Source organism: Hibiscus syriacus, unplaced genomic scaffold (genome assembly GCF_006381635.1).
Source record: "Hibiscus syriacus cultivar Baekdansim isolate YM2019G1 unplaced genomic scaffold, ASM638163v2 tig00002237_pilon, whole genome shotgun sequence".
NCBI lineage: Eukaryota > Viridiplantae > Streptophyta > Magnoliopsida > Malvales > Malvaceae > Hibiscus > Hibiscus syriacus.
Genome location: NW_024061918.1, coordinates 17,305,447 through 17,377,535, shown reverse-complemented (window position 1 = coordinate 17,377,535; position 72,089 = coordinate 17,305,447). Strand labels below are relative to the sequence as shown.

Below are 72,089 nucleotides of genomic sequence, written 5' to 3'. Positions count from 1 at the left end.
ATTTGGACATAAACTGACTTTCCAACTTCCTCCAAATTTCGTCTGGAGACGATAGATGCATGACGTGATACATGACCTCGTCCGCCAAGCATAATCGTATGGTTCCTGCCGCTCGCTGCTGCAATTCTTCCCAATCTTCCTCATCCAAATCGTATGGTCCCTTGCTGCGCCAATAGATCCTTCACCCTCGTTTGTCATAATCCGAAGTTACCCTGACCATCGAATTTCACGACTTCGAACTTTGCTCCTGACATCTGATACCAATTGTTGACGAAAACGGGTAAAGAAAACAAAAGAACACGAGAATTTTACGAGGTTCGGCAATGTGCTTACGTCCTCGGTGCCTAGGCGGCGCTAGAAGTTTTTATTCAATGATGTTTTAGGTCTAGGTTACATCTCTATTTATAATAGAAAACCCTGGTACATAATTACAAAATTAACCTGTACCGTATGAGCCATACCTAACAAATCTCCACCTTGGCGAATATCATGCCTCTTGAAAATTCAATGTGGGTTGGGTTACCTTGATTCTTTAACAACTCGAAACATTCAACAAGTCCAAGCAATGGTTCGCTTCGCTCACTCCGCTCCATCTCCTGTCCTCTTTACTGGTATATTTATGAGCCATACCTAACAAAGAGCTTTTGTCAATTTAAGAACATGATCCGGAAATTTTGAATCTTCAAAACCTGGAGGTTGTTCCACATACACTTCTTCCTTTATAAAACTATTTAAAAATGCACTTTTAACATCCATTTGATATAATTTAAATTCATGAAAACATGCAAATGCTAATAACATTCTAATTGCTTCCATCCTAGCTACGGGAGCATATGTTTCATCATAGTCTATGCCCTCTTCTTGAGTATACCCTTGAGCAACAAGTCTAGCCTTGTTTCTCACTATATTACCACTTTCATCAAGCTTATTCCTAAATACCCATCTAGTACCTACAGTAGATTTATTACTAGGCCTTTCAACTAATGTCCATACTTTACTTCTCTCAAATTGATTTAATTCTTCTTGCATAGCCATAATCCAATGTTCATCATTTAATGTTTCTTTAATATTCTTAGGCTCTATGCATGAAATAAATGCAACATAATTACAAATATTTCTAAGAGAAGATCCAGTTGTTACCCCTTTGGATGGATCACCTATAATCTCACCATCCTTGACATAGTTGTACTCTCTTGGATAAGATACTTCCCTTTCTTCAATGGTTGGATTCTCAAGAGGATCATGAGTTTCCTCATTTTTCGTTTCTTCCTTTGATGATGGTTCTCCAACTTCATGTCTAACATCATTTGTATTTATAACACCTACATCATCATTCACACAAGAATCCTTCCTCGGAAGGGGATTATCATCGAAAACAACATGTATAGACTCTTCTACAACTAAAGTTCTTTTATTAAATACTCGATAAGCTTTAGAATTTAAGGAATAACCCAGAAAAATTCCTTCATCACTTTTAGCATCAAATTTGCCAAGGTTTTCTTTACCGTTGTTTAAAACAAAACATTTACATCCAAAAGGATGAAAATAGCTAATGTTAGCTTTTTATTTTTGAGAATTTCATATGGAGTTTTCTTTAAAAATTGGCCTAATCATTACTCAATTTACAACATAACAAGCGGTATTTGTGGCTTCCACCCAAAATCCATTTTATTGAGGGTTCTAGGTGCTGAAAAATTGTGGCTAATACCAATAGAATTATCAATAAATCCAAGATTTTCAATTCAGTACCATATCACTCCTAACACTAGTATGGAGTAACCTTCCCAAAAAGATCTAAATGGATCAATTGTAATACTCTACTAGTTGATACATCATTAATAGATTTAAAAGAAACTCGTTTTTGTTTTCCTTTAGCACAAGCATCACAGATTTTATCATTATCAAATTTAAGCTTAGGAAACCCTCGAACTAAATCACCTTGAATTAGCCGTTGCAAAACACTCATACTAGCATGTCCTAGTCTCCTATGCCATAACAAACTAGCATGTTCATCCTTAGCAACTAGGCATAAATTAGTCATTTCTATAGAGTCTAAATGCACCTTGTAAATGTTTCATATTCTATGACCAACAAGCATAATCAAAGTAGATGCAATGTCAATCAATTTTGCAAACACTTAATTTAAAAATAAGACATTGTATCTTTTGTCAAATTCATCTAATCGGATTATGCTTTAATCCCATACAAACATTATGCAATGTTGATTATCGAGATTAAGAGCACATGCATAAGTTTTTGAAAATGTTATGCATTAAAACTTTATACTATTTTTTTTAAGAAAAATATGCATAATCATTAAGAAAAATTTAAGGTCAAAATTTTGCAAAACCAAAGTTCTTGAAAAATCGATATCAATTGTTAAAGAGACATCAATTACATTTTAAAAACAATTTTGACCAAAAATTAATATGATGAACTAGAGTTTATAAAACATTACCAAAAATTACTATGTTCATCATACAATATTTTTCAACATACATGAGATAAAACATAATCATTTATTCAACATTTAAAACCTCATGCATGCATAACTAAATGAGCAACCAATAAAATAAAAATATTAAGTTTAGAGGTTACTCATTCCTTTTTCATGTGTGGCTAGAGCATCTTGAATATCATCTTCATCATCATTGCTCCCACACACCTACAAGAGACATTAAAGTAGATTTTGGTATCCAAATTGCTTTGGATCCTTGAATATTAGTTTCAATGCCTCTTGTTCCTTTTGGAACCCATACTTGTCTAATTTTAAATCGTTTTCCTTTCTTTAAAGGACAAGTATATTCCTTATGACCATGATAATGACAATGTGAACATATTGTCATTATTGAACAAGATGAATTATTTAAAATGATATCTTTTTTCTTTTGTTAAACATTCAAGCTTAACTTTCAAATCGAAATTTTCTTTTTCAACACTTTCAAATTTCATTTTTGAAAGCTCTAAATCCTTCTTCAAGATTTCATTTTGATGTTCAAAATCCATTTTCGTTTCTAGAAGAAGTTTGTTTAATTTGAAATTTTCTTTTTCAAAGTTTTCAGATTTTATTTTTGAAAGCTCTAACTCATTTCTCAACATTTCATTTTGATTTTCCAAGTATGTTTTAGCTTTCAAAAGAAGATCATTTTTAGCAATAAATTTAGAAATCAATTTATTATATTTGGAGTTCATGGTCTCAAACTCCGAAAATAATTCATCATAAGCACCTTGTAACTCATTAAAAGATTTTGAATTTAATCTATTTGAGTTAGAAGATACCTTTGGCTCTGTGAGAGCTAATAGAGACATCACCTTTATTGGTTCTTGTTCTTCCTTGTCTCCATAGATCTCCTCAAGCTTATCCCATATCTCCTTGGCATTTGAACAAGAAGAAACTCCTCTATATACATTAGGATCAATTGCACAACACAACATGTGCATAGATTTTGTATTTTGTTGAGCTTTCTTCCGTTCTTGATCACTCCACTTCTTTGCCTTCTTTGTAGGAGAAGAATATCCTTTCTCGATCATCATCCAAGCTTCCATATCAAATGCTTGGATAAATATCATCATAAGCTTCTTCCAACGACGATAATTTGTTCCATTGAAGTGTGGAGGCACGTCAATTGGTCTGGATTCTTCCATGGAGAATGAACCGGAAGTGGACACCATCTTTATCAATTTAACTCTTCCCGGATCTACTCAAGAGGCGGTTAAACCTTCAAATGAGTCAAACTCTGATACCAATTATTGAGTTAATCGATTTACGGAATCGGCCAAGAGGGGGGTGAATTGGCAATTAAAATTTTGGTGGAAGCTTTTGCAGAAAATTGAAAGTAATTGCACAGCGATTTAGAGTGGTTCGACTTTATCAACCAAAGTCTACGTCTACTACCTTAGCTATCCACACTAAGGATTTTCCAACAAATTCACTAATTTATTCTTTCTTTTGAGGCCAAAGAGATAACCTCACAACTCCCTCAAGAATATACCCCAATTCTTGAGAACACTCTTTTCTCAAAGAGAAGATTACAAATTTGCAAACTTACAAGAAAACCTCACAAGGTAAGATGTTTGCACAATTCTAGAACAAAGAAAAGAACACTCAAAGATGAATACAATTGAGCACAAAAAGTGTTCTTGAAAGCAAAATGAATATTGAATGAAAATAGGCATGAAATGCTCAAACTTGAGGTTTGATGCTTTCTCTTTGATTCTCTCTTGATTCTAGTTGCTTGATGTTTCTTGTTTTTGATCAATGGCTCCTAAGCTTGCTTAAATACACCTTGAATCGCTTCTGAACGTTGGGAATGATTAGTGAAGATAATATAGCCGTTTAAGTGTGAAAATAATTAATTTTTCTGGGTGGAGCGTCACATGCATTGATGCATGATTAAGGATGCATCGGTGCATTCGTGTAAAATTCAAATATTTTGACCGTTGGGACACTTAGTGCATCGGTGCACTAAGGATGCAACGATGCATAAAATGCATTCGATGTTTGAAAAATAGCCTGGTGCATCGATGCATGGCTTGTGCATCGATGCATCAAATGCATTCGATGTTTGAAAATATTCAAAGTGCATCGATGCATGGAGAGTGCATCGGTGCATGAAATGCATTCGATGTTCAATTAAATCATAGGTGCATCGATGCATATACTGATGCATCGGTGCATGCCTTTGATAAATTGATTTAAGGCTTTGATTTTGGTTCAAAATACTTTGTGAAAATTGTTTCAAAAATAGTTTAAGTACAAATCACAATTTTACACATTTAGTAAGGATTAAAATTAATCTTGAAAAACTTGGAGTAGTAATTTGATATTCGATTAATTGAATCGAATATAATTTGTAAAATTATTTGTAAAATCTTAAAATTCATTTAACTTAATTTGTTATATGGAAATATCAAAAATGTTTTCAACACAGCAGTTTGCTTGCAATCACGCAACACATGCAACATAGTTTCATTAGCTGAGCCGCATATTTGACATAAAGGATCAAAGGTGAGGTTTCTTGCACAACGATTAACATTCGTTAATAATCGATCTCTACAGAAAAGTGAAAGGAAGTGTTTAATACGCTCCGGGATAGATAGACGCCAGAGCTTGGACCATTTAACATCTTTGGGCCCCAAAGTTCTTCGGTAATGAGATCATAAGCGGATTTCACAGAGAACTCATCATGCTTGCCGTAATACCAGAAATATCAATCGATGCCGACATTGGGATTAAGAGGCTGGACATTCAAAATATGTTGAAATATGGAAGGTTGAAGAGTCTGTCGAATGAAGTTCTAGTTCCAACTGCTGTTCGACTGAGCAACATCACGAACCAGCAAGTTATCTTCAATAGTGGTACTCTCTTGCTTCCATTCAGAGAGGCACCCAAGTTTCAGCAACTAATTATCGTGCCAAAATCTGGTAGAAATGCCATCACCTACAGACCAAGAGATGAAGTCATGGAAGTTATTCCAGACCTTGGATAGAGATCTCCATAAATGGGAACAATTCGGTCGCATTATGGAAGGTTGGCACGTAGAGAGCACCTTATATTTTTTCAAAGAAGTTTTATGTAGTATGTCTTCGTGTTCAAAGCAACTGCAAAACAAAGTTTCATAAGGAAAGTCGAATTATGCTGTTGTAACCTCCTGATGCCGAGACCTCCATTATGTCTAGGTTGAGATAAGGTGTCCCAACTAACAAGTAGAATGCCACGAGATTGACTGTTATAAATCCATATGAAATGTCAAACGATCTTTTCAATGTCATGAAAGACTCTAGAAGGGAAGCGACAAGTTTGCATGAAATAGGTGGGGATGGCCATAAGAACGGAGTTAGCAAGAGTAATCCGTCCAGCAAAAGAAAGGGATCATGTCGACCACCCTTGGAGCTTTAATTTAATTTTATCAATAATGAAGGTATAAAATTCACAAGTGGCACGCTTATGCATCACCGACATTCCGAGATAGACACCCAAGTTAGAAACTTGCTTGATTCCAAGATGAGAACAAACTATATTTGTTGATTCAACGTTGGTATTGGGAGAGAAGTAAACATGAGATTTGAGTTTGTTTACTTTGTGACCATAATAGTGACCAAACTCAGCCAGGATATTGTCAATCAAGATTGTTTATTCAGCAGTTTCCTTGGCATATAAGATTAGGTCATCTGCAAAGAATAGGTGGCTGATAGGAAGGCCTCCCTATATTAGCTTAAACGATTTCCAAGCACCCCCTTCAGAATTGAGATGGATAAGGTGTCCAAGTCTTTCCATAGTAAGAACGAAAAGATAAGGAGAGATTGGATCCCCTTGTCGAACTCCACGTTGTGGTTTAAATTCATAACTAAGGCCTCCATTAAATTGAATCAGCATAGAAAAGGATGAAATACAAATCAGTATTAGTCGGGTGATTGCTGGGGGAAAGCATGCTTCATACAGAGTGTCAGGTATGAAGTCCCAGCGTAGCAATCAAACCCTTTTTCTAAGTCCACCTTAATCGCCATCCATCCATCTTTATCTTTCTTGAGTTTCATGGAGTGAATAACCTCCTGGTTAATAATATTATTCTCCGAGATGCTACGACCTTGAATGAAACTTGTTTGGTTAGGAGCAACAAGTCGAGGCATAATTTGTTGAAGACGCCTGATAATGATCTTGGTGACCAAATTATATAAGACGGTACAAAGGCTGGTGGGTCGAAAGTCTTTGAAGCTTGAAGTACTTGGCACTTTAGGAATGAGAGAAAGTATTGTTTTATTCAAGGAATGCTCAATGTTGCTTCCTGAGAAATGTATTGGATCGTTGAGCAAATCGAAGTGCCAACAATGTCCCAATGTTTTTTTTATAGAAATGTGCATGCAACCCATCTGCTCTCGAGGATTTTAGTGGAGCCATAGTAAATAAGGCTTCCTTTATTTCCATGGGAGTTGGAAGAGTGTCTAGATTTTGCATGTCTTCAGGAGGTTGGATTGGAAAAAAAACCAAAAACAGGAAAAGTAACATTCACCTCATCATCAAGGGAAAAAAGTTTCTAAAAGTATGTATTGGCTTCTTGTCGAAGAACATTAGTGTCTGAACACCAATCTCCAGTGGAAATTTGGAGAGAATAAATTCGGTTAATCTTCCTGTTAAGAATGGTTTTTTATGAAAGTAAGTTGTATTCATGTCGCCAAACTTAATCCGGTCCGATCGGGATTTTTGTTTCCATAGGATTTCTTCCTAATCGAGGATTAATTCTAGTTTAGTTTGAAGTTTAGTCTCAAGCCTAGAGAGGTAGGAGCTTCATTTTTTATCAAGGTAACGTTGGATGCCCTTGAGGGGAGACATAACAGTACGCTTGCGATGTGAGAGCTGACCAAAAATAGAGTGATTCCAGTTATTTGCAACAACTCTAAACTTAGGGATAGTATCTGTTATTGAGAGAGATGAGTCCCAGTTATCAAGCACAAATTTATGGAAGTCTTTGTGAAGAGTCCAACCAGCAAAGTAACAGAATAGACGTTGTTGTGATTTATTAGGATTTTTACCAATAGCTAGCAAGAGAGGCCTATGGTAAGACTTCATCCGAAGGAGATGATAAACCAGTGTATCAGGATAAGCTTCAAGCCATTTGTCATTGCATAAGTAGCTATCAAGACGAACTGCACAGGTTCTTCTTTACCAAGTGAAGTCAGGTCCTTGGTATCCCATATCATATACACTTGAATCGAAAACAGCTTTGCTAAAATCTTGATCTGATGAAGGAATGGTGACACGTCCTTTATAGTCATTAGGAGACAAAGCAGCGTTGAAATCACCTAAGATAACCCAAGGCTCATTAATATGATCAGAGAGTAGGTGAAGATACAACCAGAGTGCCTTTCTTTTAGCAGGATTCGGACTTGCATAAACGAATGTTACAAGAGCAGAATGGTTGTTGGACTTACAGTGGATCCGACAGTGAACGAATTGGAAATGGCTAAAGAGAACATCAACCTGAATATGATCATACCAACAGACCCAAATGCCTCCAGAAAAACCATCAGCTTCAACTCTGAAAGAGTTACGAAAATTGAGCTTGGCAATAACTTTATCGGTAGTGTGATTACTTATACGGGTTTCAACAAAGCCCACAACATCCGAAGAATGATCGCGTAGATACTGACATGCAACGCAGATAAAATTCTGGTGACCAAAGCCTTAGGCGTTCCACATAAATATGTTAAGATACATAAATAAAATTATATAAGAAAGATAGACAGGACAACCCATTACTCTATCATAGCATCAGTACCCTTTCTAGTTGCAAGAGGAGCTAGAGCTTCGATTGGAATACGTGGGTTATTCCCGTCTGTTAACTTCACAGCTTGGTGTTTGTTTGGATAAAGGTTTTCACCCGAGTTCGAATGTGGAAATTTGGAGGAAGAAGCTTAACTCCCTAGAGTACGTAAACCTTGCATGGGTTTTTTTATTAATGCATGAGGTTTAGCTGTTTTGACTCCAAGGTTGGGCTGCTTCTTGGTAACGTATGGGACAATTGGCACCTTTTCTGGGTGAACTAAGGTCTTTCCCTTAGATTTGTTTTTATCTGGAAGAGCATTCTTTGGGTCAGACAGTGAAGCATTCACAAGAGTTGAATGTGACGCAGAAGGTGGAAAGGTGGGCTCCTCTTCAGTCACCTTATAATCTGGCTGTAGTTCCTGATTACTAGGAATTGGTTCAAATATGGGATTGGATTTTGTAATAATGGGGCAAAAATCCTAAATCATTTACTTTGCATAATTACGCTTTTTTCGTTCCACAAGCATTCAAGGTCTGAATGCTTCATCCGAAGCTGGTTTTTCAGTAGCCGGAGACGGTGGCAGAGGCAGTGGAGCCTCATTCATTGGTTGGTCATTTCTCTATGTTGGAAGCTACCGAAAAATATCTTTATGATGACCATATATGCAACAGTGAAAGCGGACAGTAGGTAGCGATTTGTACTCATGAATTGGAGTCGATCATTGATGAGAAGCTTGGATACCAGAGGTCGATGAAGATTGAGACTAACAGCTAGTTGAGCAAAATGCCCCCTGCAACCATTATCCATTTGGAAATCAATTTTAACAACAGAACCAACCAGATTTCCAATAGCTTCGATGAAGCTTCTTTTATAAAGAGTGACGGGGAGACCAGGTAATCAGATCCATGCCATTAAACGACTAGGATAAGTTTGAGTCGGTTGAAAGTCTATAGATCATGGCTCGACAGTTATGTAGTGGCCAAAAATAGTCCAAGGTCCTTCTATGAGCACCTTAAGATAGTCACCATGATCGCTGAATTTCACAAGAAAAAAAATCATTCTCAATATCAATTAGTTTGAAGGGGTGAAAGGGTTTCCAAATACCGTATATGCGATTATGGAATATGTTATATCCAACTCTTCTTCCAAGAACTTTAACGATGAGCATTAAATCTATGCTTTCAGCAGCAAGAGTTTGTACTAGATCAGAAAAATCTATAGTTGGAATATCGTTAGAGGAGCCAAGAGTGATATCGTCTTCGAGAAGTTCGATATCATCACCATCTAAGTCGACGGTTTTTGAGTTAGGTTGAGAAACAGTGGCCTTTGTCACAATATCCTTGTAGCAGATAGTGGGTGGGGAGCCATCGCACTCCATCAGAGAAGAAACGCCCTCACGAGCCATGCCAGATAGATCAGGCGGGTCTTCACCTCTTCTCCTTTGCTTTTTGGGTAGTATGGGGTCAACACTCGAAACTTCAGAGGGTTTTTCTATCTCTAATTCCCAGTTTTCAACCAAATGATTATGTCTCGGTTAATTTTAAAATTGAACAAATTATTTTTAAAAAAATCATTTTGATTGAACATATCTTCAACATATTTAAATTTTTGGTTTTAGAAAAATGTATCATATCAAAAATATTATTTTTTTTCAATTCACACACTAAATATCTATATATTTCTTTTATTTTCAAAGGAAAAAATATTTTCTATTAATTAATTAAATTATTTCACATTATGATATTCCTGTAAAAAACTTTATTAAATTATTTGTGTTGATATCCAAAATTTCTCGCATATCAAATTATGTACTACTTTTATTTTCAAAAGAAACCTAAATTATTATTTTTTGAAAAATAAATTATTAAAACTATTATTCCTTATCATATTTAAAACCCCAAAAAAATCCATACAAAGGGAAGAAGCCCATGAAACGTGCCTTCCGCCGTGGCGAGCCAAATCCTTGGAAAGCTCACCTCCTAAAATGTGCCTTTCATCCACATCAACATGGCGCGTTTCACAAAATGTGTGTTCTATTATTTTCTCAGAAAATGTGTTAGTTTGATACATATTCCAAAAAAAAAAGGTGTTATAATGGTATTTTTTATTTTTTTGGTGATATTTGGATAAAATTATCAAATATTAATGAATGATGTAATCCCTTCATTTTATTGTCGTATATTTTTTATTAATCAGGGTAAGTATAAGGTAGTATTTGTTCAAAAGTAACTCTCAATCATTTGACATTGAACGCTTATATCCTCCACATTCTTTGTATACTACGAAAAATTACACAAAATTAGCACTAACATGAAAAATAGAAATATAATAAGCGAGTGAATAACCGAAATCGTGTCGTGGTGAAAATCACTTCCTTAGAAACAAATTCACCCAATGTGTGTAATCGCTAAGATAGGAAGATCGTCCCCCAAGGGTAACACAATTGCTCCAAGAATTCGTACACCTGAACACCGGATTAGGCTGTCGACGGTACTACTCTTTTATTAGCACTAAAGAAAAGAAGCTTGGAAAGCCTTTGAGTGTTGAGAGGATTTGTGAGTTTGAGAATAAGTTGAGAAGCTTAGAAAGACTCTCTATTTATAGGCTGAAGTAAAGGGAAAAAACGTCTAAGCATAAATCAGAAATAAAATCTAATTTAAATTTCAAAATTTAACTCTGTCGAAACTACTATCATAAATGAATGAACCTGACCCCCAAAGCAGTCTGAATTTGTAACACCCATAACCTGTATAATTATACCTATACAGATTATAGATGTCACCAGAATTTCTAAAACCATTTCCAATTCAAAAGTGATTTAAAATTTATTTTCTTAAAATGGTAAATGATATTATCAAAATATCATATCATATGAATTATGATTCGTTAGTAATTTCAACAAAATATATAAAACTCATAAAAACTTAACCTTTCATCATTATAAAGTTACCATTTTGTTTCCAAATTTGTTCATCAAAACAAATTGAACATTAATAAGTACATGCCACTAATAAAGTCAACATTACATCTTAGGATGTCTTACTGATATTGAAATATACTCTTCGATGCTTGATGTCGCTTTGAACTTTTTATTCCACTACTGGCTTTTACCTACGCGTGAAAATCATTACACGCTAAGTATATACTTAGTGAGGTAATTAAAACAATAAACAGTGCAATACAATTCATGCATGAATTTCACTGTCAAAAACAAATGCCATAAGATCATGTTACATACATGTCCAATATTTTACCATGATCAAAATAATATAAAATTTCTTACCATTTATCCCATAAGCTTGTAAGATTATTTTACCAATATACTTACCATTTAATCCCATAAGCGCGTAAGCTTATTTGCATTGTTACCATTTATTAACCAATAAACCATAATCCATAGACAATAATCCAGTATAAAACCCTAAGGACCCTGGGTACACGAGTCAAATATAAGCACCGTAGTGCTAACCCGAGTATGACACATAAGGTCGTGTCCACCATCTGTACTAGGTATCCTTAAGTACAGTCCCAATATGACACATAAGGTCATGACCACCATATACATTAGGTATCCTTTAGTGTATACCAATATGCAGCCTGCTGCTGGGCTCTATGGCATGCCAACTATACCCTGTCCCTCAATGACTTATTTGGGCATATAGTCTATTTTATTTGATCCATCCATGACAAAGTATATTATCAATATTTAACATTGGACAGTTCATACCCGAAATAACATTCATGGTAAAATATCACATTATTCATGATCAATGCAATATAATTTCACACTATGACATATCAATGTCATATTGAAGTTATAAAAATTACATAATATCATGCTGATATAAACAAGGTCGACTTATCGCAAGTCTTCCTGATGATGTATAAAACATCTGTTTATATGATGTATAAAACATCTATGTACTATGTCATGCATGTATTGCACTCACCTTGACACTTTATATAATCCACAATATGTGCCTAACTAATTGTCCACAATAAACCCTTTTCTATTTGACTTGCTTCGATCACAAATCAATCACAATCTATATAAATCACAAATTCATAACAATACATATGTTAGTATTATACTAGCATAAACATATCCCATAATAACTCCATAATATACTTGGAACTCATTTTCCACCAAATATTTAACACATAATAATTTTTTTAACATCGGCACCAACTTTTCCAATTACATAAAATGGTTCTTCACCAATTTATCACTTAGATACATCATGATCGAGTACTTTATCCTTTAAAACTACGTTTTCATAATTTTTCTCAATTTTGATTCGATTCAATCATGAAATCAACTTTCAATCAACCTTTTAACATCTCTACAATCAAATCCCAAATCAACTCTCGTCAGAACACAAAGTTCTCCAACTTCCTCTTTTGACCGAATTTTACATAATAATCTCTAGAAAGATTGAACATGTTTTAACCATAAATCAAGCTTGAAAATGAATCTACAACTTCAAAAACATCAAGATTCATCATCAATTTCATGAACCCTATCATGAACATAAACCCTTAGATTTGGGATATTTGAAATCCAGCTAGATTAGAAAGAAATATTGGTACCAAATGATAGCGTTTTTCGCGTAGATCACTTTCTTATTTCACGGCATAACCCAAATTCCAAAAGAATTAACTCAAAAATGGAAAACAAATATTTTTCCCTTACCTTGGTATAGCTCACGTCCATGGAGAAGAGATGAACACTTTGGCATGAAATTTCAGATATTTTTCATGCTTATCTATCTTTAAATTATCATTTAATAAATATTAAATTCATTAAATTGAGAAAATACCAATGTACCCTTAATGAAACTTCATAATTACCATAAAACCAAGATTCATATCCTTATCATCTTCCAAATCATATCACTTGAACCTTATCTTCATCCATAAGTCAAATATGAACAAATAATATCTTAGTTTACCGATTTACCCTTGTAATTTCCAAAAATTACAATTCAGTCACTTTAAACAAACGGTTCAAATTAAACATCGAATTAAACCATTAAATATTATTTTCCAACATTTTAAATATATGAAAATAATATTTTAATTTCCTTATTTTCGTGACCCATTTGTAATTTTTCCAAAATTACATTTTGGTCCTTAAACTTTTCAAAGTTTATACTTTGGTCACTAAACTTTACTAAAATTATAATTTGGTCACTAAATAAATCCATTTATGTAATAATTTTTTTTTGGAAAATTACCACTTAATTCCTTAAAATTTTCCCAATTTTCTAATTTGACCATCAAACTTTTAAATTTTGCATTTTGGTCATTATCTAAATTTTTAGGGTATTACAATTCTCCCCTCCTTAAATAAAATTCGTCCTCGAATTTTAAGACGTACCTGATATGAGGAGGTGTGGAAACTGCTTTCTCATGTCCTCTTCTCTTTCCCAAGTAGCGTCCTCGACTTTATGATTTTACCAAAGTACTTTGACTAGAGGAATCGTCTTGTAACGTAGTTCTTTGATTTCTCAAGCTAAGATCCGAACTAGTCCTTCTTCATAAGTCAAATCTGGTTGGATCTCAATTTCCTCTGATGCAATAACATGTGAAGGGTCTGATCGATACTTTCTAAGCATCGACACATGAAAAACATTTTGTACTTTGTCCAACTCTGGAGGTAATGCTAACTGATAAGCCACCGGTCCGACACGCTTTAAGACCTCATATGGTCCAATGAATCTTAGACTTAGTTTCCCTTTGTGCCCAAAACGCAAAATCTTTTTCCAATGCGATACTTTAAGAAAAACTTTATCACCTTCATGAAATTCAATCTATTTCCGTTTCAAGTCTGCACAAGACTTCTGCCGATCAAATGCCACCTTGAGATTATCTTGAATTATTTTTACTTTATCCTCAACCTCTTTCAATAAATCAGGGCCAACAAGATTTCGATCTTTTAACTCGAACCAATTTAATGGTGTTCAGCATTTTCTCCCATATAAAGCTTAATACGAAGCCATCTTGATACTCGTTTGATAGCTATTGTTGTAGGCAAATTCTACTAAAGGCAAATACTTTTCCCATGATCCCTTAAACTCAATTATACATGCTCTCAGCATATCTTACAATATATGAATAGTACGCTCTGATTGACCATTCGTCTGTGGATGAAATGCCGTACTGAAATTCAATCGAGTACCCAATGCTTTATGCAAAAAATTCCAAAATCTTGAAGTAAACCTTGGATCCCTGTCATATATGATTGATACTGGCACTCCATGTAGCCGAACTATCTCCTTGATATACAACTCTGCATATTTATCCAAGGCATAGTCCATTCGCACCGGAATGAAATGTGTCGATTTAGTTAATCTGTCAACTATCACCCAAATGGAATCCTTCTTATTTGATGTCAATGGTAGCCCTGTAACAAAATTCATAGTAAATCTCTCCCACTTCCATTCTGGAATAGAAATTGGTCGTAACAATCCCGAAGGCACCTGATGTTCATCTTTCACTCGTTGACACGTCAGACATGTAGCAACAAACTCAAAAATGGCTCTTTTCATACCCGGTCACCAAAATCGACTCTTTACATCATGATACATTTTGCTCCCGCCTGGATGCATAGTAAGTGGACTATAATGTGCCTCAGAAAGAACATCTTTCCTCAACTCATCGTCATGTGGAATACAGATTCTTCCTCGATAATACAGACATCCATCTGACTTGACTTCAAAGTCTTTAGTCTCACCTTTTTCCATTAATGAAATCTTTTCCAAGCATCTGAAATCTTTCCTTTGTAGCTATATTATCTGATCTAAAAGCATCTGCTTTATTTTTAATTCAACCAATAGTGTGTTATTTTCTTTCAAAAATAGTCGCACATCCATAGCTCACAAAGCTGCAAAAGTTTTTCGACTAAGTGCATCTGCTACAACATTTGCTTTACCTAAATGATAATCAATGATCAAATCATAGTCCTTTAAAATTTCTATCCATCTTCTCTGTCTCAAATTGAGCTCTTTTTGAGTCAATAGATATTTCAAACTCTTATGATTCGTGTAGATATGGCATCTCTCACCATACAAATAATTACGCCAAATCTTTAGAGCAAAATCGACCGCTGCAAACTCAAGATCGTGAGTAGGATAATTCCTTTCATGTGTCTTTAATTATCGAGAAGCATAAGCTACCACCTTACCTTCTTACATAAGTACACAACCTAAACCATTATGAGATGCATCACTATACACCACATACTCTTTGCCCGAGTCTGATTGTACCAACACTGGTCCTTCTGTTAAAATCTTCTTTAGAGCTTCAAAACTCTCTTGACATTTCTCAGTCCAAGCAAATGAAACAACTTTTCGCAAAAGTTTGGTCAAAGGAGAATCAATCATCAAAAAGTTTTTCACAAACCGTCAATAATAACAAGCAAGTCCCAAAAAACTTTGGACTTCTGTAACATTCTTTGGAGATTTCCACTCCAATATTGCTTGAACTTTATTTGGATCAACTCTTATTCCTTCTACCGAGACAACACGACCAAGAAAAGCAACTTCTGATAGCCAAAACTCACACTTTGACAGTTTGACATATAACTTTTTATCCTTAAGTATTTTTAGCACAGTACGAAGATGAACATCATGTTCTATCTTTGTCTTCGAGTATACAAGAATATCATCAATAAATACCACCACAAATTGATCTAAATAAGGTTGAAATACTCAATTCATCAAATCCATGAATGTTGCTGGAGCATTTGTCAACCCAAACGGCATTACTACAAACTAGTAGTGTTCATACCTTGTTCTGAAAGCTGTCTTTGAAACATCTTCCTCTTTAATCTTTAATTGGTGATATCCCGATCTGAGATCAATCTTAGAGAAAACATCTACTCCCTTAAGTTGATCAAACAAGTCATCAATCCTCAGAAGAGGATACTTGTTCTTTATAGTCACCTTGTTCAACTGTCGATAATCTATGGACAAACGCATTGATCCATTTTTCTTTTTCACGAACAACACCGGTACACCACAAGGTGAAATACTCGATCTTATAAATCCTCGATTCAGTAGCTCTTGTAATTGAGCCTTTAATTCTCTTAACTCTGTTGGGGTCATTCGATAAGGAGCCATCGAAATAGGTGTTGTACCTAGGAATACATCAATCCCAAACTCCACCTCTCTATCTGGACGTAATCCAGGTAGCTCATCCGGAAACACCTCTGGATACTCTCATACAATTGGAATGCTTCCCAACTTAACTTCAGCAGTTCTCGTATCCATCACATTTGTTAAAATTGCTTGACATCCACGTGACAACAATTTCTTAGCAGTAAAAGCTGAAATCACATTGGATAAGGGATTTACCCTTTCTCCAACAAATATTATCTCTGAACCCGTTGTATTTTTTAAAAACAATCTCTTCAAATGAAAATCTACCCAACCATAGTAGGAAGATAGCCAATCCATGCCTAATATTATCCTGAATTTCTCAAAAGGCATTTCTAATAGGTTTGTAGGAAATTCTACTCTTTGTATCTTTATCGGACATTCATTACAAATCTGACAAATTTTCGCACTATAGCCCAATGGATTGATTGCCATAATATCACTAGAAATAGGTTCTAGAAAGATTCCCCTATCTCTTATCAATTTTGTACTAATATACGAGTATGTAGAACCGGGATCAATCAATACAAAAACAGGTTCATCAAAGAGATAAAAGGTACATGCTGTAATCTCATGAGCATCTCTGTCATCATCAGTCTTGATGTGATAAACTCATGCAGTAGTTTTAGATGTAGCCTCAGATGTACCAGGCCTGCCTCCTTTTCCACTTTTGACCTTCTGAGGTCCTGCTACAGACTGATCTGGAAATAGCTATGGCCTGAATGCCTCTTTCCACAATATTCGCATTCGGGAACAGGTCGTACTCCTGAACCTCTAGTACCCATTAAAGTTGCCTATCTCTGCTTGGACTTTCCTCCAAAAAATATTTTTCTACTCGTGGATACTAAGGAAGCATAACTTTTCTGCTGCTGGCCCTTGTTGCGTTTGGAAAATGGTGCAACGTAAGAGTTTCCAAACCTTTTGTTTGTCTGAGCCTTCTTCGCCTCTATATCTTCAAGGTCAACTTTTTCCATAGCTTTAACCTTGTTTACCGCTTCTTGAAAAGCAGTAAAATGATGAGAAACCAGAAATCTCTTATACTGAGAATCCAATCCAGAAATAAATCTATCAATTCTAGATTTCTCAGTCAGAATAAACTCCGAAGTAAATCGACTCATCTTGTGAAACTCGCATTCGTACTCATAAACTGTTCTGTCGGATTGCTTTAAGTTTAGGAACTGTTGCATCATCTCATTGACAAACACGTCCCCAATATACTTTTCCTTGAATTTCCTCAGAAAGAATTCCCATGTGATATGCTCAGTGGAAACTCGTGCGACGACTGTATTCCACCACACTGGCTTGCTCCATCAGTAGAGACACAACCCCTTCCAACTTTCCTTGATCATCACAAGGAATCTTGTTGGCCATATTCTTGACATCATTCAACCAGAAGTCAGCAGTCATCGGATTAGCATCCAAATCACCTCGAAATTTAGGTGCTCTCATCTTCCTTAGTTCTTTCGGAACTGACACTGGGGTTCGATGGTTAATAATGTTGTCTAGAGCTTGTAAGAACAACCCCCGATCTTGAACAGGCATATCCTATTGATTCAGATTAGACGGCTCTATATTCGGCTGAGCATTGGGTGGATTCTGATTCACCTCATTACTCTCACTCTGTACAGGAGTAACATGCTCGCCTGCCCTACTCAATTCTTGTTGATCTGACATTTGAACACAGTCAAAATCATCGTACTTTAGTAAAGAGTAACTTTACTCCTAAAAAGCATCATCACATTATATATACAACTATCAGTAACTTTTGACATCCTAGTGGCATGTATACACTTTTTAACTCAAAACAAACTCGGTTTAGTCCTAGAATCGACTAAACATGTAGCTCTGATGCCAATAAATGTAACACCCACAACCCGTATAATTATACCTATACAGATTATAGATGTCACCAGAATTTCTAAAACCATTTTCAATTCAAAAGTGATTTAAAATTTATTTTCTTAAAATGGTAAATGATATTATCAAAATATCATATAATATGAATTATGATTCGTTATAACAAATTTAAGGCAAAAGTTTTTTTATGAATAGTATTGTGAACAGTAATGAATAGTACCGTGAACAGTAATGAATAGTACCATGAATAGTATCGTGGATAGTACTGTGAATAGTAATGAACAGTGTACCGATGTACAAAAATATCGAATTTAAAATGTGTATCGATGCATTGCTACAGTAATTACCATAGTAATTTCAGCAAAATATATAAAACGTATAAAAACTTAACCTTTCATCATTATAAAGTTACCATTTTGTTTCCAAATTTGTTCATCAAAACAAATTGAACATTAATAAGTACATGCCACTAATAAAGTCAACATTACATCTTAGGATGACTTACTGATATTGAAATATACTCCTCGATGCTTGATGTCGCTTTGAACTTTTTATTCCAGTACTGACACTTTACCTACGCGTGAAAATCATCACACGCTAAGTATATACTTAGTGAGGTAATTAAAACAATAAACAATGCAATACAATTAATGCATGAATTTCACTGTCAAAAACAAATGCCATAATATAATGTTACATACATGTCCAATATTTTACCATGATCAAAATAAAATAAATTTTTTTATCATTTATCCCATAAGCTCGTAAGCTTATTTTATCAATATACTTACCATTTAATCCCATAAACTCGTAAGCTTATTTGCATTGTTACCATTTATTAACCAATAAACCATAATCCATAAACAATAGCCCAGTACAAAACCCTGAGGACCCTGGGTACATGAGTCAAATATAAGCACCGTAGTGCTAACCCGAGTATGACACATAAGGTCGTGTCCACCATCTGTACTAGGTATCCTTAAGCACAGTCCCAATATGACACATAAGGTCGTGCCCACCATATACACTAGGTATCCTTTAGTGTAACCCAATATGCAGTATGCTGCTGGACTCTATGGCATGCCAACTATACCCTGTCCCTCAATGACTTATTTGGGCATATAGTCTATTTTATTTGATCCATCCATGGCAAAGTATATTATCAATATTTAACATTGGGCATTTCATACCCGAAATAACATTCATGGTAAAATATCACATTATTCATGATCAATGCATTATAATTTCACACTATGACATATCAATGTCATATTGAAGTTGTAAAAATGACATAATATCATGTTGATATAAACAAGGTCGACTTATCGCAAGTCTTCCTGATGATGTATAAAACATCTGTGTACATGATGTATAAAACATCTATGTACTTTTTCATGCATGTATTGCACTCACCTTGACACTTTATATAATCCACAATATGTACCTCACTAATTGTCCACAATAAACTCTTTTCTATTTGACTTGCTTCGATCAAAAATCAATCACAATCTGTATAAATCACAAATTCATAACAATACATATGTTATTATTGTACTAACATAAACATATCCCATAACAACTCCATAATATACTTGGAACTCATTTTGCACCAAATATTTAACACTTAATAATTCCTTTTAACATTGGTACCAACTTTTCCAATTACATAAAAAGGTTCTTCACCATTTTATCACTTAAATACATCATGATCGAATACTTTATCCTTTAAAACTATGTTTTCATAATTTTGCTCAATTTTGATTCGATTCAATCATGAAATCAACTTTCAATTAACCTTTTAAAATCTCTACAATCAAATCCCAAATCAACTCTCATCGGAACACAAAGTTTTCCAACTTCCTCTTTTGACCGAATTTTACATAATAATCTCTAGAAAGATTGAACATGTTTTAACCATAAATCAAGCTTGAAAATGAATCTACAACTTCAAAAACATCAAGATTCATCATCAATTTCATAAACCCTATCATGAACATAAACCCTTAGATTTGGGATCTTTGAAATCCAACAAGATTAGAAAGAAATATTGGTACCAAATGATAGCGTGTTTCATGTAGATCACTTTCTGATTTCACGGCATAACCCGAATTCTAAAAGAATTGACTCAAAAATGGAAAATAAATATTTTTCCCTTACCTTGGTATAACTCACGTCCATGGAGAAGAGATGAACACTTTGGCATGAAATTTCAGATATTTTTCATGCTTATCTATCTTTAAATTATCATTTAATGAATATTAAATTCATTAAATTGAGAAAATACCAATATACCCTTAATGAACCTTCATAATTACCATAAATGTAACACCCCAATTTAGCGGCTAAATATTAAGAAATTATAAAGTGGCGGATTTAATTGGTATTTTGAAAGAAACAGTTGGTTAAATTATAAGATTTCAAAGTTGGCAGACCGTTTTAAGAAGTACAGAAAGTTCAGTGGCTAAACTCTTGGTTTAACCATTTTTATTTATGAGATGATATATACCCCCATTCCCGTATGTTTCTGGAAAAATTTTCCAGATTTTCCTCTTCATCAACCCCTCTTTGAACTCCGATCTACTCGTCGTCCAACCTCCGATCGACGAGCCGAAACCACCATCGTGTTCGTTGTCAACTAAGGAACAAAACCCCTCAAACCTTTCGTCGTGAATCGTCGCCGTTCGTCGTTAATTTCAGTCAGAAGTATCGTCGGTAATAACTCGGTTTTAGTTGGTTTTTCATCGATTCACGACGATCTGGTCATCCTTTTACGACACCTCCTGCACCATCGTGTTCCTTGTTTCGTTCCGAGTCTGCCGGTGTCATCCTTGGTCTCCGTCGACGGCGGCCCGTGAGGAGGTGAAGCGGTTAAAATTTCCGATTCGTTGAAATCGAGCTCTCCGCCATTCAAAAATTTGAACCGAGCTTTGTAAGTATCTCAAAATCGCTTAAAATAATTTTTAGGAATTTTTCCGGGAATTTTCTGATATCAGGGCACTGTTCACGCGCCGCCACTACGCGTGGGGAAGAAAACAATGACCGGTTTGACCGGTTTTGGATCTATTTTGACCGGTTTGACCGGTCACAACCCGACCCATTGACCCGTTGACCGTTGACCGGCGTTGACCACTGTTGACCAAAACTTTGACTGGCTTTGACCGGGCATTAAACGACCTTTGACTTCGATCGAGTATACCTATCCTGACATTTTTCGACGTTCCAAATCCGATTCCGCTGTCTGTTTTTCAAAATTCGAACCCAAAGACCCCGAAATTGCCGGTCAAACCAGTTGACTTTGATTTTGACCGAAAATTTCAAATTTTCGAAAAGTCATATTTTATGCTTTCGACGTCCTGAATCCGAAGTCCGTTTCGCCAAATTTGAAACTGGTAAGTTAGTTTTAACTGATTTATCATCCAATTCGATCTGTTTGTCTCAATTAAGCTCCGTTTCTGATATAATTTATGTTGATATGTATATGAGGAATTATTGGAAGTTGAATTGAAGATCAAAGGCGTTCGAATGGAATTTTTATGGTCGATCAGTATTGCACGAAAATCGAGGTAATACTTTTACCTCTTTATGCTTTATGGAACATGTGAATATTGGTAAATGCATGATTAAGATAATGTTGGTCTCATTTGTGTAGTTAATTAGTTTCTACACTCGATATGAATGTGGTAGAAATTCGGTATCTGAATACGGATCGAATGATTAATATAAGAGATTGAAGGGTTGTTAGAATTAAATTATCAGTTCTATGATTATTGATAAAAAATCAACCTGGATCTGTAATTTATAATTTATTTCATCAAAGGTCATATGTTAAAGGTACTTGGATGGGAAATTATGAGAATACTTCAGTATGGTAAAAATACGAAATTACCCTTATATTGGAAAATGATAAGAATTGTCCCTGGAAGTGGATTAATAAATCTGAAAAGACATATTGATATGATAAATATATTGATGTGCATAAGAAATGATAGTTGTACTTGGAAATTATGGATAACTGGTTTTTAACCCCAAGAGGGTTTATGCAAGATACTAGAAGTCTGTTAAGGGAATTATTTCAAGATCAGAGAAGTTTCGAGGAAACAATTAATTATAGGATCTCAAAATTATATTATTTTTGTTAAGAGTTAATACCGAAATTATCTGGTTAAGAAATTATGAAAATGCCCTTGAGAGGTAAAATAGTCAAAGTTGACCCTGAAGGAGAAAGTACTTTGAGGATTTGTACTTAACTCGATTAAGTACAAATTTAATTATTAATATTCTGTCTTTGTAAAGAAAAATTCATAATATTGCGTTTGTAAAATCCGAGAAGGCACTTGACCCGAAAATATCCGAGTTATGAGTAAATACCTGAAGAATAATTTGTCGGGGTGTTCTGTTGTCATAATTGTTCGAAAGGACTGAAATAAATGATAAGATTGAATTTAATAGTAAGATCGGACGGAAGGAAATGATTGAAATACGCTGAATCTGTAAAATGACCAAAATACCCTTGTAATGGAAATGAACCAAGAATATCACCAAGCTCAGGAATGATTGGATATCCTCGAGCTCTGAAATAAATGGAATAAAATTGAACACCAAAACGACCAAAATACCCTTATGGCCTATACTAAGTACATGTCTTGGATTAATTAAGGAATCCAAATAAGCATAGGTATTGGATTACCTTTAAAAGTAATGAAACACAATTTAAGTGAATAGATCAACCCTAAAGCTATGTCAATACCTGAATGACAGATATTACTTGAATGCATGTTCGTCTTCTCAAGATTGGCTCGATGATAATTTTGGAAGTATTCAACTCAGCTCAACTCTAGATCGTATTCAGTACTAAGAATTAGACGTTTGTTCGATAAATCAACTACGAAGACCAAATTGAATGGATCAGAAGTACAATATGTATCTAAAATTCAGTAATGTCTAAATTACTCTGAAAAACCCCGAAGTAACTGGAATGGATTTGACTGCTAAATAAGCTAAGTAACCTCAATGATTGAGGATTAAGTAAGTGAATTATATAAGTCTGGAAATTCTGATGAGTTTATAAGATGTACTGTCCTTATGGAACATGAACTACAAATCAAGCACGTCAGTATTTCATGATATCGTGGAAGCTTGGAAATGAAATAAAGATCATTGGAAGATCTATTCAGCGATAATTCTGAAGATGATCTATGAACAAGAATTTGTGGTATTAAAAAGTAAATACCCTGGAAGGGAAATGAATTGACCAGTGGATATAAATTGTTAAGGTTCTGAATCTTCGTACTCAAGTTGTTCGATTATCCGATCAATTGACATGGATGTAAAGGATTCTGAATACCCTTCTGATCACGTACAGCTTCTGAAAACTGTCCGAATGAGATATGATCCTGATAATTCACATTCTGAATAACTGATGATTATGTCAGTTAATGAACTCTTCCAATAGTGATTCTAAATTCCGATATCCTATCGGTATACTGAAGATTCATGTTTCTCTACCTGTTAAGATTATCCAATACATCTGAATAATATCTGTAAACTCTGGTGTGTTCCCTAATCATATAAATATTTTATCTGATTTCTGACTTGAATTCTGTTCTGATACATTACCTGAATTCTGTTCTGATTTCTGATCTGGATTCTGTTCTGATATCTTATCTGAATTCTGTTTTGATTTCTGATATCTCCGTTTACTGACGGAGAAATGTTTTATCTGGGGGGTTTATTGTTGGAGGAAGATTATCTGCAGGCTTCTCGGCTGTGTGCTCAGAGCCTTACTGGTTGTGCGGGGTGTATGGTTCCGGGGAACCTACACAAACAGATTGTGAAAGGATGGGGATGTATATATATATGTTTTAAAAAAAACTATATTGGTTTTACGGGAACACACTAGAAAACCTATTATGAACTCCTGAACTCAATCATCCGAAATATTTATCTGAACTGAAAGCTCATTGTCCGTTACCACCTGAAATATCAATAGGATCTCTGCTCAACATAAAGATCTGTAAATATCTGAACCAATAAGGAAAATATGTTTATCTGTATCTGCACGTTTTTCAGTATCATCTGGTAGTTTTGTATTACTGAGCTTTTCGAAGCTCACTCTGTTACTCACATTTTCAGGTTAAAAGAATCGTACCAGTGCGGTTATCGACTTCAGTAAAGGAATTCTTCTGGCGCTGTTTGCAGAGTACGGTACATGTGATTAGGGGGCATATAATTGTATTTTGATTTATATACGAGTCTGGAAATCTATTTTATTTTTAAATAGTGACAACTGATTTTATAAGTTACATGTTTCAATAAAAGTTTTAAATTTTTCGCTATTTTTACAGTGGGTCGCTCCGGTGGCCCAAATGTGACACCCCAGATCGGATCTGGTTACCCTTATCGGTCTGTGGGGGTTACAATAAAACCAAGATTCCTATCCTTATCATCTTCCAAATCATATCACCGAAACCTTATCTTCATCCATAAGTCAAATATGAACAAATAATATCTTAGTTTATCGATTTGCCCTTGCAATTTCCAAAAATTACAATTCAGTCACTTTAATCAAATGATTCAAATTAAACATGGAATTAAACCATTAAATATTACTTTCCAACATTTTAAATATGTGAAATAATATTTTTATTTCCTTATTTTCGTGACCCATTTGTAATTTTTCCAAAATTACATTTTGGTCCCTAAACTTTTCAAAGTTTATACTTTATTCACTAAAGTTTACCAAATTTATAATTTGGTCACTAAATAAATCCATTTATGTAATAAAATTCTTTTTGGGAAAATTACCACTTAATTCCTTAAACTTTTCCCAATTTTCTACTTTGACCATCAAACTTTCAAATTTTTCATTTTGGTCATTATCTAAATTTTTGGGGTATTACAAGATTCGTGATTTATTTTCCAGCCGTTTGTAACTCTTGTAATTACTCTTGTAACTGGCACAATAAAAAACTCATTATTTGTTTTGAACATAGTTAAAAAGTCATCCAGATACATCCAAACATTCATAGATTTAAATTCCAGAAACTGACTGCTATGATTTTAATTATTCTGAAATCAAACTATAACTAATTAATCAGATGTTACCCTCTAAAATTTTAAATCGAACAGACCACTATGTAACATATAAATATCAGAGAAAATTTCTTTTACATTCTTTATTTGCTCAGAAAATTCTCTACAAATTTTCTCCAATAAGATAGTATTCGCGAGGAAGTGTCAAAGACACGTATTGCCACGAGCCTCGGCTATGTACACGAGCACGAGCCGAGATGAGATGGAAAGAAGGTGGCGGCTGCGTGCGATATGGATATTTGTTCTTTGTCACTCAACAAGGGAGGGAAGAATGAACACTATAAATACACAAGCCAGTGGTATTTCCGACTCAATATGGGATAGTGTTTTACGCATTACCAACATTACCCAAATAATGCGAAAGAATTCTTTCGAAGTTGAAAAATAACCTTTTCAAAAGAACAATAGTGGAATTAGTTGATTAAGCACTAGTGAACATATCTTGAACTTTCTAAGATAGAGGTAAACTCATAACACAAAATTGACCCTTTCATCCACCAAAGTCCTCGATGTGTAAGGTATATATATACAAATTTATATTTGGCCATCTTACCTTAGAATTTCAGTAAGTGTACTAGAAAAATAGCCCAATAATTTTTATAGAATGTGGCTAATCCTTTTCACTTACGTAGGTTATTTCATCAGGTTTATCTCAACATAAACCACCCTAAAATCGGGCTATGAAACAATTAAGAGCCTTTTACAATAGCTCAACCTCTCAAAGGTTATGGTGATTTTCTTCAAGTTTTTTATAAATGAACCACCCAAACTCTGGGATAAGAAATCATTAAGAATAAATATTCAACCTCATTAATAGATGAATTTGATATGTCATTCTCACTAGGACCATCCAATCTTTTGGATTTGAATTCATTAAGAGTTTTCATAAGACTCAACATTTCTAGCGATAAGTTCATCATGTCCTTCTCAATTAGGACTACCCACTCAACTCTGGGTTATGAACTTATTAAGAATAGATATTTGGCCAAAGTCAGTAAATTTATCAAGTCTTTCTCACTAAGACCACCCAAAGCTTGGGCTATTAATTTATTAAGGGCAATTAAGCTCGTCCTATGCAAGTACATTGTTCGTCATAGGGATAGGTTGGTAAATGTACACTATGATTCTTTCCATGGTTTCGTTTAACCACATTGAACTTAGATAACTAAGTTGGGTATCCACCATGAATTTCTTAACCAATAGGCTTTAAACCTATCCCCCTCGATGAATTTAGGACTAGTTTCCTATTTAACCCTTTAGTAAACGGATCTGATAGGCTCATTTCTGACTTCACATATTTTAAAGAGAGTACTCCATTCCATATTAAGTTTCTAACAGATTCATGCCTTGTACGATTGTGCCTCTTCTTACCATTGTAAGCTTGGTTCTTAGCCACACAAATCACAGCTTGTGAATCACACAGTAGGGAGACTGGAGGAGTCGGTCTTCCCCACAACAGAATTTTTGCTAATAAACTCTGACTCTACAGTGGATCGAGCAATACAAGTTTGCTTTGCAGACTTTCACGAAATCGTTGCTCCACCTAAAGTAAAAATATACCCACTCGTAGAGCTTACCTCATCGTTATCAGAAACCCAGTTGGTGTCATAATATCCTTCTAAAACCACAGGATAGCCAACAAACTCTAGTTTCCAATCCATCATACCCTTAAGATACTCGAGTAAGCGTCGAAGAGCAACCCGATGTTTACCACTTGAGTTATGAGTATATATACTAAGTTTGCTCACAGGGTAGGCAATATCAAGCTGTGTATAGTTCATTAAGAATATTAGACTCCCAATTATTTTAGCATATTCTATTTGGGAAACGCTACTTCCTTTATTTTTAAAGAGATGTATGCTATGGTCATAAGGAGTTCGAATAGGGATGACATTAAAACTGACAATTTTTTAACACTTTCTCAATATAATATGTTTGATTTAAAGAAAATCTCTTTTTTATTTTTGGTAACTTTGACTCCTAAGATTACATCGACTTCTCCCAAATCTGTCATCCTAAATTTAGTGGATAAAAAACTTAGTTTTTTAATGGAATAAATGTTAGTATTGAAAATCAACATGTTATCAACATATAAACTATCGATGATGCAATCAACACCAAACATCCTTGAATACACGCATGTATCCAAACCATTCACAACAAAACCAAAAATATGGATAGTTTTGTTAAATTTCTCATACCACTATTTAAGAGCTTATTTGAGGCTATAAAATGTCCTTTTAAGTTTGCACACTTTACCTTCCATGTAAGGTGCCTCGAAGCCTGGAGGTTGATCCATAATCTCATCATTCAGATCTCTATTCAGAAATGTAGTCTTTATATCCATTTTATGTACTTGCAACTTTTGAATAGAGGCTAATGCAAATAATGCAGGGATCATTGAGACTTTCGTTACGGGAGAATAAGTATCGAAGAAGTTTATGCCAAATTTTTGAGTGAACCCTTTGATAACTAGCATTACCTTGTATCTTTGGATATAACCATCTAGTCTGAGTTTCTTCTGGAAGACTCATTTTTTGTTGATAGTTTTAAATCCTCTAGCCAACTCAACCAATTCCCAAGTATGATTAGACATTATTGATTCTAGTTCATCATTGATAGCATTTTCTAGTAACTAGCAACAATGTATCTTATAACTTCCTCATATGTCTAGGATCCTCATCTAACAGAAAATTTTGAGCTATAGGATCAGATATGGAGTCTAAATCATTTATCTCGTAAATAAAGAAAGTTATGAAGTCTGGTCCAAAAGAGGTTTCAACTCTTTGCCTTTTACTTCTTCTAGGGTTTTTAGAGGAAAAATATTTTCAAAGAAAATAGCATCCCTTGATTCACAAATAGAGAAGTCTTATAGAAACATGAACTTGTATGCGGCACTGTTTGTAGCATACCCTATAAACACTACATCAACTGTTTTCAGACTGATGGTGGACTTCTTAAAGTTTGGCAAACCCACTTTATCCATACACCCCCACACTTTCAGGTATTGCAAATTTGGAATGTAGAATTTCCACAATTGATAAGGAGTAGAATCTAATTTCTTGTACACACCTCTTTTAAGAAATTTGATCCTTCACCACCTCTATTGGATCTAACCCATTTAATTCTCTTATCTAACTTCTTCTCAACTTATTCCTTATAAATAAGAAAGAAGTTCTCAACTTCATCTTTAGTTCTTAGGAGATTTAAATTCCATAAACCGACTGTCACTTGTTACCCTCTGAAAATTTAAATTGAACAGACTACTATGCAACCTATAAATATTAAAGAAAAATTCTTTCACATTCTTTATTTGCTCAGAGAAATTTTCTCTAAAATGATAGTATCCATGCGTACATATCAGAGCCGAGCCAAGACGAGATGAAACGAGATGGCGGCGGCACGCGAGATGGCCCCTTGTTCTCTATCACTCAACAAGTAAGGGAAGAATGAACACTATAAATACGCAAGCCAGTGGTATTTTCCACTCAATGTGGGATAGTGTTTTATGCATTACCAACATAACTCGTATAATTTTTAGATAAGATATTTCCAGAAAAAATTGTCTCCAGCCAAGAAATCCATATATGGTGAACACTTGATAATGCAGAAAAAAAGCCACAAGATTTTTCTGATAGCCATTGGGTATCGTCTACAGAGGACATAGAAAAGTACCATTCTCTCTTTTTCTGTCAAAAGATCATAAGATTAGACTGGGAATAACCTTGGTTGTTTGTTTGTTGTCAGGACCGGGATTGTTATCAGTACCGAATAGTGGTGGCTATTGGTGTGGTTAGTCCTTGCCGAAAAGCTGTTGAGGTGTGGTTGGTGACCTTTGGCCTTAGGGTTGTGTTGTTTCCTATTGGATGAATTTATTTTCTTTCTTTGATTGAATTTTAATGATTAAAAAATTATTTATTCCACATCATAATATCGTTAAAAAATTATTGGTAGATGGGTAAAAAAATTCAATGTATAAAGTTGAGTGAGTTAATTGAAAAAAATGAAAAGTATAATAAATAAAATAAGAAAAATAATAAAATTTATTTATTAAATTTATAATTTATTCTTAAATATTAAAATCTAAATCATTAAAGATTAAATTAAAATAACATATTTTTCAAAAACAAATATGAACGCCTAAAATGGGTTTAGATTAATCCTTTATTAATAGGACAAAATTGAATATAATATAAAACCAACGTTTGGAGAAGGATAAGCCTTTAAAAAATCTAAAATATGTTAACATCATATAGGCAGGCCTATGAACAACTGCACATGTAGCTCTTGTTCTTTCAATTTAGGCTCATGAACCTCCACATACTTTTTTAGGTAAAATGAAGTGGCTCTCAAAAGATAATACAGCTAACGTTATCACAACATCATATTCAATAGTCATGAGAAAGTGGGATCCTTGGTTACATGCTGCAAACCTTGCTAAGTTACTCACATGCAATGCCGGATGTATTATTCTATTTTCTGTTATTTGTATGCTATTCATTTGAAATTTTATTTGTGTTTATTTATACAAAAAAATTTATATTATTAATACATATATATCTATTTTAAAAAATATTTATATATAAAATCTATTTATATAATGTAATTTTTTTAATTTTATAGTTTTCTAGAATTATTAGATGAGTGAAAATATACTATTTTTATCGAGAAGATGAAAATAATCTCAATCATTTATTTTTATTCATTCAATCATCTTTAAAAAAATATAAAACTATTTTTTTGTCTCAATAGTTAAAGAAATATTGTTCTCCCTTGAAATTCCGAGTTCGAGCAGTTACATTTTTAGAGTGCAATGATTAAGAAAGATTATAAACATATACTATTTTATAATCAATTTAAACTATTAAAAGAATAAAACTAAGGGGTTGTTTGGTTCACGGAAAATAAGATTATCTTTGGGAATAATATTACTGGAATGTAACATTATTATGGGAATGTTGTATTACCTTGGTTGGTTGTTTAGCATGAACATAAAATTATAGTGTTTGATTGGAAGAATATAAGATTACTTGAATGCATATTTTACCAAATTATTCTTGTGATATATAAATATTAAATTATAAATATTTGAACGAAATTCATAGAAATATTTTAATCATTATATTATCTAATTTTTGAGAAAAATATATTTAATATATAATTAGTATATTAAACTTATATTTTTAACTAATTTTCATAAGTATCATATTTATTTACGTAAAATATAATATAATATAAAAAGTTAATATTATGATCTCGATTGGACAAAGATATTATTTTTTAATATATAAGATGTATTTTTTAATAATATAAAGTTATATATTATTTTAAATAATTACCTTTTTACAATCATATTATTTTTCATCTCAAAAAATTATAAATAATTAATATATTAAATATTAAATAAATTTAAATACTAAATTTATTAATGTTTTACTAAATTAATTTTTATATATTAATTATTATATTTATAATTTTGAATAAAGTATAAAAAAATTAAAAAATACCATTATAAAGAGAATTCTTAAGTCTAGGGATATTATTGTCAAAAGTGGTGGGAATTGTCTAATACCTAAAAATTTGTATGTAATGACATTCTCGCTATTTTGATAAAAAAAAATGCTACTATTAGAAAAAGATTATTCCCTGATAATAATATTTTTCGTGAACCAAACGTAAAAAATATAATTCTGTAAAAAAATATTCTCTTTGGTGATTTTTTTTGAACCAAACGTCCTCTAAAAGTTTTATGCTAAATGTAAAAGAAAAGTGTACATATATAAGCTCACGCTGTTTCATTATTTATATACGTATAAGCCCACGCTGTTTCATGGGATGCATGTTCAATATCCGAAATAAAGTAGGACATTTTGGTTCAATTTCCGGAGTCAATTGATTGGTCTCTAATGTGTAAACACCAAACCCTCAATTTTGCCTTTAAAGCAAGCCACTGGGAGAATAAAGTTCCAACAACCACCCAACCCTAATTACATGTCCACACTAATGCAAGTTGCTGATTGCGAAATCCCAATCAACCAACACCAAGTGGAGAATTTTTAAAGCCTAGACCACTACTCACATTATGTGGCAACCGGCATCAAGACCTAAGGGAAAAGAGAAAATAAATAAGGTGATGAAGATTATGAATAATAAGACAGATTTAGAGAGTGTATTCTCTGTATGATGATTTCTTTAATGTTGGTGTAAGATTTAAGGTGAGATAGTTATTTGTACATTGATAAGTTAATAGATCAAATTGTTAGATAGTAGATTTAATTGGTATATCACATGACTCTGTCTGTGATAATATCAAGAGATTGTAACTGATCGATTGATATCGAAATTCGAAGACTTTAAAAAATTCTGAGAACTTCAAGATTCAATAGAAAAAAAATAACAAAGTGTAATTTTCAGAGGAGGTCTAATGGAGGTACAACAAGAACAACATTCATTTGACCATAAAAAATATTTTCCTACTGATCCAAAAAAAAGGCTAAGACTATAGGATCAAACTTATGCAAGACTTAGAACCCTGTAATCAAAGCCAAATTGATACATATACAAATCGAAAACCAAATCACCTCTTAATGGATTATCGTTATCTCTTGAAGTCTCAAGATTGAACATTGCGTATGTTAAGAGTGTCAACATTTATTATATAATATCTTAAGTAATCAATAATTACGGGCTGAACCATGGCCCTTGGTAGTGATAGTAAATGACAAGCATGTTGAGAACTGAATGTGAAACAATTGACCAATTTCCATTGGAGGGAGAAAACCACTTCATATGTCATAGTTCATATGGCTGATCCATCATACCAGAAACATGCTTATGTTAAACCCAATTCAGAAGATTGGACCCCAAAATAGAATTACCAACAAATGAAGTTCTTCCAACTCAGAAACAAGGCTGACAATGTCAATCATAAATACTAAACAGCAGATTAAGAAATTTAATATTGCAAGAACATAAAGAACGGGGAGAACTTCTTCTCCCAATATTAAAATGAATATTATAAGATTACAAACAGGGGAAAAGTGAGAGAATTTTGTTCTCTTAAACCACCCCTATACCAAAAGAAAAAAAAGAGAGCATCTAACCCTTTTTTTCCTCCATTGTTCCTATACACAATCCAATCACTGTTTCCTTTTCTCCAAATTCGATTCTTTCCTTGCATGAAATCTGATAAAATCCAAATAAAAGCAAGCAAATATAAAGAACAATTCAAAAGAAAAAGGAACAAAAAGAGCCCCACCCATGTTCATGGCAATTTTTTCAACTTATTGTCAATGTGTTGTGACCTTTGACCTTTTCTTTGCTTCACTGTAAAGCACAACACCCATAATTGTAACACCGAATCCAGCCATCCCCATCATGGTGACCGGATTCCGGAAGATCATAACCGACACGAAGGCCGCCACCGCAGCTTTGCCGTTGCCCAAAACCTGCAGGGTAAGTGCACTTGTATGCTTGGTGACCAAAAAATTTGCCAGATTCACCAAATAGGCCACCGTAGCATTCCCAACCAACAAGTAAACAATGAAAGCATCAGTCCTAGCTTTCTCAATTGTAATGCTTGCAATGTTCCCTTCGATATAGAGTGTAAATGGTAACAAAATCATGGCCGCCATAGGCGCCATGTACAACAACAAGTTCAAGGAATGCAGCTTCTCAGCTTCACTGGTCAACAATATCCCTTGAACCACAGACTTCAAAGCACGACCAGCAGTGGAACCAACGCAAACCAAGAACCCAAAAAGGTTGAACAATGGCTCGCTGTTACTAGCCAACACAATCCCGAAAACCACAGGCAAAAGCGCACAATAAACCTCGGCAGATTCCTTCTTGCAAGTGATTAAGAAGGCGAAAATCGCAGTGAAAAAAGGGGTTGTCGCTCCAATAGCTTGGTTAAACGACACCGGAATGTACCTTAAAGAAGTGTTCCCACACACCACGGAGAAACAGAAAATGGCACTCAAAGCGAAGATCTTGAACAACTGCTTCCTCGACACGATGTGTTGCCTGGGAACTATTTCGAGGAAGTTTATGGCTACGTAGCTGTATGAGGCGCATGAGATCATGTGAAGCATGGTGAGGAATATAGGATAACGGTAGCCATAGAAGCTGAGGAGATACTTGTTGAGTAAAAGGACCCCAATGTTGGACATGAACCATGACGCAACGATGAGGGCCGTTAAGAGGTTGGGAGAGAGACGTGATCCGACGGTGTAGATGCTGTTTCTAACATCGCCGGTTGGGGTTGCCGGGATGTCCAAAACTTGGTGGTCGGAAGTGGCTGTGGGGTCCAATCTTGGGTTGCTCATCCTCCGTGTTGTCCATGTTTGCGCTTCCACCATTTTGGGTGTTTCAGGATAACGGTAAAGACTGTAGCTTTGAGCTTCGAAATCTCAAACTTTTTTATATTGGAGAGGGTTTCTCTCTCCAAGATTGAGTAAATGACAAACAAAATAAAGTGGTTCCTTGGCTGGTTAGATCTGAAGGAGCGATGGAAGAGTGAAGAGGATACGTTCGTTATGAGGATCTGATCAAAGGGTGCAGATTTAGATTTGAGAAATGGAGAAATAAGAAGCGTTGGACGGGAAGTAAGCGCTAGAGGTTAACGTTCCATCTAGTCTAGTTATGATAAAATAATTTTTTTTTGGTTTTTCGAGTTGATAAATCATATTTTACAACTTAAAATTTATTTATTTTTGTTTAAGTAGAATTTATAATACTTAATTCTAGTCTAGTTATTCGAGTTTATTCAAATTGTTCGAGTTTCTGTTTAAATTTAATTACAAATATTTATAATATTATGATAATATTTGATTTTAATATAATGATTTTCAATAACCATATACAATACATATATATTTTTCATATGTGATATACATATAGTATATATAGTCGAATGATTCGACTCAAACTTAAAAATTAATCTATTAAAAATTAATCTATTAATTAAAAAATTGAATTTTTGAATTTGAAATATTTTCGAGTTGAGCCGAATTTATAAAATTATGACTCGAAAATAATTCTAGTCGAATTTTTTCTGGTAGAGTTAAAAATTAATTTTTTAAGTAGAGCCAAGTTTTACTTAGGGGTGGTACCCGAAATATCGGGTACCCGAAACTTTCGGGTCACAATAATTCGACCCATGACCCAGCCAGTAAAAGGCAGGTACTCGTGAGTCGGGTCCCCATAAAACTCGGGTACCAGCATTTTTTGGGTCCCAGGTACTCAGTTTATATTTATTTTATTTTATTTGTTTAATTTATATTAATGTTTTTAGAAAAATTCACATTGAAAAATATAAAATTTAAAACTTAAAAATTTATAATACATAACATAAACATAAAATTTATTAATTCAATTTATATTTTTTAAAATATAAAAAATAAAATAAAATTATAAAACTAAACTTAAACTAATTTAAGATTAAAATAAATAATTTTAAAAATAATTTAAATATTAAGGTGAAATAATTTGAAAAAATATATACTTAAAATGTTAGGGTAAAATAATTTTAAAATTAAAAACGAAAAATCTAATTTAAAATAAATTAGTAATAAAAATCGACGGATACCCCGTTAAGGATAATTTTGTGACTCAGACCCGACCCAAAAATCACCAAAAATAACAAGTTGGGTACCTGACCCACAAAATCGGGTATTTATCTCTAAAATACTCGATAATTTTATATCGGACCGACAAGTCAACGGGTCAACGGATTAAATAATTCGAGTCTAATATTTTTGAACACCCTTAGTTTTACTCTCCCTTATTAAGCGTATTAGGGAGAATAAAATAAACAAAGTATAGGTTAGATATCCTCCTTTAGATATTTGACATTGTTTCTGGTAATGGATTCGCACCAAGAAAATAAAGACTTTTGTCTGAATCTCATATTTTATTTTATTTTTATATGGTTTAATAATAAAAATAAGTATCTAAATTATATTTAAAATTAAATTTTGATGTCATTTTTTTTAAAAAAAAATAGGTGTTTATTTTTTTCTATATTACACTTTTAGGTGTCTACCGTCAAAAAATCATTAAGTGACATATGTCATATTTATATTTTTTATTTTTAAATAAATTATTTTTAAAAAAATATGAAAGTGACATGTATTATTTAACGGTTTTTTAACGATATGCATCTAAAAGTGTAACAGCGAAAACATTGCACACTTATTTTTAATGAAAAATTCCTTAGCCACCAAAAAATCAATTTTAAGTATATTTAAACACTTATTTTCATATTAAACCTTTTTAAATTTACTTAAAGGGTAAATCACGAATATAGTACCTTAATTATAAAACACTTTTTAGTTAGCCATAAAAAGTTACAAATTAATTTTTGAATATAGAAAGTTACAAAATAAAATTTTTAGACAAAAACTAATGTGACAACTAATAAATTGGCATAGGAAAAAATTGTCTCTCGACATTTAGACTTTATTTTAGTTTAATCTTAATTCTAACAAAATTAACCTCAAATATTTAAATATTATACCGATTTAATCCATATGAACCCATTTTGTAAAACTTCAAACTCAATTCAAAACGATTGACGAATCAGAAGGTACTACAATAGATCCCCAAGAAGACCTATAATTAAAATTGATATTAATTTTACTTTAAAACTGTCATTTTTCATCAAACAAATCCAAGGTATTTTAACTAATCCAAATAAACCAAGTTAAGAAAGTTATTACAAAACCAAAGCTTCGTTAACTTAAAAAAAAATACAGACCCAATATTTCAAAACAAAGTTTACAGAACAAATAATATTGAGGGTCTTGCACGAACCAACTTGCTTCATTTGGTTAAAGGAATCATTGTTGTTATCGAGTACCAATGACTACAGTAGAATGATTGAGCACTAATTGTCAAATGACTGAGACTATTTAAAATATATATTACTTTGTAATTACCTTAGTCTAATTAAAAAAAATTGAGGCTCTTATTAATATGTAGGTCTGACGAGAATTATGATTCTTTGATAATTTTTTATGCTGAAACTCCTCAATATATAGTGTGCCTCTACTATACCACTTGAAGTATATAAATCTAAGCAGACTAGCCATAATTTATGAGCAAACAATTCAAGGCTTTCATCATTAAGTAATTACTAGCATGGTATTATCAAGTGAAGCATGAATAAAACAAGAAGTAATACAATCAATCAAGAATTTAGGACTCGCATATTTTACCGTAATCATACCATTATTTACCTAATCATAATTGTTACTATTTACTTATTTACCTTTGATAAGGCCATTAAAGTTACAAGTAATATTACAATTATGGTTAAAGATATTGCCCATGGAGATGTAAAATAATAATCATAATAACAACAACAAAAACAACAACAGCGTCACTAAGATCGCTATTCCATACAATTATGCCACTAAGGACATTATATATTGATTCTTTTATTATAAGCTCAATTATGGAATAATTTTGCATCTAACTCGTTAATTCTTATTTATTATAGTTAAATACGTTTAATTAACCATTCTTTAGTGCTTAATAAGTTTAAGATGATAAAAAGAACTAATTGGATTTTTTCCTCAAAAAATAAGGCCTGAGTATCAATACCTTACTAATGTTATCATCATCATGCCATTGATATAAATATCCTAGGAAGGTATTGCTACCAAATTTAACTTCGACTTTTGAAAACAGAAACTCTCATGATCAAGGTACTGATACCATACCCCTGGTATCAATATCCTAAGGCATGTATCAATACATTAAAATGTTGTTTGGTTCACGGAATGTAAGATTGTCTTTGGCAATAAGATAACTGAAATATTGTATTACCTTAGGAATGTTATATTATCTTATTTCGTTTGTTTAGCATGGATGTAAGATTACAGTGTTCGATTGGAAGAATATAAGATTACTTGGATGAATAATTTACTAAATTATCCAATTGCGACAACAATGGAATCGTGCAAACAGTCTAAAGAGGCCTATACCCCTATTCAAGGTAACTGAAATGCCTGATAGGGTCATTGATTTCCTCGTCTGGAGGACTGACACTGGCTCGCAGGCTTTACTTGCTTGCAGGAACTTCAGATATCTCTTTTGCCTTAAAGAATCCAATTGCATCTCAAACCCTAGGGAAGGCAACTGACTCAGAGGAGGGGTTGACAGATATATATAACCCACATGGCACTCGTACTAACAATATGATGTTACCCTCTGGGGCAGAGACTAGACACAACTTACCCATGGAGACTAGGCAAGACTAGCAAGGAACTGGTCGGGATCAACAGCAAGGGCAACTACTATGATATGTGTTTTTTTTCCAATAAGTTAAACTTTGATATTAAATTATAAATATTTGAATGAAAATTTATAAAAAATTATATTAATTTTTACAATATCTAAGTTTCGAGAAAAAAATATTTAACATATAATTAATATAAATAATATATTAAATTTATATTTTAAAATAATTTTAATAAGTATCATATTTATTTATATAAAATATAATATAATATGAAAACATAATGTTGTGGTCTCAAGTGGTTAAAGATATTTTTTTATGTATAAAAATAATTTTTAATACTTAAAATTATATAATATTTTAAATAATTTTTTTACCATAATATTATTTTTAACCTCATAAAATTATAAATGATTAATATACTAAATATTAAAATATAAAATAATTTTAACTACTTAAATTTATTAATATTTTACTAAATTAAACTCTTTGTGTGGTACTGTAACGCCAAAAAAATTTGAGTCAATGTCATTAGTTTGACCCGAGTAGGGATGGCAAAAAAACCCGAACCTGACGGGGAAATCGAAAATTGAATTAAACGGAGACGGGGAAAAACCGTTTATGTTAAACGGGGACGGGGAAAATCGTTTATGCTAAACGGGGACGGGTTTGGTAATCCCCGCCCCGATTACTCGGCCTGATACCCGACCCGATAAATATTAAAAATAATTATTTATATATATATATATATATATATTAATAAATTTAAATTAAATTAAAAAATATATATAATATTTATATATTTAATTTAAATATATATACCCGACCCGATACCCGACCTGATACATGTTTAAATAACCGTTTATGCTAAACGAGGATACTCGTTTCCCCGCGCTTTTCCCCGATTACCCGATGGGGATCCCCGATTAAATCCTCGCGGTTTTTTAAGCGGGGACGGGTAGAGATTTTTTAAACAGAGACGGGGACGGGAGGACCAATACCCGGCCCGAAACCGGCCCGTTGCCATCCCTAGACCCGAGTGGGTCTTGGAGTAGTTATGAAAATATTAGAGATCACTGGGTTAAATTTGGGCTTGATTTGGTTGGGATATAGCTCAAATAGTTATAAAAAAGACAATTTTGAATTGAGTTCAAAAGAGGAGGGACTAAGGAAGTAATCAACCCTTAAATTGTTTTCAAATGATGATTTCCCTTTAATGACTTGATGTCAACGAGCTGAAGAAGGGGAGACAAAGCTGCACCATTCTTCTCATTTTTTTCCACTCTTTTATCTTCTACTCCTCTTCATCTTTCTCTTTTCTCCAAAGCTTTGAAACATCAAAGGTAACAACTTTGTTAGCTATCATTACTAGTTCGAATTTGCAAAGGTAAATAGTGTAATATTCATCTCTAGAGCTTCAATCCAAGCTCTCTTTCTCCATAGTTGGCCATGGTGGCCATAGGTGAGGGTTTAAAAGGGTTTTAGAAATCCCAGTTAATCTAGTCCATTTATTATGGATTTTAGCTTGTAGGAGGCTTCCCTAACTTCCTTTCAAGTCATTTCATGAGTTAGTACACTACAACAAAACATATTTTTAGCAGTCTTTTTTTAGTCTTATAGCTGCATTTTTAAGCGTCGATAAAAACTTTTCTGACACTAGGAAAAACGCCGCAAAAAGCACCGATAAAGCAAACACCACAACAGTTAGCAGTGTTTATGAACCAAAAATGCTGCAAAAAGCACTGGTAAAGCAAATGTCACAATAGTTAGCGGCGTTTATGAACCAAAAATACTGCAAAACGTCAAGATTTATAACGGCGTTTTAGAAGCAAAAGTTGCAAAAGGCCATGCTCTGTAGTGGCATTTTGGAAACAAACGCCAATATATGTTATGATATATATAGCGACGTTTGTGATAAAAAAATCGCAAATTTGTACGCCATTAGTGGCGTTTTCTTCACAAAACGTCACAAAGATTGTGGTTCTACTGGCATTTGTTTACAAACGTGGCTATGATTAATTGATTTTGCATATATTATTTTCTACTCTATATTACCTAATTTTAATATCATGTAGTATTTTCTTATTAAAAACAAGATTAAAATTTAGTTACGACACAAATTATGTAGAAAAATACTTAACAACAAAATAAATTAAAGTTTATAAGATCCAAGTCGATAAACGTCTGAATTCTAGAACAAATAATCATATATATGTATTGAAGACTTGAGGCATTATCAGGCTACTTACGACCACAGATCATCGCCTACAAGCATCATACCCCCTTCATCATCAGTGTAGACAATCTCCCACAAAAAATAGCCCATTAACTATATGAGAATAAGTTGATCTATGTTACTGGTTGAAAAGGATTAAACTTTTCGCAATTAATAATTGGCACCACATACTTCCCCACGCTTCTGCTTTGATTTTCTTGTCCTTAAACGTAAGAGCTGCAACATCATTCCAACACTTAATGAAACTAACATATAAAATGCTAAAAAAAACTAGTTCTATGTAAACTAACATAAGGAGTCTATTCTTCAAGAAGAGTTTCTGTTTCAATCTAGACAAAAGGAAACTAACATATAAAATGCTATGTTCATTCACAGCAAGTCACAATTGCCTTGAGCATCATATTTGAAGAGTTTCGAACTTTCCATTACCGACGACGCGTTAAATGAAAGTAAGTCAACATAGAGTCGTGGATGATCTAAACTCAAGAAACTGCTTGTACACCGAACATATCAGATAAAGAACTACACAATGACATTATTCCAAGTTTAAACTTGGATTTAACATTGTTCCAATCACGAACAAAAGGATTCCAAGGACTAGTAGTATTCTACTTATAGGAGGTGAAAAAAATGAAACATCGATGCCACAAACGGCAATCCCAAATAGAAGACCACAAGTAACCGAGGACTTGATATATTCCATTGGCAATTTGATAGAATATCAAACAACATTCCTATATTTCTTTTCTCATGTAGCATAGCGTTTTACTGGTATTAAAATCCAAAAGTTGAGACTTACACTAGCCATATCCCAATAACCAAATGAGCCGGGGTAAGGTTTAAGTTGATTCACCTCAAATAGCTAAGAACTCTAAATGGTCATAACATTTCAAAATCCTTTCCAACATATAATAAAGTTAAACAACTAACCTTAGATAAAGGAATATAAACACATAATCAGTGCTCATCCATATGAACAATAATATATCAATCTCAAAACCTCTATTTAATTTGAAACCTTCCAAGCCATTGTTAAAGGTATATTTATATCACAAACGATGTAATTAATAGGTGGAAACAAAAGAACGACAATTCAAGAAACAAAAAATGTCCACAAATATATTTTAGTAAACCACAGAGCCTACAATACAAACCTCATCCTTCTGTTGTAACTTTGCTTTTCCTTCAACCTCGATCCGTTTAATTTCAGCAGCTCCCTCATGAGTAACTCTGTCGATACATCAAATTCCTCATTTGCAACCTTTGTCCCACTGTTCACGGCCACTTCTAGAGCAACAACCTATCCAAAGAACCCATAAAAGATAGAGATAATTCAATTTAAGCCTTGATGTAGTATAATGCCTCCCCGTCCGTTACTCCATACTAACGAAAACAACATGCAGAGAAACTCATTCTTTCAGAAAGCTTGTTGACTTTACTGATTCTAGCAACCACCTCAAAGGCCTTCTACATTTCTTCACTTTTTTTCACTTCTTCAACCTTATTATCATTGTTTGTTGGATTACCAAGTGTCGTAACCATTTTTCGGTGAGGACAATCGTTTAATTGTTTTAAAAATAGTTACGATTTTTAATTTTGGAAAATGGTGATTTTGAATTAAATTGGATATAATTGAAAAGAGTCGCCATCAACCTTTGGGTTAGGTAGATCAAATACCTAAAAGTGTCTTTTAAAAAAATCATTTTAAGAAAAATCATTTTTTAAGACAAAAACTGGTCTTTGTTTACCAAAGATTTTATTAAAATAGGTTCGGGAGTCGGTTACGTATGGGGAAGGATTAACACCCCACAGCGCTCAAAATTGGTACTGTGTCACTTATATGTTGTCGTAAATGGTAGAAATAATGAATCAAATATAAAGTTAAATTATGATCCATTTATTGAATAATTTAATTTGCTTCGCATTAATAACTTAAAGTAAGAAATAAAATAAAATAAGTATTTAATCTTATAAGAACCAAAATAATTAGAACAAAAACTTAAAGGGTTAATAAACCAAAATTAAAAATTACAAACATTAAATAACATAAGTACTAAAATGAAAATAATCCAAAAATAAAATTTAGAACTAAAGTGCAACAAATCAAAAACTTGAAGGCTAAATCACAATTAAACCAAATTAAAACAAGGACTAAAATGATATATTTACAAACATCATAGCCAAATTTGAATAATATAAAAAATACACAAATATATTAAATCAATGATTAATATGTAATATTTATAAATATTATGCACGAAGTCAAATATTAACATAACATGTAATAATGTCGAGTTATGCACAAAGATAACATACAAGATTAATTAAAAGATACCCTGTACCTAATTTATATATTAAAATGAATAAAACTATATATGTAATTTATAAACAATCAAAAACTAATAATAATTAAATATTGTTAAGAAAATATACATACACATTCTAATAAAACATACAAAAGAAATAAACATTAAATATATACATGCGTATATAAAATATAATATATACATATTTCCAATAAAATGTATAAAATACATTACCATATACAAATTATAAAACATTAATATATATATATATATATAAATATTCAAATATGCATATATATGTAAAAAAACACCAATGATAATATGGAAACCTTAAACAATATTACAAATAAAATTATTTACACATACGTGGTGATTAAGAAGGCTAAAGGATGTTAATAATAACTTGTAATTATAAACTACAAAATCAACATCAAATCAAGATAATAATTAAATATCAAACAATATATATACTAACAATGAAAATACCTCACATAACAATATTATAGATTTAAATAAAATACACACCATAATTATAAAATGATCAAAATCAATTAATATAAAAAACTAAAATGAATTAAAAAAACGTATAATACTAAAACATGAATAAATTAATGTAAGATAGTTAAATCTCAAATATAAGCATAATTATTCATATAAGTAAGTACGAAATTAAAATTTTCAATAACTAATAGACTTGAAATGAAAATAATGAAAACTTCATTAATGACCAAATTAAAATAATACAAACCAAGAGGGTATGCTTCACTAATATTCCATATATGAAGCATTAAATTTTTGCTTGGTATTTTAACCAAGAAACCTGCGTGCGTGAGAACCAGAACCCCCTCCCTTCTTTTTTCTTTCACGTATATCTCTGTCTCTCCCTCTTTGTGACTTTCTGCCTGCCTTCCAAACAAGGATTGATTGGAGTTTTTATAGCCCCAATTCTCACATGCTTTTACATAAAATAATACAATTTGTTGGGTGTTTGATGCATCAGAATGCATTTATCCATTTAGTGCCAGGAAACAAAGGATAGTGGTAATTTAGGTATGGTGGAGTAAGATATAATGAAAATGGTGCTTGGTCGAGTCATGAAATACGTGAATGGTGGAGTGGGTGGAGTATGGATAGTGGAGCATAGTAAAAAAATGATGCTGACACCAAGCATAGTAGAAAGATTATAGTTCATAACAGAAAATTATATCTTCCTTTACCAATTTGAAAACAACCCTCAAACATTCAAAAAGATCATAAAAGAAAACGATAACTATTTTTTAAGTTCACACAAAACTAAAAACTATTTATAAACATAATAAAAGAAATAATTATCCACAACACAAAAGCTACAATTAAATCCCGCAGGAACAATTAACACGCCAATGCATCATGAAACGAATGAACTAATTATCCCAAAATCCCATTTCAGATAAAAAAAAACAGACAAAGTTCATCAAATTTTACAAATAAATATAGAAATGAGAGATGGAAAGAAGAAGATATCTTACTTGAATAGTTCATGGTGAAAAATATGGTTTAGGGTTTTTATTTTGCTTCTGTTTGTGAAGTGAGAAATCAATGATGGAGAAATCTCCAGCGATGCTTGATGCGACTACTGTTGCAAACTCCATTGATGGCTATAGTGCTTTGAGAGAGAATAGTTTTAGAAAATGAGAGGAATGAAGAACCCGATTTAATGAAGTTACTCTACTAGAAGATGGAGGAAGAAAATGTTGAAAAGAAAAACTAGGGATTGCACACAGGATATATGAATCCTGCCAACGCCACTAATTATATATCTATAGCGACGTTTGTTACAAAAATATCACTAATGTACGTGTCTATAGTAACGTGTTTCCAAAAACAACTGTGATATTGTGTGACTCATGTCTTATCTAAGGTACCTTAGGTAAGCTATAGAGCTGTGATTCTTAGATGATGTGTGACCTTGCCCTACACCATGATGTATACCTATGTACAAAACAAGCTTACTTATTACTATTGTATTTTAAATTCTAAACAAGCTTTAGGGAGATCGATGGAATATGACATTAGGGATGCCAATTACTCTATTGTATTTTAAATGTTATCTTTATTATTAGAGTAAACTACATATTTAATACTTAAACTATTACTTTTGTTATATTTTAGTACCTAATATTTTTTTAAATCATATCTAATGTTTATTTTAGGTTTCATTTTGGTATCATATCGTTATAAACTTAATAGAATTGTTGTACGTGACATTTTTTTTATAGATAAATTACATCATTTATCACTTAACTATCTTCTTACACCTATTCCGACCATCCACCGTCACCAGTGTCACCCCTTTCTTTTTTTTATTTTAATCATATGCTAATAAAATAATAATTAAAATATGACACATAATATAGAATGTCAATAATATAAATTAGAACAATCAAAGTGGGAGTAATTTGAAAGTTAATGATTAAATTTAAAAAATAAACTTTGGTGACTATAATAGGAGTGAGAAGATAGTTGAATGATGAATAATGTAATTAACCCATAAAAATGTCACGTATATCAGTCCTGTTAAATTTTTAACGACGGGGTACTAAAATGAAACATAAACTAAATGTTAGATATAATTTTGAAAAAAATAAAGTTTAGGTGACAAAATGGAACAAAAGTAATAGTATAGATACTAAAGTAATAGTTTACCCATCATTATAGTGCGCATGAAAAACTGATTTTTTTTACTCGACTCGAAATGACTTCGCGTTGTAATTTCATAAACTCGACTCGACTTGAAAAAAATTTCAAGTTCAAATCGAGTTGTAAAATACAACTCGAATAACTCAGATATTTTAGTAATTAGTGGATGAATTTTTAAGTTTGAGTTGAGCCTCTCAATTCTGTATGATATATGTATATCACATATAAAAGAAATATATATGTATTGTATATGATCATACAAAACCATTTAAATTGAATTCAAATAATATCATAATATTATAAAAAATTGATAATTAAATTTGAGCATAAATTCGAAAATTTGACTCGAATTTTATAAAATCGACTCGACTAAAAAAAATTCAATTCAACTCCGAGTTGTAAAATTGGACTCGTCAACTCGAATAACTCGACTCGATCGAACGCTCACCCCTACCACGCTATATGCTCAACTGGATTTAACTCGACTAATATTACATGTATATATATATTTTTGGCTTATATAACAAATAAGTATTTTGAAGTATGTTATCTTTTTTATTTAAGTACTTAAAGCATTTTTTTTATTAAAATAAGTATCTAAAGTTATCTTTTTAGTCAAAATAACTACCTAACGTATTTTTTGGTCAAAATAGGTACATAAAGTATTCATTTTTTTATCTAAGTGCCTAAAATTTTCTTTAATTAATGTTACATGTTAATTTTTAAAGAACCTAGATTAAAAAGTTTGAATAGTTTGGGTACTTATTTTGACATAAAATACTTCAGATACCTATTTTGACCAAAAACATAACTTAGGTACTTAAATAAAAAGTGGGTATACTTTAGGTACTTATTTGTGATATAAGACATATTTTTTTAATAATTTGGGATGATTATATAATAGTATATGTTCAAAATTTTTTTAATTAATTGGTAATACACACCCTGCAAAAGTAGATACTCGAACCTAAAACTTCTAAGAAGAACAACATTTTTTTTAACTATTAGTACCACTCGAGGAGTTTTCGCTTTTAGTATATTAAGATTGATATTTATGTTCACTATTCATTGATAATCCCTTATTACTACCCAAAAACTACAATTGATTTATATAAAGCATTAATTAACGGAAATTACTTCTTCAAAACATTCATCCCCATAGGGTGTTGAAAATCCACATAATAAATGACACAACCGGAAGTCAAAAGCAGCAATGACTGACCAATTAAAGCACATTGATGTGTACGTTTTACGAGTTTTAGCCAGCATTATCGATTTGTATAAATGTCGAAGCCATAACATTCAATGCACTAGACACTGCAAGAAGAACAAGAACTTTCATTATTTGTTTCAATTGTAGTGCTATTTTCTGAAAGAATATGGCAACTAGGTTCATGATAACGCCTGCAAGATAACATAGAAATTTCGTTTTATTTTTTATATTTATTCGGATAATGTTTTGTCTTTCACGTCCAGTTCAAGAATGGGAGACAATGTCAGAAGAAGAAAACCTGAAGATGGAAAGAGAACTCGATGTTATCAACAAACCTCCCATCAAGGAATTAAAAAAAAAATCATGTGTATTACAATGAATTTTTCATTTTTTTAGCTAGAAAAATTTTACTATTATTTGGAGAAGACAGTCATACAACACGACGACTCTTAATATTCAAGTATGTAGAAAATATCACGTCGTTTGACCATCTTTTTAAAAGAACATGTTGTCCGAACGTCTTCTTCGATGCACTGTAAACAATTTTTTACTTGAGAAATAAATTCCGCATGCTACTATTTAGATTTTCTTGTTACACTTCAATAATTGACTGATTTTGCCATGAGTTGTTTTTTCATGTGAACAGACTGATTATGGGGATATCTTGGATTGCATTAACATTCACAAACAACATGCTTTCGATAATCCTTTGCTCAAGGATCACAAAGTGTAGGTCACAATCTTTTCCCCCTTTTTTTTCTTGCAGCAACACCTTCAAATAATAATCTATTTGCATGCTTTTTCTCAAATATGATTTTTGAATGCAGATGAGACCAAAAAATATTCCAAAGTCGATGATGGAAGGCGAATCTCCAAGGTTATTGCCCGAGCACATAAAATGCCCACCAGGAACAGTGCTCATCAAAAGGACAACAAAAGATCTAATCATGGCCAACAAATTAGAAGCTTTAGGATTGAATTATCCATCAACTTCCCATCTCCATCAAGCTCCAGCCAAAAGTGGACATGCAGTAAGCAAATAAAATTCTTGTTTTATACATATAGCTTTCCAAGTTATATATGGTTTTGCTTGGATCCTTTTGTCGGCACAGATTGCTACTCTTCACTACTACAGGCACAACTTTGGAGCAAGAACAATCATGAACGTGTGGCGCCCAAAAACTTTATCTGATCAAGCTAGCTTGGCTAGCCTCTGGATTTCAAATGGCCCTTTAAATAATCTCAAGTTATTCAAGCTGGTTGGGGAGTAAGTAACTGTTTCTTATTCTTTATACTGTACACAGATATTTAAATTGCGGATTCAGTCAAGTTTTTAGTTTGCGGACATTACAGACACTATTGCTGTTATTATGGGTATCAAGATCAGACAATAATGGTTTCGAACGACACCATTACCGTTATATAGCTGTCACTATTCTGATAACAGTGACTATTTAAATCCTTGATTGTACATAAAACATGTCGTTCGTAAGGTTCCTATATTACTCTTAAGTAACACATATCAGACTTGATTTTTTCTGAATTTATTTTCCCAGGTTGATCCACTGCTTTTTTGGAGCAACTACACCAGGCTATATGCCCGATGGACTGTACGTTTTTTTTAAACCAAATTTTCCCTTAAGATCTAAGATAATTCGAACCAGACCAGTAATATTCATAATGTTCTTTCTTTTGATTTTTGTCCAACAGTTGGATAATTATAAAGCTACAGGCTGCTTTAATTATCTCTGTCCAGGATTTGTACAAGTTCACCGTGAAAAGTCTTGGTCTTGTTATAAACCATATTTATGTTTACAATGGTAAAGAAATATGTCTCGAGATCGCCTCTTCTTCTTCTTCTTCTTCTTCTTCTTCTCCTCCTCCTCCTCCTCCTCCTCCTCCTCCTCCTCTCCTCCTCCTCCTCCTCCTCCTCCTTCTTCTTCTTCTGCTTGAAATTTGAGATAGGGAAAATTATCCGTCTATTGCCTAAATTATTACTTTTGGTTTGTTTTGGTACCCAAATGTTATTTTATTTTCAAAAACATACCTAACATTTAATTTAAGTTTCATATCGGTATCCGCCATCAAAACTTAACAACTTCTTCTTCTTCTTCTTTTGCTTGAAATTTGAGATAGGGAAAATTATCCGTCTATTGCCTAAATTATTACTTTTGGTTTGTTTTGGTACCCAAATGTTATTTTATTTTCAAAAACATACCTAACATTTAATTTAAGCTTCATATCGGTATCCGCCATCAAAACTTAACAACGATGTTGACGTGTTACTATAAGATAGTGTCACATCATTATTGAAGAAATTTAAAAATATCATGTCAGAAGTTATGTTATTCTTTTAACGGTGGGATACCAAACGGAAACCAAGGCTAAATGTAAGACATGATTTTGAAAAAAAATAAAGTTTGGATATCAAAATAGAATAAAAGTAATAGTTTAGATACTAAACGTGTAGTTTACCTTAATTTTAAACTGTGAGAAAATCTTTATCAACAAAAGGCTTTGATTGCAAGATGGAGAATGGTGGCTCAAGTTGTTTAACCAGTTCACTGGTTATTGGCCGCAAAAACTGTTCTTTTACCTGTATGGTGGTGCCGATAACGTTATCTGGGGAGCTCAAGTTATCAGCCCCACAAACAAGCCTAGTCCTTCAATGGGGAGTGGCCATTTCCCTAAATACGGCCTCAAAACAAATCTGCCCACTTCAAGCAGACGCAAATATGGGACAACGTACACTTGATTTATTCACGTTCAGACCGCCTCCGGTTAGTTTCATCTCTTCCTGCTTGTTACGAGGCTGTGGTGAGCCACGGTGCTGCTCCTAATTCGATTGATCTTTATTATGGTGGTCCTGGTCAATGTAAAATTTAATTAAAAATGTAGCTGAAGAGTAAAATGCATGTTGTGTTAAAAATAAGTTATGAGTTGTTTGTTTCATAGTTGAATCTTGAAATCTTCATTTTCAGAGAAATGAAGTGTTGAAACAATCATGTTAGTTCTAGAATTAATGAATGTGTTAGTTTTACATATCTATGGTCGTGAGAAAGTTTATTTGTAATATCTTAGAAATTAGAATAACCTAAAAGGAGTAGGTGAGAGTGATTATCTCTTAAAAATTTAAAATTATCATACTTTAGATTTTTTTTATATTTTCTATTTAAATTCATTTTAATTCTCTTAAAATTTTATAAATTCAAATTCACACCTCTTACCATAAAATTATGCGCCCGATCCTAGTAGAAATTTTACATATTTTGCACTCAACAGCATCAAATTCCAAGTAATGGGCTAAATGGTCATAATTATGGTTTTATTAATTTTTTTTTACGGGAGCAACTTTGCACGTGTGATAATATCCTTGAAAGACGCTTTTTACAGGAACCTATTTTATATACATAACAATATTCCTAAAAAGCGTTTGCTTCAATACATTCAAAAGGCTTTTCCCCTTCGCTTTCGAAAAAGCGTACCTAAACGATAATATATAGTTTTAACCAGGGTAGTTATTAGGGATATAAATTCGGTTAATCGTTTAAGTTCCAGTCAGATTCTATCAGGTCGGATAAAATTGGATACATATCAAGTCAGGTAAATTTGATTCTTCAATTTGGATCAAGTCGGGTTCAGGTCGGGTTACTTTCAGTTTAAATCGATGTCAGTTCAGATCAAAACAGTTCAGGCCTAGAGTAGATAAAGACCATTTTAATTTAGGTTCAGATTGACTTCAGGCGGATCTCGTTCAGATCAGGTGACATCATTAGCAGATAAAATTCAGGTCGGATCTTTATCAGATACGAATTGAATTCAAATCGGGTCAATTTTTATTTTTGTATTAATTATTTTCGTCTTTCGAGAAAGTCGAATTGCAATTTGTAATTGTATCTGATTTAGAGTAAATTACTAAAAATAAAAATAAGCGTGAATCAATTTTATAAAAAAATATAAAATTAAGGACTAAATTGAACAAATATAAAATTACAAGTAAAAATTTAAATAAATTAAACAACACGTATTGATGAGAGACCAAATCGAAATAATTTTAAAATGTGAGGTTGAAATTAATATAAAAAGTACTAAATTATACCTATTTAAAAAGTTATGGGCCAATTAAAAAATATAAATAAGTAATAAGTATGGGTTAATTTCAGATGCAAATATAATTTTAAGGACTAAATTGAATAAATATGAAATTACAAAAAAAATTTAAATAATTTAAACAACACAAAGGATCAAATCAGAATAATTGTAAAATGTGAAGAAAATATGTAAAATGGACTAAATTGCATTCATTTCAAAAGTTGAAAAAAATGTAAACAAATTATATATATATATATATATATATATATGAATATATATTTATATACTATATATGAACTATATATATTTTGTATAAAATATAGTTTATATATAAAGTATATATATTATATATATAAACTATATAGTTTATATTTTTATTATTATATACTATATATAAACAATATATATATATATATATATATATATTAAACTATATATACCATGTATAAACTATAAAGTTTATATATGAACTATATAAACTATAGTTTATTAATAAATTATATAGTTTATATATAAATTATACAATATATATTTATATATTAGGTATAATTATAAATTATTTATACTATGTATAAATTATAGTTTAAATATAAAGTATATAAGTATACATATAAACTATAAATTATATATATAAGTATATATATACATATATAATAATATAATAATAAAGTATATATATATATATAAAGTATAATTATAAAGACTAAAATATAAATATATACATATAAAGTATAAGTATGTATGTATGTATGTATGTATATAAACTATAAAGTAATATATATATATATATATATATATATATATATATATAAATAAATAAAAAGTTTTAGTATAAAGTATATATACATATATAAATAAATAATAAGTATATTATATATGTATAAAGTATAATTATAAAGACTAAAGTATATAAGTATATAATATAAAGTATCTAAGTATATAAAGTATATATACATATAAATATATATATAATATAGACTATATATATAAACTATATAGTTTATATTTATATTATTATATACTATATATAAACTATATGTATATAATATGTATAAACTATATAAACCATGTATAAACTATATAGTTTATTAATATACATTATATAGTTTATATGTAAATTATATGAATTATATTTAAATAGATACATCTTATATTTATATATTATGTATAATTATAAATTATATAGTTTAAATATAAAGTATATAAGTATATATATATATAATATAAAGTATAAGTATATTATATATAATATAAAAGTATAAGTATATTATATATAAGTATAATTATAAAGAAGAAAGTATATAAGAATATAAAGTATAAGTATATATATATATAAACTATAAAGTAAAAGTATATATATAAACAATAAAGTATCTATATATATATATATATATATATATATATATATATATGTAACATAATTATAAAGACTAAAAGTATACAAGCATATAATATAAAGTATAAAAATATATAATATAAAATTTATAAGTATTAAATATAAAGTATATACGTATATATAATATAAAGTATATAAATATTAAATAAAAGTATATAAATATAATTATAAAGACTAAAGTATATAAGTATATAATATAAAGTATATAAGTATAAAGTATAAGTATATATAAGTATATAAGTATATATATATATATATATATTTATATACTATATATATATATATATTATACTTATATACTTTATATTATATACTTATATACTTTATATATATATTATAATTGTTTTAATTTCTCCAACTTTGAAATTAATGCAATTCAGTCAATTTTATAATTTTTCCTCACGTTTTACAATTTTTTTATTTGATCCTTTTATGTTGTTTATTGTATTTAAACTTTAATTCATAATTACATATTTGTTCAATTTAGTCCTTCAAATTATATTTGTATCTCAAATTGACCCATACTTATTTATATTTTTGTAATTTAATTAAAACCCTATAAAATGTAAATCACATAATAATTTTTTTTCAAATTATATTCACCAACTTTTTAAATGTATGTAATTTAGTCCATTTTTATATTAATATCAACTTCACATTTTATAATTAATTAAATTTCATCCCTCATCAATGTGTGTTGCTTAATTTATTCAATTTTTTATTTACAATTTCATGTTTGTTCAAATTAGTACTTTATATACATATATAAACTATAAAGCATAAGTATATATGTATATGTATATGTATATGTATATGTATATATATATATATAAAGTAATTATATATACACATATATATATATATATATATATATATATATATATATATATAATTGTTTTAATTTCCCCCAACTTTTGAAATTAATGCAATTCAGTCCATTTTACAAATTTTCCTCACATTTTTCATTTTTTATTTGATCCTTTTATGTTGTTTATTGTATTTAAATTTAAATTTGTAATTTTATATTTGTTCAATTTAGTCCTTAAAATTATATTTGTATATGAAATTGACCCACACTTATTTATATTTTTGTAATTTACATAAACAAACCCTATAAAATGTAAATCGCATAATATATTTCTTTTCAAATTATATTAACCAACTTTTTAAATGCATGCAATTTAGTCCATTTTTATATTAATATCAGCTTCATATTATATAATTAATTCAATTTCATCCCTCTTCAATGCATGCTACTTAATTTATTCAATTTTTTATTTCTAATTTCATGTTTGTTCAATTTGGTACTTTATATACATGTATGTATATGTATATGTATATGTATATTATGTATATGTATGTATATGATGTATATGTATATGTATATGTATATGTATATGTATATGGTATGTATATGTATAGTATATGTATATGTATATATGTATATGTATATGTATATGTATATGTATATGTATGTATATTTATATGTATATGTATATGTATATATGTATATGTATATGTATATGTATATGTATATGTATATGTATATGTGTATATATATGTATATGTATATGTATATGTATATGTATATGTATATGTATATGTATATGTATATGTATATGTATATGTATATGTATATGTATATGTATATGTATATGTATATGTATATGTATATGTATATGTATGTATATGTATGTATATGGTATATATGTATATGTATGTAATGTATATATATATGTATAAAGTATAATATACATTATATATACATTCATTATACATATTATATATATATATATATATATATATATATATTGTTTTAATTTCCCCAACTTTTGAAATTAATGCAATTCAGTCCATTTTCCAATTTTCCTCATATTTTACAATTTTTTGATTTGATCCTTTTATGTTGTTTATTGTATTTAAATTTTAATTTGTAATTTCATATTTGTTCAATTATTTCCTTCAAATTATATTTGTATTTGAAATTGACCCAAACTTATTTATATTTTTGTAATTTACTTAAAACCCTGTAAAATGTAAATCACATAATAAATTTCTTTTCAAATTATGTTCACAACCTTTTTAAATGTATGCAATTTAGTCCATTTTTTATATTAATATTAGCTTCACATTTTATAATTAATTCAGTTTCATCCCTCATCAATGCATGTTGTTTAATTTATTCAATTTGTTTATTTCCAATTTCATGTTTGTTCAATTTGGTACTTTATATACATATATAAACTATAAAGTATAACTATATGTATATATATATATATATATATATATATATAAAGTATAAAATATATAATATAAAGTAAAAAAGTGTTTGGATATAAGTATTAAAGTATATAAAAATAAGTATTAAATATAAATTATATAAGTACGTAAGTACTAAAATATATAATATAAAGTATTAAACTATATAATATAAGTATTAAATATAAAGTATTAAAGTATATAAATATAAGCATTAAATATAAAGTATATTAATAATCATAATTAATATATTATGTATATTATTAATTATCATAATTAAAATTTTATTATAACATTTAAAAATTAATCATATTAATTAGTATGATTTATTATAAACTCAAAATCTCACAATTTTATTAAAATCTTATATTTCATCAATGGTAATATATAAGTCAAGTAAATGTCAAGTTAGATAAATATCAGATCATATCAATAACAAGTCAGATCATTTACAGGTCAGGTTGAAAACAGATCGGGTAATACCAATTATTTACCAGGTCAATCTCGGGTTTGGGTTCATATCAGTCGGATGCAGGTCGGGTTCGAGTATCATATTTTCAGTTCAATTCGGGTTCAGGTCGTTCTCAAGTCGGGTGCAGATCCATAATTTCCAGGTCCATCTCAGGTTCAGGTCAACACCAGTTCCGACTCGAGTCGATTTCGGATCGCCACAATGCAGGTAAAAAATAGTTTTGACTCAAGTTGGTTCAGTCAGTTTTACAGGTTGGGTCAGCTTTTTACACCCCTAGAAGTTACAGGCAAATGGTGCACCCCTTAATAACACCCTCAACCTAATTTAGTTGTAAATCAAATCAGCAATGTTACAATTATTGGTCAAAACAATAAAACTAAATTTATTAACCCTAATTCAATTATCGGATAATCATTTAATCCAATTATGCTTTAGGGGATTAATCTACCAGTATTCAAATATTTGAAGTCATCCTTATCACATGTAGTTTCAACAACTTAGGAGGTTAAATAATAAACACTACAAATTTCAACAACTAGGAGGTTAAATCATAAACGTTACAAATTTCAAGGACTACATGTAGAATTTAAGCATTTTAAACGGGTTGGTATCAATATTATCAGGCCTATCCCAAAAGATATGTAGACTCGTACTATTTTTTAAAATGAGACCTCTAAAATATTTTATAATAAAGCGAAATAAAAAAATATCAAAATTTAAGAAGATTGGAACTAAGACGGGCATAAATAAGAATTTTTTTATCCTTTAAACACCATAAATTTGGTATTTTTTTAGGAAAAAATTATTACAATTGAATCATAGAGATAATAAGGAAGAAAATTATAAGTTATTTTTTAAATCTTGTAAGAGAATAATTTTTTCTAGGTTAGTAGATTTTTTACGAAGTGTGGGGACTTCAAATTTGGAGTCGTCATCGACCTTTGGATTAGGTATGTTGAATACCTAGAAATATCTTTTAAAATAAATTTTTAATAAAAAATCAATTTAAAAGATAAATATAGTATGCATTTAACCAAAAACTCATTTTAAAAATAGTTCGTGAGTCAGTTACACGTGAGAAAAAATAAATAGCCTACGATGCCCAAAATTGGCACCTACCTCTCATATAAATATTGAAATTTACAAATTTTGAATATATATATATATATATATTTAAATTATGATTATTTTTAGAAATTTTTTAAAAATATATTAATATATTCTTTCATACAAACAATCTTTGAAAACATACTCCTTGTTAGGCAAGACACATTTTTATAGATTCCCCATGCGAAATAATATTGCCTTACTTTTATAATAAAATGCGTATATTTAATATATCTAAAAAAAATTCAAATACCAAAAAGGTACCATTTTGTTCAAGCAATTTTAAAAAAACACACCTTATCAGTTAAGCTGTTTCCATATATTGCTCTCACAAAATAATATTACCTTATATTTTAATAAATTACACACACACATATATAAAGATTATAGAGTATATGGATTAAAATGTAAGTGAAGTAAATCACCTATACTTGAAACAAAATAAAACTCATAAATATCATGAAGGGCAAAAATGAAATAAAATAGAATATATGGTACAAATTAAAACAAACAAAAAATTAAATACAGGAATTGAAAGATTGAAATTTAAAATTGGAAACCAAAGGAACAAAAATGTGAAGTACTAAAAATTAAAGTGCAGAAATGTAAAAGAAGAAATTTAAAGAATTGAATAAAATTAAAGGTTTAGTGATCAATTTTTTTCTTATTACCCTGTCCGTAATAATGCGAGTTTTACACTAATACGAGTCATCACGAGATCGTAAAATTAATTTGAGTTTTTTTTAAAAGTTAATAGTTAGTGATTGGTGGTTAGAATTAAATTTTACTCGGGCCATAAATAACACGAATCATACTCTGAGACAGGTCATCAAGGTCATAAAATTAATTCGAGTATTATTATAGTAAATAAATAAATAGTAATAAAATGAAGAAAGTCGTGCAATTAATACGTCATATTTGAATTAATAAGCAAGACAAGCAGTGACTAAAATAGCAGTTGATAAAATCAGAGCATCAAATTCGAATTAAATAAAAAACAACTAACGATGATTGAAATGTGAAAACACAGGTTAAACTAAAAGGACCTAAATGTGGTTTTCCCAAAAACTAAGGTATATATGTTAATTTTTTTGCCCAATTAGGTTAAAACCTGAACCAAATCTAGAGAACCCATTGACCCCAACTCTCTTTTCTCTGCAAGCTTTCCCCTTACGCGACTGAGACCCAATAGAACTTCTAAGCCTCGGTTGACGGCCACCATAAATAGATGGTCATCCCCTTCTCTGACCACCGTCCATGATGGTCAAGCTAGCCAGACAGAACCCTAAACCTACCAAAAACCTTCGACTTGGGACCCTAAGTTTAGATCTAAGGTTAGAACCCCGCGATAGAACCTCCAAGCTTCTCTAAACGACTCTCGACCCTTAGGCTTCACGAGTTCTGGTGCCCCTAAACGAAGATCGCCCCTATCTTGCCTTAAAGTCTTCTCTGTTTCTTTGACGCGTATTCAAATGAATAAGGTAAAGAACTAATATTTTTTTATCCAACTTCGAATAACCACACACAAAAATACTGGAAATCAAATATTCAAACGGAGAATACCTCAAACAAACGTTTCTATTGCCTTCGATTTTTTGGATTTTAGTGTTGCTAACCTCTACAAAATGGAAACTTAGGGTTTATAAACCCACTTACAAGGGTTACAAACGTATAAACGAAAAAGAAGCCTCAAATTTTCTCTTATTTTTCTTTGTTCTTGCTTGTATGGCTTGCTGATGGAGCTGAGTTAGGGTTGCTGGAAGCTACCGTGGCTTCCTTATGGACAGGGGACCGTGGTTGGATGACTCACACCAACTGCTGTGGACAAAGAGACCACCGTTTGTAAGAAGTTTCTCACGTGCGAGATGAAGAGATGGCAAAAGAGACGGCTGAAGCTAACGGTGTTATCCTAACCTTAATCTGCAAAGATCCTGGCCGCTTAATACTCTTTTCGATTTGACGGTTCACAACGCTGTGGCGCTAAATATTAAACATGAACCCTAACTGATTGGGTTTGCACATATGGATCTTCGATTGTGCATTTAACTCTTTGGGTTTTATTTAAGTTTGTATAAGTGGGCTTCGGGTTTGTTTGGACATGTAATAGATTTTTGAGTATTAAATTTGTGTCTGGGTTGTATTTATGGACTTTGGACATTTGATATTAATTTATTGGGTTTTCATACAAATAAAAAAATGATATATTATTTGGGCTTAAAAATGGTGAAAAATTAGTATCTATAGTTACTCTTCTTCGCTCATTACTGTTAAATAGGAATAAAGCAAATATACAAAACACTAATTTTTATCTGGTCTAACTATTGAAATTCTTGAGGTACAAATTCTTCTCGTTTTGAAATATTTGCTGTTTTGAACGAGTTCTTCTCATGCTAATCCATTTCCTTTTGTGATGGGCTTGAGCAAAGGTATGAACAAACTCTTTTGTATGAACGTCTTCTTCTTTGATCGCTTTCTCCTCTTTGGGAAGAGTAGACGATCTCTCCTTTATAAGCTCTTTATTCTCACATAAAGGTCATGCTGAGGTCGAATAAGCTCTCATATATGATCTTCTTCCTTGATCGCTTCCTTCTCTCTAGAAAGAGTAGACAAGCTCTCGTATATAAGCTCCTTATTCTCCCATAAAGGCCATGTTGAGATCGAACAAGCTCTGTCGTAACCGATTTTTGCCCGGGCACGAAATTTCCTTGGCGGGAAAAATAATGTGAATAAATGAATGGTTTTTATTGAAATGTTTTGGGAGTCACCATCGACCTTTTGAGTTAGGTAGATTGAATACCTCAAAATCACATTTTAAAAGAGATTTTAGGAAAACATCAGTTAAAAGATAAACCGGTATGCGTTTAACCAAAAATTCTTTCTTTTTAATAAAAAGGGATTCGTGGTGGTTACGTTTGGGGAAGGATAAGTACTCTCACAACGCCCAAAATTGGTTCCTTTCGATTATAAATTGTCTCTAATAGTTGAAATTTAAGAATTCGAATATGAATTAAATTTACAATCGTGTTATTTCAAATTCAATCTGATATTTCTAAGGAAAAACATTAAATATATATATATATATTTAAGGTTTTGTAAATATGACATTTATTTATTTAAAAATATCAGAAAATGACATCTAGTTGCTTTAAGACAACCTTTTTCTTAATATTAAAAAATAAATAATTATAAAAAATATGATAAGAAAAATAATTTAAATAAAACTAAATTAAATATAATACTTGATTAAAAATGTCAGAAAAGGACATCTAGTTGCTTTAAGACAACCCATTTCTTTGATATTAAAAATAAATAACTATTAAGAAGAATATAATAATTTTTCTTAAAAATAATAAAAATGAAGTGTATATATATATATTTATAAATAAGATATTTATTTATTTTTTAAAATACCAGAATAGGACGTCTAGTTATTTTAAGACCGCCCTTTCTTAATATTTAAAAATAAATAAACATTATTATTTAATCAAATATGAAATTATTATATTGTATTTCATGTAAATATTTAGTGAATAAAACATAAATAAATAAATATATAAATAAATAAAGTACTATATTTAAAGTATTGAAAAATAAAGGACATCAATAAAATAAAATGGCAATTAAATAATGACCAAAATAAAGAAAATTAAAATTATGTAATCATATTCATAAATAAAATAATAACAAAATTAACTAATGACTAAAATGAAATAAAATAGAAATTAGCATGCAAAAATCAAAATAAAATAAATAAATAAAAAATCGGTGACTAAACTATAAATAGGCGCATAAATTAGAGGAATTATTTCGTAATTAACCCTTAAAATAAATGAACAAAGTAAGAAGCTCCTAAAAACCAGTGACCTTGTGTGTAGTTTACCCAAAAAAATAAAATGATACCAACTCTCACTTTTTTACTTTCCGGTAACGTGTTCCCCTCTTTTTCATTTTCTCCTTTAACACTCTCCCTTCTCCATTCTCTCTTCTCCTTCTTTCAACTCAACAACCCAAAGCTCTCCTCTCCTTGGCTCGGTCGAGAGCCATTCAACGCCTAAGCCTCGACACCGGCCACCGTAAATCGGTGGCCAAACACTCTTCCGATCATCCCACACAAAACCCGAACCTAAAAATTTATCCTTAAAAAAATTTTAAATCCCGATTTGGGATTAAACTACCAAAAACGAGCATGAAAATCTCAAGCCTTTCTCCGATTCTTCAACCGATGTTTCTCCGGCGACCTAGACTTTGACGAAGAACTATGAACGAGGTAAAATCGTTCCTTTATATTTCTGTTTTTTTTCTTACTGATTTTTTTATTTCGAAAAAAATAAAATATAAAATACCAAACTGAAAAATAAAGACCAAATGTAAAAATAATCTTTGCTGTATTTTTGTTTTTGATTTTCTTTGTATTGTTCTTGATTCATCTGTGTTAATTTTTCATACTGTTCTAGGAGGTTTTATAGCCCTAGTTTACATGTAATATATATATATATAATATTTGTTGTTGTTTTCTGATTTGCTGATGAGGATGTTGGGACGTGGACGATGCTTAGGAGGCCACGGGTGGAGCTGCCGGAAGCTACTGGAGTGTAGAGGGACAACTGGGTTGCTTGCTGTAAGTAATTGGATGGAGGGGGAACATCTGTTGTTGCTGGAAGCTGCTGGAATACTGCTGTGGTGGAGTTGCTGATGTGGAGGGACAACTGGTGTTCTTCTGGAGGCTGTTGGAACCGTCGACTGTAGCTGAAACGTGGAAGGGGCTGCTGCCAAGGTAAAAATAGTGATTACAGCTGCCCCTATTTGCTCGTTGTTGTAGAACAGGAATGGAGCAAAGACATAAAGCACCATTTTTAGCTTGGATTGTTCAAACTTGAGCTAAACATTTTTCTCATTATGAACTTATTCTTATTCTTCAAATGAGTTCTTCTTATTACGAACTTCTTCTGGAAATGTTTTAAGAAAAACAATCTCAAGTGAGATAAATTGCTATTGCGAGTGAAACTTTCTCAAGTGAGAAAAAGTTTGTTTTAAGAAAAACAATCTCAAGTGAGATAAATTATTATTTCGAGTGAAACTTTCTCAAGCGAGAAAAGGTTTGTTTTAAGAAAAACAATCTCAAGTGAGATAAATTGCTATTTCGAGTGAAACTTTCTCCAGCGAGAAACAATTTGTTTTAAGAAAAATAATTTCAAGTGAGATAAATTGATATTTCGAGTGAAACTTTCTCCAGCAAGAAATAGTTTGTTTTAAGAAAAACAATCTCAAGTGAGATAAATTGCTATTTCGAGTGAAACTTTCTCCAGCGAGAAACAGTTTGTTTTAAGAAAAACAATCTCAAGTGAGATAAATTACTATTTGAAAACATCCTGCACTGAAGGTCTTATGGATGACCTGTAGGACTTATAAATTTGGGAAATAGTTTACTAAGTAAGAAACTTTGGAAATCGTTTTCTTACTATTCAACAATTTCATTTTCAGAAAAGATTAAATGAGAAACTTTGGAAATTGTTTTCTCATTTTTTGAAATAACTTGTTAGTTGGGTAACATGCCCCACTTCAAAATAATAATTCTTTTGTGGATTGCGACCATCTGATCTTCAGATGTTTACTTCTCCTGAAGTGATTTGAATTATTCCTTCCTTTTGTAAGGTATTTTCCATCATGAATCTTCTTTGTTCATACAAAGATATGTAAAACATCATATTTGAATGCAATCAAATGTATCAATGTAATGCATTTTCTACTATGCAAATGATGTTCTTATGAAAGCAAAAATGTTGATGCAATCTTCATTCAACTTCAAAGTGGCAAACTTGGTCTTCATTCACTTAGTCAAAATGTCATTTCAAGTGACATTTCTGATGAACCATCTGATCCACTTGCATCTTTGTGTCTTCTTTGTTTCATTAAAGTCTCAAAAGAAATGTTTCATTTATGGAACTCTTGCCGTAATCAGAATTATGACCTTGATGCCCCATTTTGTCGTGGATAAAATTGGTTTTCTTCATCTGAACTTGAGTAGAAATCCAATAAAGCTTTCATCTTTGAAAAAAGAATCTATCATCTTTGAAAATTATAGATGTAGATATGCTAAACTCAGTAGAGATTAATTAGGAGATCAGTGTCTATTCTGATTTGACTCTTGAAACACATCACAAGGAGGATTTATCCTAATTCCTTTCATGTATCCACATCTAATTGGATCTCAAATAAAGTCATTCAGACCATATCATGTCGAGATGTTTAACAACAACCTATTGTTCAATCTTAGTTAGCTCCACTAGTTTCTTGTTGTTAAAATTTCAGCTTCCCTTTTGTGGAAAGAAATCTTCATCATATTTAACTTCTAACCTTGGGGTCGAAGAAGTCAAACTTCATCTCGGGTCCATAAATGGAAATGCCATATGATTGCAACATTGGTTTAGCACCATAATCACTAGTTCGTAAAACATTTGACAACACATTCATCTTTTCCTGTGGCTTCTGCACAAATTTTTTTGTCAGTGAAGTTCTTTGCATAGTGTTCGAAGCTTTTGTAGAACGTCTCTTAAGAAGAAAGCTCAGTGAGACCACAAGTGGGATGCTTTGACTTGCCAGCATCGAATCACCAGAATAATGCAACTTTCTGTCTCATTGGAAATATTTGCTCAAATCAATGATCTTTCTGCAAGATGATATATGCCTTCAGCATGCCCCGGTATTTTCTGATATGAACGTTTAAAATGCGTCAATATTCCTATTTCTGATTGAAATGGGCTTTCAGCATGCCCCATTATTTGCTGATACAAACATTCAAAATTGTTTCAATATTCCAATTTCTGATTGAAATGGGCTTTCAGCATGCCCCAACATTTGCTGATACAAACGTTCAAAATGCGTCAATATTCCAATTTCTGATTGAAATGGGCTTTCAGCATGCCCTAACATTTTCTTCTTGCTAATATGAGCTTTCAAAGATGCCCAAATATTCATACTGATGTGGGCCTTCAAAATGCCACACATGGATTATTTCTGTCTGAAATGGGCTTTCAACATGCCCCAGCATTTACTGATATGAACGTAAAAAATGCATTCAAAATTGTTTTCTTACTGATATGAGCCTTTAAAATGCCCCAAGTTTTCATACTGTTGCGAACTTACAAGATGTCCCAACATGGATTTGTCTGAAGTGGCCTTCAAAATGCCCCAACATTATAAATTGTAAGGATTACTATCAATTAGCGTTGATTTGAATCTCATGATCCCCATGAGGTCCAATTTTAGTAATGCTCCATTGTGGGTATTCGTAGCTATATTTGTGCCCAAATCTGTTTATCTTGAATACTATCATTCTGGTGTCACTAAACAACAGTTGTCAAGTAACTTAAGGAATTCTCTTCATATTGTCACAAACTTAAGAAGTGATTAATCTTTCTGACAGAAATGTCTGAGATATGTGCATCTTCTAAATGAGGTAACCATCTCATTCTTGATTTAGTCGCATTATTGCCCTTTTTGCTATGCACTGGGATATATGCATTTTTTGAATAGGGTAATCCTTCTTGATGAATTGCTGATAATGTCACAAAAGAGCGTTTACAAGTACAATTCTCCAGACTTTCCAGCTTCTTGGACCACTTGCTTTCAAGAATGCTTTATCATTCTGGCCTTGATTATTACTTTTCTACAATAGAGGTAGAATAAGCAACAACTTGCTTCAAGAAGCTTCATCATTTGAGACTTTCCTTTTTGAAAATGTTTTTCCTCATCTCTTTATCGAAGAATGAAATAATTTAATAAAATATTGTCTATTACAGGTTCACAATAGAATCAAATCATAAGCATGAGTTCAAAGAATATAAAAGAGTCAACAGATCTTTAATGTTTGAGAAGTATAGTTCTTTGACAAGTATCAAGATTTATGGGTTAGTTTCAGGGTGGTTTTCCTATTTTCTATGGTTACATCTATGTAAGATGTCACTCCTCTCTCGCTCTTTGTGAACGTTGTCACATGCCTCACTTTAAGGACTTGGTATTTTAACCAGATGCGAACAAAATGACGCATCTAGGATTGCCAATTACTAGATTATTTAGAATACCTCTATTTCAGTTCTCTGAAATATTTCATTTGTGAAAGTTTTGTAAACTCTAACAAAAGCAGTGCGAAAATATTGATCTAAAAATGAAATTTCTGGGTGCTCGTGTGGAGTTGACTATAACAGGTGTTTCTTAACATCCTTAGTCCATCTCTTACAATCTCTTTTTTTTCTTTTTTTTTCTTTTTTCTATTTGAAACTTATCCATAAAGCCAGGGCGATTAACCAATTGCTCTAGAGGGACAACTTTATTGCATTTAATAGTATAATAGGCTAGCTGAATGTTATCCATAAAGCCAAGGCTACTAACCAATTGCTCTAGAGGGACAACTCAAGCATAACAGGCTAGCTGAATATTATCCATAAAGCTAGGGCGATTAAACAATTGCTTTAGGGGGATAACTCAAGCTTTATTGTATATAATAGTAATATGAGTATACATCTCAAACTTCTTAAGCTTGTTAAGAAGAACCTGTTATAGTCTAGGTGTTTTGGTGGAATTCAGAAAATCTCTTCGTTAGAGTTCAATTCCCAAGCAACTGACTTAAACTAGATTTACCTATTTGTAAAAATTATGTTCATCATCGAACGTCATTAATAGAAAATATTCTAGTCATTTTTGCAATACACCAACGATGCCCCATGTTGTACGCTCCTATATATAAATACCAAGCCTTTTTGTAATTCCTTTCAATAGGAGAAGGCTATCTCGTATTTGTAAGAGGGTAGTATTTGGGTGTATTTCTTCTGAGGTAAGGTCAAGGGTCCTTGTTTTTCTAGTTTTCAATCTTGATATCTTGTCAAAGATTATAACTCTAATCATTAAGAGTTTTTTTAATCCAATTGATATTCAATGAACTAGAAGATTGCAAAATTGATTCAATGCTCATAACCTTAAAAGCAACACAAACTTATTTATTGCACAAAAAGGCAGAGAAAGGAACAAAAAAACATGTTCAAACAAGATGCTGAAAATAGAAAATACTATAATGGTAGATAACAACTTCCACTTGTTTATTTAGCTTTCCATATCATTCCTCGAATGTCCATGCTCCTGATTCAATTAAATTTTGAACCTTGCGCTTCAATGCCCCACAATTCTCAGTAGTATGCCCCGAGCTTCCCTTGTGGTAGATACATATTGCATTAACATCATATCCTTCAGGAAATGGGAGTTCTTTCAATTTAGACTGAACTAGAGTCACGAGATTCTGTTGAACTAGTAATGGGAGCAGTTCTTAATATGTCATTAGACTTTCATCGATACGAGCCTTCTCTCAGGTCATTCTATAAGATTTGGTCCCATGATTAGTTGAATAAGACCTTACTGTATTGATCTCGACTTTTCTCTCGACCTCAGTACTGTCAAAGCCTCTTATCTTGCCATTCTTGATAACTATTTCGATCATTTCTCCACACATGACGATGTCAGAAAAATTATTAGTGGCAACCCCTATCATGTGATTAATATAGGGATGTTTTAATGTATTGATGAACAAAGTAGTGAATTCCCTTTCAGTCAAAGGTGGATGCACTTGAGAAGCAACGTCCCTCCATCGTTGTGAATATTGTCGAAAGTTCTCGTTGCATTTCATATTCATGTTTTGTAACATTGTTCGATCAGGGACCATATCAGTCATGTGCTTGTATTGACCCAAAAAGGCTTGAGCTAAGTCTTTCCAAGAACGTATTTGAGTACGTTTTAGCTGATTATACCATTTGGAAGTAGGTCCAGATAAACTGTCTTGAAAACAGTGGATCAACAACTTTTCATTTTTCACATAGCCAGTCATGCGACGACAATACATGGTGATATGAGATGAAGGGCATGTGGTCCCATTATACTTCTCGAAATCTGGAACCTTGAACTTTGGTGGGAGAATTAGGTCGGGGACCGAACTTAGCTCTTTGGCGTCAAACCCATAAAATGACTCAGTCGTCTATCCAGAGTTTATCACCTCTTCCATATTTTTCAATTTTTGGATGAGTTTTTTCTTTTTAACTAATTCATTTGAGTCAGTGACCTCATTACAAAATTCACCTGGCTTCAACCCAAAAGCAGTAGGACAGTCAGTGGGGAACAAAGCTCCAACCTGATATTGTGGATTCTTAACAGTGAAGTGAACTGGTGATTGGATTTCCTGATGCGCAGAAGTATGCCCCGGAATGTAAACAGGTGTAACACCAAGGGGATGTATGGGGTTTTCAACAAGACTTTTCCCAGTGGTCAAATATTTCCCAATCATTTCTTGCATCTTGTTCAGTAGATTGATCTGAGAATTTGCGATATTAGCTTCAACTTGTACAATCTTGCTCCTCAATTCTTCTTGCGTCTCTTTCTGCTCTATCTCAAATTTGGCTAGCCTATCCTCAGTTTCTTTAGACATTTTTCTTGTGTCGTGCTAAGCGTTTTTACTACAAGTAAGAACCAAGATCACTTCGGTTGAAATCCTTCTTTTAATGAATGAATGATATCGATTTTACTTTTATAAAGCCTTTTATAAATTATTTACATGTTTTTATAACCAATGCATATAACAATACTTAAATAAAACTGTAATGTAAATGCGAAAATGTAAAAAATGGGAATGTAAACTGTGCAATACGACAACAAACATAAAAGTACGAATGCAAAATGAAAATGCAAAGATGCAAAATGCAAATACATGTATGAAAAAGGTGTTACTCAAGTGTGATAATCTTAAAACAACCTTCATTGAACACAAAAGTTTTGGTACATCAAACAAAACTTTACATATACGGATAGCTTTTACTCCTAACTTCTCCAAAGCCAAGTTAGTTTCTATTCATGCTCAAAAGTTGAGTTATTAATCTGCTTCAATTACTTGTAAAGTCAGCTAAGTTTATCAGCTTATGAGCCATATCACTTGTCTGGACAACAACTTTTTCTATGATATTGTCTTTTTCCTTCATCTTCTGTGTCAGTTCTCGGAGTTGTAGGCAATGTTGGTCATTGTCCCTTATGAGGGAATCTTCATGGTTACGGAGTTCTTGGGCAAGATCTTCATGTATGTTGCAGCTTTTTTTCAGTTTGGTGACCCCTGTTATCCACTCTTCTGGGGTGTTTCCTACGCCAGTATTTTGAAAGGCTTGACTGATCTTTTGGAAATCTTCATGCATGGTTTCCATTTCTGTGCTCAATTTTTTTGTTTTGATCCTTCAAATAACATGCTTGAGCTTCATAAAAACCTCATTTATTTTGAATGCCCCGACTGATACTCTTACCGTAGAATGCTTTTGGTATCAATCTAACAGAATCTTTGTGTGCATAGCTCTCTTGTATCCTCAGAGTTTCCTCAGGATGCCTTTCCTTGGCTGCGTCATAGTTTGCTTGATCATAAAATGTTTTGTCCATTTATGAAAACTTTTCAATTTGATGAACACTCTCTCGAGTCAACACCTTCAGGTTATGTCATGATCATGCAACGCAAGCACAAGAAATCAATATAAACAAGTTAAAACAAAATAAAATGTATCTTCAAAATAGATAAAAATAAAAAAAATAAAATGATTAGTACCAATTAATAGAAAGAAAAGATTCTTATTTATCATGGTATATAAAAAAATCATAACCTCATGTTTTCTAGTTCCATGCTTTGTTTGGAAAAATTAACCTAACCGCATGATTACTAGTTTGCAGGCATTTATTTAGAAGAAAAAATAAAATCAAATAAATTAAAAGCTAGAGCTTATTTCTCCTTTGTGTACACCTACGGATAGGGTTTCAACATTGTCTTAAATAGGGTAAATTTCTACGATTTATTATATGCAGGGTTTTGGTTCTAGGAGTAAAGGTACTCGAATTATCCTTGTTGGTGCCTCTTGGGCTGCCAAACCCTCAATCCTAGTCCATTACAGACTTAAGAGGATCGAGTTCAATTCGAGGGGACACATTTCTCTATGCCTGACACGGAGAATAAATTCTCACAAAGACATAGAGCATATGAACCTGAAAGCTACTTGCTAGGTCTAACACAGGGAATAAATTCTCACGAAGACGTCGCTTTCACTCCCACTTAAAAGGTAAAAGAGCTCGAGTATAGAGCTTATGTTATGCAATGCAAGTATTGTGTGTGAGGAGAAATTTTTACACAAAAATTAATATCTAAAAAGTAATTAAATACAAATAAATATACAAGGGTATAAAATAAATTGAAAGAAATGAATCATAAATTAAATAAAAATGAATTCTCAATTTCTAATTATAGAGACAATAATTGACTTAGGTTGACCAGGTTCCCCAGCGGAGTTGCCAAGCTGTCGTAACCGGTTTTTGCCCGGGCACGAAATTTCCTTGGCGGGAAAAATAATGTTGATAAATGAATGGTTTTTATTGAAATGTTTTGGGAGTCACCATCGACCTTTTGAGTTAGGTAGGTCGAATACCTCAAAATCACCTTTTAAAAGAGTTTTTAGGAAAACATCAGTTAAAAGATAATCCGGTCTGCGTTTAACCAAAAATTCATTCTTTTTAATAAAAAAAGATTCGTGGTCGGTTACGTTTGGGGAATGATAAGTACCCTCACAACGCCCAAAATTGGTTCCTTTCGATTATAAATTGTCTCTAATAGTTGAAATTTAAGAATTCGAATATGAATTTAATTTATAATCGTGTTATTTCAAATTCAATATGATATTTCTAAGGAAAAAGTATTAAATATATATATATATATATATATATATATATATTTAGGGTTTTGTAAATAGGACATTTATTTATTTAAAAATATCAGAAAATGACATCTAGTTGCTTTAAGACATCCCCTTTCTTAATATTAAAAAATAAATAAATATAAAAAATATGATAAGAAAAATAATTTAAATAAAACTAAATTAAATATAATATTTGATTAAAAATATCAGAAAAGAACATCTAGTTGCTTTAAGACAACCAATTTCTTTGATATTAAAAATGAAGTAATATATATATATTTATAAATAAGATATATATTTTTTAAAATACCAGAATATGACGTCTAGTTATTTTAAGACCACCCTTTCTTAAAATTTAAAATAAATAAACATTTTTATTTAATCAAATATGAAATTATTATATTGTATTTCATGTAAATATTTAGTGAATAAAACATAAATAAATAAATAAAGTACTATATTTAAAGTATTGAAAAATAAAGGACAATAATAAAATAAAATGGAAATTAAATAATGACCAAAATAAAGAAAATTAAAATTATGTAATCATATTCACAAATAAAATAATAACAAAATTAACTAATGACTAAAATGAAATAAAATAGAAATTGACATGCAAAAATCGAAATAAAATAAATAAATAAAAAATCGGTGACTAAACTATAAATAAGCTCATAAATTAGAGGGATTATTTTGTAATTAACCCTTAAAATAAATGAACAAAGTAAGAAGCTCCTAAAAACCAGTGACCTTGTGTGTAGTTTACCCAAAAAAATAAAATGATACCAACTCCCACTTTTTTACTTTCCAGTAACGTGTTCCCCTATTTTTCATTTTCTCCTTTCACACTCTCCCTTCTCTTTTCTTCTTCTTTCAACTTAGCAACCCAAAGCTCTCTTCTCCTTGGCTAAGTCGAGATCCATTCAACGCCTAAGCCTCGACATCGGCCACCGTAAATCGGTGGCCAAACACTCTTCCGATCATCCCACACAAAACCCGAACCTAAAAATTTATCCTTAAAAAATTTTTAAATCCTGATTTGGGATTAAACTACCAAAAACGAGACTGAAAATCTCAAGCCTTTCTCCGATTCTTCAACCGATGTTTCTCCGGCGACCTAGACTCCGACGAAGAACTATGAACGAGGTAAAATTGTTCCTTTATATTTCTATTTTTTTTTTCTTACTGATTTTTTTATTTCGAAAAAAATAAAATATAAAATACCAAACTGAAAAATAAAGACCAAATGTAAAAATAAACTTTGCTTTGTATTGTTCTTGATTCCTCTCTGTTAATTTTACATATTGTTCTAGAGGGTTTTATAGTTTTACATGTAATATATATATATATATATATATATATATATATATATATATATATATATATTTGTTGTTGTTTTCTGATTTGCTGATGAGGATGTTGGGACGTGGACGGTGCTTAGGAGGCCATGGATGGAGCTGCCGGAAGCTACTGGAGTGTAGAGGGACAGCTGGGTTGCTTGCTGTAAGTTATTGGATGGAGGGGGAACATCTATTGTTGCTGGAAGCTACTGGAATACTGTTGTGGTGGAGCTGCCGACGTGGAGGGACAACTGGTGTTCTTCTGGAGGCTGCTGGAACCGTTGGCTGTAGCTGAAACGTGGAAGGGGCTGCTGTCAAGGTAAAAATGGTGATTACACTCTCCTATATGAACTTCGTCTTCCTTGGTCGCTTCCATCTCTTTGTAAATAATAGACGAGCTCTCCTATATAAGCTCCTTATTCTCCCATAAAGGCTATGTTGAAGTCGAGTTCTTCTTATTATGAACTCTCCATTGAAAATGTTATTCCACCTCTTTTTGTGATGGATTTAAACATGCAAAATATTATCATATTTCATTGATATATTTTTAATGTACCCAAAGGTAAATGACCTGAAGGTTCTCAATTCTCTGCTGAGATCCACTTCTTCCAATGGTGAAGATGTGAATTAATTATTTGCTGAAATCTTCTTCTTCTTCAACATGAAATTGTGAATTGAAATCTTTGCTAACTTTTTGAATTACTATCAAATATTCAAACTTTGATAAAATGAATGTGTATGCTCCTATTCTCAAATACCTAAATATGAATATTTGATATTATTTTAGTATTGCGAGCTCTAATGTCTTGTAAATCTTTGCTTCATTCTCTTTGATGAGTCATTATCTTTGTTGAGTCTTCATTTTGCTCCTTCAAATTAGGTTAAACTCTTTTTAGAATTTCCTTCGGGTTTCCACCTCATCGTTTTAAAGTGCCTTTTCAGATTTTTGCTTTAGATTCATTTCTCAGAGCGTCCTTTTGGGTTTTTCACTTTGGTTCTTTTTCTTTCTAATTTTTTCTTTTTTATTCTTTGTTTCTTTGCGATAACTATTCTTTGTCTGTATCGGGTAATAATACCTTGATAAGAACTTGCTTTGGTGTAGAGGAAATTATCATCGTTTTATTGCCCCTTCCATATCTTTGGGCTATAAACATCATTCTTTGTCTTATTTTGTCATACACTTTTCAATAATGAACACAAGTACTAACACTGTGACATACTTTGGATTCTCTGCACTTAAAAGGTTAGCTCAAAGTAATACCAAGAAATATTTTGCATTCTTGTATACTATGTACTTTACTTATAAGATGCTTACAAAAATAAACAAAATTTAAGTTTGAAATGATAGACTTGGAATTTATTGATAAAAATCTTAAGATTTATACAAAGTCACGACAATAATAGAAATGAAAATAAATCTAGAAATAAGAGTTAGATACCCCAAGGATCATTAGCATGAGTGTTACTGAACCAATTAATTTGATACAATTTGAAGCACTGAGATAAGCTTATGTCCGAAAGATTTCAAATGTTGCCAAAGTTTTTGTACACGTGAAGCTTCTCTCAAAATACCAAGCTCTCTAGAGTGTTTAATTACTTGATGCCTAATATCAAAATGTATTTGAGCCGCTCTTTCAGTTTTTCAACTCAAATCCTTTATTTGGTTCAAGATGTATTTTGCGAATTTTCATCTTGAACCCTATTTTCAATTATTCTCTTTTCTTATTTCTTATTTTTTATTTTTATTATTTCCATTATTATTTCCATTTTTTATTCTTTTAAGCGTAGTACTTCTTAACAGAGTTTGAGTTTATTGCGTTTCTAAGCTCCTCTTCATCCATCTCTATCAAAATCAATGCTCCTCCAGAAAAGGCCTTTTTGACGAATATGACCCTTCCCAATTAGGCATCCGCATCCAATGAAAATCTTTATTAATAGGTAAGATCTTTCTAAGCACTAGATCACCTTCTCGGAATTCTCTTGGATGAACCTTCTTATCATGGGGGCGCATCATTCACTTTTGATACATATGTCCATGACCAATTGATTTCAACCTCTTCTTCTTCAATGACTTTCACCTGACCAAACTGATCTTGAACCCATTCAGCTTCATCCAACTCCATCTCTTTCAAAATATAAGTGATAGAATTTCAACCTCAATAGGTAAGACGACCTCCATTATATAGACAAAAGAAAAAGGCATTGACGCTGTAAATGTTTGTACTGTAGTTTGATACATATACAAGGCAAAGGGTAATTTCTCATCCCAGTCCTTGTAAGTTTCAGTGGTATTTGTGATAATCCTATTAATGTTCTTATTTGCCGTTTTTACTGCTCTATTCATCATTGGATGGTAGGTTGCTGAATTAGTATATTTTATCTTAAATTACACACAAAGTTTTGTCATTATCTTGCTGTTCAAATTTGTAGTGTTATGTTAGATGATTCTTTCTAACAACCCATATTGACAAATTATCTCATTCTTTATGAACTTGCAAACCATGGACCTCATAATACTGAAATAGGAAACAACTTCTACCCATTTAGTGAAGTAATCAATTGTCACTAGGATAAAGTGATGCTCATTAAGCTTTCAGTGTTATCACTCCAACGACATCCAT

General features: G+C 31.7%; 2 protein-coding genes and 1 long non-coding RNA gene across 4 annotated transcripts; 1 reads left to right on the top strand and 2 right to left on the bottom strand.

The window, feature by feature from the left end:
- Positions 1–32,344: 32,344 nt before the first annotated feature.
- Positions 32,345–33,927, bottom strand: LOC120139815 (probable sugar phosphate/phosphate translocator At1g12500). The gene has a single exon (XM_039154943.1). It carries the CDS (start codon positions 33,730–33,732, stop codon positions 32,662–32,664), a length of 1,071 nt encoding a protein of 356 aa, XP_039010874.1. The 5' UTR covers positions 33,733–33,927; the 3' UTR covers positions 32,345–32,661.
- Positions 33,928–39,769: 5,842 nt separating this feature from the next.
- On the bottom strand, positions 39,770–43,077 carry LOC120139804. 2 transcript variants are annotated; one of them, XR_005517673.1, is made up of 3 exons: positions 42,979–43,077; positions 41,007–41,152; positions 39,770–40,068 (listed from the first exon to the last, which is right to left on the bottom strand). It is a non-coding gene; the product is annotated as an uncharacterized LOC120139804 (long non-coding RNA). The 2 variants fall into 2 exon arrangements; XR_005517671.1 differs by having other exon boundaries at positions 42,907–42,993.
- Positions 43,078–46,555: 3,478 nt separating this feature from the next.
- On the top strand, positions 46,556–49,039 carry LOC120141131. Its single transcript, XM_039156064.1, has 8 exons — positions 46,556–46,585; positions 46,697–46,777; positions 46,878–47,081; positions 47,163–47,317; positions 47,607–47,660; positions 47,761–47,870; positions 48,821–48,919; positions 49,032–49,039. Exons 1-8 carry the CDS (start codon positions 46,556–46,558, stop codon positions 49,037–49,039), a joined length of 741 nt encoding a protein of 246 aa, XP_039011995.1.
- Positions 49,040–72,089: the final 23,050 nt, after the last annotated feature.

Bases quoted from the DNA above. Each gene is read 5' to 3' on its own strand.
- LOC120139815 (XM_039154943.1), bottom strand. From the start codon at position 33,732: ATGGTGGAAGCGCAAACATGGACAACACGGAGGATGAGCAACCCAAGA.
- LOC120141131 (XM_039156064.1), top strand. From the start codon at position 46,556: ATGTTGTCCGAACGTCTTCTTCGATGCACT. The intron at 46,778-46,877 runs GTGTAGGTCACA...TTTTGAATGCAG, and splicing joins CTTTGCTCAAGGATCACAAA to ATGAGACCAAAAAATATTCC. The intron at 47,661-47,760 runs GTACGTTTTTTT...TTTGTCCAACAG, and splicing joins GGCTATATGCCCGATGGACT to TTGGATAATTATAAAGCTAC.